The following is a 67,312-nucleotide window of genomic DNA, read 5'->3' as shown; positions in this document are numbered from 1 at the left end:
TAGACCTATCTACAAGTTCTGAGATTCTTTATTTTGCTTTGTCTAGTTTATTGCTGAAGTTGTGAATGTACTTTGTATTTCTTTTGAGGAATTCTTCAGTTCTAGAATTTCTGTTTGGTTCTTATTTATGATATCTATCTCTTTGGCAAACTTCTTTTTATATCTTGAATTGTTGTTTTTAAAATTTCTTTGTATTTTTTTAGGATTCTCTTGTATCTTACTGAGTTTCTTTAGTATTAATATTTTGAATTCTTTTTCTGGTAATTCATAAATTTCTTTTTGATTTGGTTCCATTGCTGGAGAATTATTGTGTTCCTTTAGAGCTATCATATTTCCTTGCTTTTTCATATTTCCTGTGCCCTTACATTGATATTTGTGCATCTGGTGTAATAGTCACTTCTTTTAATTTTTTGAATTTACTTTCATAAGGGAGGACTTTTTCCTGAAGATGGATACATAATTTCCTGAAGATGGATCTATAATGTCAATTGGGTAGGCACTTGTGGTTTTGATTCAGGGTGTGTGTAGTAGTGTAGTCTCTCCATGATTTTTCTTTCTTGGCTGTAAACAACATCAGTGGTGTCTGTGATTTTCTAAGTGGCTTAGAGTGAGGTTATTATGAAGTTTTGCTGGGAACTGGGATGCCGGGTGGGCAAGCCTTTGTGTTCCAGCAATGGCAGTGGTGGGTTAAGTGTGCCTGTCCTTGGGATGTAGGCCACTGGCACTGGTATTAGTAGGTCCATGCAGACCAATTTTGGGGACTCTAATCGGCTTGCTTGGATGCCAGACATGGCAGGGGTGGGTAGATTGGGTAGGTGGGTTCTTGAGGCCCTGAGTAATAAATGTAGTATGGGCGAGGGCAAGTAGCAGTGGTGGAACAATCTTCTGGGACCCAAGCAGTCTACATTGGTATTGGTGGTGGCTGTCATGTGTTCAGAGGGCTAGTCCCCAGTCCCACTGGTGGCACATGTGGGTGAGTGCCAGTTGTAGTAGTGGCAGTTTGAATAGGCCCAACGTCAAATCCCAGATGGAGTGCTCAGGTGCCACAGACAATAGATTGGGCTGTGTGATTTCATGGCCCTTAAACCATGTGTCTGGTACTGGGAAGAGGTGGAGCCCAGCCAGGTGTATCTGCCCTCAGTCCCTTCACTGGTGTGTGGTCCATGAAGGATTTGCCTGTGGGAGGCAGAGACATGATGATCCCCAGGGTGCTGGTGAAATGCTCTGGTGGGTGCAGCAGCAGATGTGCTGTATCCCTGCTACTGGGGAGTGCAGGGTAAGTTCCCTGTGAGCAGCTGTAGGGAGGCAGCTGCCCCCACCTGAGCATTCTGCTTCACCTGTGCCTCAGCCCTGCAGCAGTGGCAGTTGTAAACAGTGGAATTTGTTCTCAGGGCACCTAAAAATGCATGGCTGCTCCTCTGCTGGGGGGAATAATTGCCCAAAGCTCCCACTTTGGCCCCAGTGACAGTGTAGGATGCAAACTGGTAAAGGCTATGTTCTTACAATGGTGCTATGTTGCAGCTGCTTAGGACTAGGAGGTTTGTGAGCTCTCTGTCTGCAGCAATGCCTTTGTGTGGTCTTCAGGCACCTCCCTATGTTAGTCTCAGGGCCTGTGAGGGTTGAGGAGCTCTCACCTGTGTAGGATTATCAGAGTCTGTGACAGGAATGTAGACCAATGGGGATCTCTCACTTACTCTTTCCTTGTTTTAGTGAGCTGCTCCAGACTCCCGGCCAATCCCAGCTGAACAGGCTGCCTTCTTTCCCTTTCCTTCCTTGTCTTTGGTATTTCCTATCACTTCTCTGTTGAATTTCAGTGTTCTCTCTTAAATGATTTATTGAAAGTGTAATTTCCTACTGCCTATTTTGGTTCCTCTCCGTGTAAGAGGTGAGTACTGGTGCATTTAGTCAGCCATCTTGAAGGTCCTTTATTAAAGATGGTTTTTAAAAGAAACCCTTAATGGATAAACTCAAAGAAGTTCACACTCAGACACATGATGATCTAACTGTGAAAAATCAAAGGCAAAGAAAAAATTTGAAAGCAGCCAAGGAAAAATGACACATTAGCTACAAGGGAACAATGATTTGTATGACAGTATATTTCTCATCTGAAAACACAGAGGCAGTAAAACATTTGTCAAGTGCTGAAATAAAATCACTGCCAATCCAGAAGTCTGTATCAACAGAAAATGTCCTTAAGAGTTGAAGGTGAAATAAACACATTTTCAGATGAAGAAAATCAAAGAGAGTCTGTCCTCAGCAGATTTACTCTAAAGAAATGTTAAAGCAAACTTCAGGTGGAACAAATTCCAGAGATGAAGGGAGAACACAGAAATGGTAAATATCTGGGTAAATGTATGAAAATATTTTCTAATCTTAGGTAGGATATATATATGACAGATGTATTTAAAAATTATAACATTATCTGGTGGGTTTTGCAAATGTATGTAAATATAGCATATGGAATCTACTACAAAAATGGAGAAGGGTAAAGGGACGATATTGTGGCTGGATTTCTAAATTCTACTTGAAGTGACAAAATATTAATCTCAAGTAGACTGTAAAGTTAATAGGTATATTGTAATCTCTAGAGAAACAACTAAAATACATTGAACAAAAATATAGTTAAAACTCATTAAATAAATTAAAACATAATACTGAAAAGGATATAAATAATTTAAAAGAATGAGAGAGGGGAAATATATGAATAAAAACAAAGAGGATAAATAGAAAATAAACAATAAAATGCTAGAATAAATTAGAGCATGTCAATAATTACATTAAATATAAATGATCTAAACACACCAAGTAAAAGACAGATTGTCAAATTGGATTAAAAAGCAAGGCCCAATTATAAGTTGTGTACAAGAAAATTACCTTAAATATAATGATGTAAATAGGTTAAAATTAAAAAGATAAAAAATATATCTTATGCAAAAACTAAACCAAAAGAATGCTCAAGAAGCCATAGTAATATCAGACCAATTACATGTCAGCACAAGGAAAAGTACCAAGGATAAGAGCATTACATATTGATAAAAGAGTTAACTCACCAACTAGATATAACAACCCTAACTGTATAGGCACCTCACAACAGAGATTTAAAATACATGAAAGAAAACTTATAGAACTGAAAGGATAAATACACCAATTCGCAATTATAGTGTAAGACTTCACCACTTCTCTCCTAGTAATCAATAGAACAAGCAGATAAGCACGGATAAATATGACTTGAAAAATACCATCAACCAGCTGAATCTGATTAACATTTACAGAATATTCCAAATAACAACAGAAGAATCCACATGACTTTCAAGTGCCCACAGGACATTTACCAAGATAGACCATATCATGGCATTATAAAAAATGTTAATAAATTTAAAGAATGGAAATTATAAAAGTTTTTTTTTCTGGCCACAATAGAATTAAACTAGGAATCAATAGCAGAGAAATATGAATAAAATCCTCAAATACTTGGAAATTAAAAAAAAGTCAAGAGGAATTTTCAAGAGAAGTAAGAATATATTTTGAACTAAAGGAAAATTAGAATATAACATATCAAAATTCATGGGATGCATTTTAAGCAGTCCTTAGAAGGAAATGTTTTGAATATTAGTTTTGAATATTAGTTCCTTCAACTGTTTTGAAGGAACAGTTTTGAATATTAGTAATGTAAAAGAAACATCTCAAATGGATAGTAACTTCTTTACCTAAAGAATTCAGGAAAAGAAGAGCATAAACCCATGACAAGTATAAGGAAAGATAACAAGGAAAATGATAAAAAGTCAATGAAATTGAAATCAAGAGAGAAAGTAGAGTAAATCAATGAAACCCAACTTCACTGTGATAGTTAACATTATGTGTCAACTTGGCCGGGCCATAGTGCCCATATATTTGTTCAAATATCATTCTAGATGTTTCTGTGAAGATGTTTTTGCATGTGATTTGCAATTAAATTGCTGGACTTTAAATAACACAGATTTCCCTCCATAATGTGAGTAGGCTTCATCCCATCACTTGAAGGTTTGAGTGGAATAAAAAACTGATCTCTCAACCAAGAAAAAATTCTCCAGCCGACCTTCTTCAAACTTCATTTCAAATATCTGGTCTTCCTAGTTTTCTAGCAAACTGCCTTTGGATATGATCTGAAACCCAGGCTTTTCAACAGGCTGTCTTTGGGCTGAAACTACAGCTCTTTTCTGAGACTCCAGTCTGCTCCCCAACTCCATGCCTTCCCAATCAGATTTTAAATTTGCCAGGCCTCCATAATCATAAGGATAAAATTTCTCTTACCTACTAGGAAATTAAATCCAAAGTAGGTAGAAGAAAGAAAATAATAAAAATAAAAGCAAAAATTAATGTTGATAGAAAATAAAAGGCTATAGAGAAAATTATCAAAGTCAAAAGTTTATTAATGTAAAACTAATAAAATTTTAAAAACCTCTAGCCATACCGATAAAGAATAAAATATAATACATGAATTAACAATTTCAGAAATAAAAGAAAACCCCATTAGATATCCTGTAGATGCTTATAAACTAATAAGGAAATACAATGAACAATTATATGCCCATAAAATTCTCATAACTTAGATAAAATAGACAAATTGTTAGTAAAATTCAAATTGCCAACATAACACATTATAAAACAGAACATTTCAATAGCCATATATCTGATAAAGAAAATACATTTGTAATTAAAAACATTTCTGCAAATAAAACTCCAGGCCTGGATGGATTCACTGGTGAATTACATTGAATATTTAGGAGATAATTTCACTCTTCTACAAACACTTTCAGAAAACTGTGGAAGAAAGCATAACTCCAATAAGAAAACCAAGCCAAAATCTAATATTTTTATTTCAAATTCATTAGTATTTACAAAGAGTAATGATGCATTACATTTATAAAGAGTAATGATGTGGGGCTGGTTCTAGAAAAGTAATGTTATTTTTAAATTTAAATATCAATATAACACACCATATTAACAAATAAATAATGAATCTCTGAATTATAATATTGAAGGTTTAGGTAATACCTAAATGGTAATTGATCCAACCATGTCTGATGCATGAAAATTTTACATAGCATCTTTTCTACTGGGTCATCAAATTTCTACCTAAGCATCTCCTATATGGTACAACTTTGTAAAATGGGAACAATCTGCATTTTTGTAACAGAAAATCCTGTGTGTGATTTATGGCTTTACCAACAAGTAGTAACGTATTCATGGGCATGTTACTTTATTTCTTTAGTTCTCGGGTTCCTGGTCTTTCAAATGGGGATACTTTACAGGTAGCATAAAAATGAGAACTTTTTGAGTTCATTATCCCCTTATACTGTAAAAAATTATTGAAAATCCCAAAGAGCTTATCTTTATTTTGGTCATATCTCTCTACATTATATATATCTGTCTCTATATTACCTGTATTGGAAATAAAAAACAAATATTAATTCATTTAACAAAATAGAAATAAAAGTACTTGTAAACATAAATAGTATATTTTCCAAAACAAAATAAAAATTAGTGAGAAGAATGAGAAGAATGGCATTGTTTTATATTTTTGCAAGCCTCTTTAAAGTTTGGCTTAATAGAAGTTAACTGGACTCCCATCTGCTTCAGCATCCAATGAGTTATAGTGTGGTTTATTTCAAATATATGAAGAAAATTCAGCTTCAGACAGATCCGACTTGGAAAGAGTAGTACATATTTTAACAGCATTTTTAGGTAATTATACATGTTCTTCTTTGACACTACACTAAAATGCCACAAGTGGTAGTTTCTTCTAAGTTATTTGTAATGTAGAATCTAAAATCGTGTTAATGAATTGTTACATTAAGCTCCATTAATCTATTTTGTAGTCTCAATGAATCTTTTACTCATATATGATGTTGTAACACCATGTGTGGATCATTTGAAAAATACTGATTGATAGTCAATATTCCATGATTTATGTGGATCTTCCATATATGGACACATTTCATTAGAAAATATCATCAGTAAATCACATTTGTTAATATCATTACTGAACCTCAGCAGTAAAGTTTTTAAGTATTGTGAGGTTGACAAGTTAACACTGGTGGATAAAAATTTTCCAAAATTCTAATTTTTGCTAGAAAGCTCAAATTTTATCATTGACAAGAAATCTTGTCTGTTATTTTCCTTAGAGTGACAGGTTAAATGTGTCCATTTTTTCAGAAAATGCCTTCCAAATACTTAAGTCTGAATAACCATAGTTGGTCTGTCTGTCTGTTGTTCCAGGAAAAAGCAGTCAAAATCACACAAGTGCTTTTTCTTGAGACAATCGTTGTACTTTGGTATGTGGAATTGCTTTATATGTACTTCCCATTTGTCATACAAAATATAAACAAGAAAGTACTCCAGGGTCAATAAAGTTAGACATTTTTACAACTTTATCAAGAACATTTTTATGTGAAACTGGCATTTATTAAAGTTGTGTATAATGATGATAAGCTACAAGTACAGCTTGTTGCCACTGCTGCAGTAGCAATTTTACTTCTCATAATGATTCTAAACTCATTATTATCTAATAAACCAATATTTTGAAATTCCTAAATGTGCCTTTTGCCTTTTTATAAAACCTTATGGTTTATCCTGAAATTTCAAAATAATGACTTATTTGATGAGAATAAGATAATTGAGACTATGAGAGGTATAACTGTAGGTAGCCAGTGAAAACAAAATAGAAGCACTAAGAACAAACTGAGTTAATGCCTGAAAAAGCATATATTCATACTACCTTAGAAAATTCTAGAAAACATGAGTACACGTTCTATACAGGGCAACAGGGCAATTAGCTAGACATGTGAGGATACCATCACACTTCAGGTAAGCTCTGGAAAATTCCACTGTACACTCATAAGAGAGCAAGTAAAAAAGGCAAATAATCTCTTGGTGTTATTACATAAATAATTTTGACTTGCACAGACTCCTTTAAAGAGTTTCAGGGACATTCAGAGACTCCTAGATCAAACTTTGAAAACTGCTGGCTAATATTATTTCTGGAAAATTCTGTGGGTTAGAAAACATTTCATTATGATGTGCTAAAATAAGTTTCCTGGTCCTAGTTTTTCCCTTTTTTCATGGTTAGAAATCCGGGGCTCTTCGAATCCACATTTAAACTGAAAGATCCTTTTTAGTCCACCAAAAAGAACTCTGTATTACAACCTTCATTCAATGTAAGAGCCAGCTGAGGTGAAGTCGCCAGGGGCCACTGACAGAGACCAGGAGTAAAGCTCCATCACACAGCCTTCAATCACCACAGTTTTTGAAATGTTTGATCAGGCCGCCTCTTATGACCTTTTCATCCATTACTTTTGTGCATCTCTGTGTTTCTTTTTAGAGATTTTGTTTTTGTGTAATGTTGCTGGGTGTTCTGTCCTCAATTTCCTTGTCACACAGTGAAGGAAGTGCTCCATCTGATACGAAGCCACATGTCAGCACCTGTTCTCTGGGCTGATGTGTTCATCATTTCCGTTTCTGTTTTCCAGCACCATAGGGTCTTTTCTGTCAACAGCAACAGCAACACATCTGTGCTCTCTGTGCCTGGTATTCCTTTTCACGAATATCAAAATCCAGGGTCTGATGTGTGGCCTTGAGGCTCAGCCCACCCCTTAAGGAGTGCTTCTGTTTGGATGTCCAATTTTTTGGCTAACTAAATTTGTGATTAAGCCTTGCTGAAATACAAAATTTGACTTTGTCTATTTGAGTGAATAATCTAATGGAAAAATGTAGATAACTTTTCCCAACACTAGGAGACAACTATGCTCTTACTATGCAAAAGGACATCTTGTTTTAGGTTCAGACATCAGTGTAATCCAGTGCAATTCCATCTTATGTAGCAACCATGTGTTGAGACCCCGTCAGTCATATAGGCACTGTGTATATCACTGGGCCGAGGCCTTTGGAAAATAAGCAAAGGATTAAATTTCCAGAAAGATTGGAGCTCCTGACCTGGCCAGGACAGATAACTTTAGGCTTTCGTAGCACATTAGTCCCATAGGTACTTTTTTTGTAATCGTGGTGGTTTGTGGCAGTTTCTATTGTGCTAGGCAGATGATCTTTTATAATTATGCAGATGGTTTTTAACTCGTATGGCCAACTAAGTGGCTTTAAGCTTCAGGCTCTAGTACGCATGTGAGATTTTAGCCTTGGTAGATCACTGTAACATTTGATACATTGTTTGAGTAAGTGCTGTTTTTATACTGGGAAGGATGCAGGTGCAGATCTTAGCAAATGCCAACTGTGAGGACCTTAGTGTACTGGCCAGTTAGAGCTGACCTTGAACTACATAGCACTGATTAGTTTGGTATTGTAGGCAAAGCTATAGTAGAAATAAAATCACATACATAAAAATCTTTTAAGTCATGAAGAAACATCAGACAAATCAAAATTGAGGGACATTCTAAAAAAAACACTGGGCCTCTACTCTTCAGAAATGTTTTCTTTTTTTCAGAGTTTCATCCTCTTATTGAAGCTTATAATTTCACTGGACTTTTGGCCCCAAATGAAAAAACTGCAAATAAAAAAGAAAGCATTGGCAGCGGAAAGTGACAATTGTCCTCTGGGGACTGATGCTGAGGCAGAGCATGACAGGCAAGTGAAGGATCCAAGGCTGTGAGGGTGGTAGCCTGGCCACAGATGTCCAGAGATGAGACTGTCCAAGCTCTCTGAGCATGGACAGCCCACAGGCAGCTAGAAGTTCACACAGGAGGAGTTGTGGGTATTGGTATGGTGGAATCCAAGCCACTGATCCCATGGACAAATCTCTCTCATGCTTGGTCAGACTACACTTTGGAGAAAATGGACTCATCTGACAGGGCATCCTGGGTGAGGAATGCAGGTGCCAATGGTAACAGGCCAATGAACACTTACCACTGGCATACTGGCAGAGAAGGCAAAGCTAGAGAAGCTAGAGCCCAGCTGATGGGACACTAACTCCATTACAAGGACTGGCATCTCCTGCTACTGGTGCAAGGCTATGCCATTCAGTTGCTCAGGGCTGTCAGAACATTCAACTTCCTGACCTCTCCTAGGTCAGGCCTCTATCTGTGTTACCTAAGCCCAAGTCCTCATTATTTGGTGGCTCTGTCACAGGGCTCTCAACCCTCTTTGGGAACAGTGCTGCATCAAGCAATGGAGAATCTTTTTCTAGAAGGGGCAGAAAAAGAAGAGAGGTTTGCATGCTTCTACCACTCTAAGGAGCCAGGAAAGGTCTTTGGTTCACTCTATTTGTTGCAGATGGGCTGAGCATAGCATCTGAGAAACTACCATGGTGACAATGTCCTCAAAGCTGAACAGAACGTTGTCCTGTACGGCTGTGTCCTTCTCCCGGAAGACCTTGGTCAGCACCTGCAGCTGGGTGCATACTTGCATGAAGCAGTCAAGCTGCATGGCAGAATTGGCAGAGTGTAGGCAGTAGTGGGACACCTGAAGCAGGGTGAACTGAGGGCTCAGGTCATAGCCCATTTGGGACAGAGCTTGCTGCAGCTCCATGTAGCTAATGGAGCCCCAGCAATCCTAGTCATACTGCTGGAACAGATTCTTCCACTGCTGGGTGAATGTCCACAGGGCTGAGAAACCATGGACATCGATGTGTCCTGACTTGGTCTTGTCAAACATGTTTATCATCATGAGGCATCCCTCATCATTGAACAAAGACCAGTTGGAGTTGACCAGACCCTGCTCAGCTTCTTGATGGAGATGAAGCCACTCTGATTGGAGTCCACTGTGGAACCAGGAATAGGCCTCAGGATCCACACTGGATGGGGCTGTCCATAAGGCCAGGGCTTCTGGGCACCGTAGGAATTTGGAGGTAGCTGACCATAGGGGTGCCCTATGCCAGCAGTGCCATATGGTCCTCCTGGAGTTCCAGAGGGAGCCCCCAGGATTGAGGTGTCATAGGGTCCTCCACCAGCTGGTGGTCCATAGACCCTCTGGGGAAGAACCCCCCTAACTACCACCAGGGGGTAGCTGGTGCCATATTGCCCTCTACTATAGGAGGTGCAAGGTGGTAGTATTTACCCAGAAGGATGACTCCTGGGGCTTGTCCTGCAGCTCCTGAGCAGCCCTGCCCTTATAGATAGCTGCCGACAGTGACTCTCAAAAATGTCAGTGCTATAAAAGAGAAAAGGAGCCTGAGCGTCTTTGCTGGAGTAAAGGAGATTAAAGAAGGATGAAAACTAAGACAGTGGTTGATCTTGGATTGGATCTTATATTGAAGAAATAAAATTTCTATAAGGGATAATACTGATATAATTTAGAAAAAGTTGAGTATGGACTGTATATTAGATGATAGTATTAAATTCTAAATTTCCTGAATTTGATCATTTAACTGTAGTTATATAAGAGAATGTCCTTGCTGTTAGAAGATACATTATCTACAATTTTAGGAATGAAAGGTCACAATCTTTATACTTTATTCTTAAATGGCTCCTCAACTAAAATAGGCATATATTATATATTTACATATAGATGAGTGTGTGTTCAGATGAAGAAAGACAGAGAGAGAAAGCAAATATGGTTGAATAGTAACAATGAGCAAACCTAGGTGAAAGATGTCGTGTGTGTTCTTTGTAATATTCTTTCAAATTATTTTCTAGGCCTGATCTTTTCAGAAATAAACAGAGCAATTAAAAAATAGTCTCCCTTCCCTTCTCCTCCTAAGAAAGGTTTACTTTCCAGGCAATATTATAGAAAAATAATTGCTGTTTTTACCCTGCTTCCCAATCAGATGTCTGCCAACAAGACCTGGGCATAAAACTGTAATAGCAGGTCAGATGCTCCTGCGGCAGAACCCTGTTGAGGTTCTAGCTTTAAATCTTTAGTGCCAAGTCTTGGTGAGTACAGCTATAACATCTTCACCAAATTTAAGAATCACGCATCATTGAATGATTACAATTTATAATGGATTTTCACCATTACACAAGTTCTGAACTTGATTTCTGTCCAACAAAGTGGCACATCCCCAAAAGAGTAAAATGTTTTATTCATAAACAAATAAAAAATGAATGTGATCCCTAATTTTAAAAAGCATATATTTTATTCATTAAATGTAGAGAAACAAATCAAAGATATTACGGCAAATCCAAAGGTACCCAAAGTATTTAAATGTATTTTGTTTCTAGGAATCACATTTGCCTAGAAAATAAGGGCAGAACTGGCATATTCAAAAATACTCTTCAGTCTTCTTATGAAAACTGACACAAAGGAAAGTAAATGAGCGAATGAAAGAGAGTAAATGAAGACAAGCGAACTAGCTAGAAGAAGAAATATATTTCTTTAAGAGAAATGATAAATATCTTAGAGGACACATTACTCATAGATGAAGAAGAAAATGAGATCTTAAAGACAAAGAAGATAAATATGTCAAAGGAAAAAGAATAATCAGTCACATCTAGTTTTTCTTAAAGAGAGTACTAGAAAAGAAGGAGATATTGTTACAAGGAGGAAAGGGGATTGGGGCCCAAAGTAAACAGCAAAAAACAAACAAAAACAGGCAAATGCCCAAAGAGTTCACCAGATCCCCAGAAGGAATCAGGTTCTGGGAACTATTGAGGAATATTATCTTAAAGCTGCAGTTTGAGAATTCATGGTAAGAGCAGTTACAAATACTACCCCTACTTCTAGTAGCTCAACTAAAAAGCTACAAATGGTATAGGTTTGAGATGAAAAGATCAAAACATTCCATTACAATACAGACTTCAGGAATTGCTGGGCAAGTTTCAAGGTATCAGACTTATTGTGGGTAGCCTGCTGTCACTGAGCATGTCCTGAAAAATTATGCCCCATATTTTGAAAATATGACTTGGAGGGTAGACATAACTAAGATAAAGCAGATTCAGGGAAGATAAGAAAGACAATAATAAATTGAGATCAGACCTGGACAAAATACTGATCCAATGGGATAATAATCTCAGGAAATATTATCCAACTCAGAGTGGTAATGCTGACAAGATTTGTTTCTGGTTACTTTTGGTATGCTCAGAAGTCACTGACTTTATGTATCTCATTATAGGACAATCTAGAAGACAAAATAAGAGGAATATAAAGAAAACCAAATTTTCTCCCTTTATCTAGGGAGAAGGAAAAGAGAGGTAAAATGAAAGAAATCTTTTGGTTCCAGCTCATATTACATGTGTCACAGAAACTAAAAGACCAATCCAAGCAGCAGGCTAAGCTATTAGAAACACAACTGAGCCTTCCTAAAAGATGTCTATAAAAGGCATATAGGGGAACAATAGAGAAAACTAAAACATCAGAAACAATTCTCACTATTGTAGAAACAGATTTAGCAGAAAGGAAGGCCCAAACATTAAAAAATAAGAAAAACAATGATTTGATGAGCACAAAGTAGAAGTCTTTGGTTATCACTAGGTCCTTGCAGAAACAGGCTTCAGAAAAGTCAACAGTAGCTTTTATTCTGGAATCTACTGAGCATGATTATCCAGATGGAACAAATGTGAAGAACGGGAGTGCCTGTTCAAGAAGCAGTTTTCTCAGGTGTAAGCAATTTCTTACCAAGACTGACAATAGCTACCATGAAACTGAAAATGCCTTCTCAAATGTACTAAGGAAGCTGTCACAAAACTGAGCCTATAATCATTTTAGTACTGGTACCAGAAACATAGGAGCCAAAGGTGCAATGAGAATTAATAGCCTCTGAGTATGCTAGGTGGAAAAGAAAGATGACTGTGACCATTGCAATTACAAAATTGTAAAGAAACATACCAATGTCTCAGACACCATTCTCCACCAGCAGAGGAAGGAAGGAATAGATAGGCTTTTTCCTACCTGTGTTAATTCACATCATCTTAAAATGACTCTCCTGATAGATTTCTCCCAATCGAATTTTTATTCACACCTGTGCTATCATGGCAACTGGCCTACACTGCCTATCCTCCAGAAGTAATCAAACCAAAATCTGCTCTGTCTTCACTCAATCTCGGATAGCCTTGTGTCTCTGCTCTAAGAGAATATTAAGAATACTAAAATTACTAAAAACTCTAAGAATATTATTTTGATTCTAGAGGCTAAGGATAAACTTGTTACTTGTCTGAAAGATTGAGATAGTGATAGTAAAATTTTATATTGTTTCTGCTTCTGGGCATGATTGAATAACTGCTGGACCAGCCCTCCCATTGTAATAACTATGAAACTGGACAAAATATACAAAATGGCAGTTTCAGATATTCAACAAGAAGTGGTATAAGACCGTGCTCTTCAGATAAGAGAAACATCAGCTAAGACCCTCAATCACCCTGGCTTTCTGTCTATAGTCACTGTCTGTACTGCAACACAGAAAGACAGAGCCCAAGCAAAGTATGATATTCTCAGTAAGTGGTAAGACAGAGACCAGAGTTTGGGGATGCTGAGGTAGATAGGATATGCCTCATATATAGACATGATACTGGAGAGCAAAGTACTGTGTAGGATAGAAGTGCCACAAGCTTACAGTGCTACTCTAATGTCTTTGGCCAAATACTGAGTTGTATATGAGCTGAGGAAATCTCGTTGAGACCTGACAGAGAACAACTACTGAGGAAATGCAAGCTGAATGGAAATTCTTGAGATCATACAGTGCAAAGTAGAAGTTCCAAACAGACAGAATAGAGACCTCAGTGGACACCCCTCGAAAATTCAGATGATACTGTAGAAAAGCTATAGGGCCATTTTAGCTGAAGCATAAAGAGATACTCATGATCCGACCTAGAAAAACTTTGCCTCAAAAGGATCAAGTCGATTCAGTAAATTAAACAGCTGCCAGACAAAAGCACAGCACTCTTTACGGAAAGATAACATAATCAAGATTACTTATACCATACTATCAACAATAGGCAGCAAACAATAAAATATTACTACAAATACAAAGAGATAGGAATATGTTACTTGTAACCAAGAAAATCTAGCATTTGATAGAAATAGACACAGAACTAACAGGAATATTGGAATTAGCAGACAATGACTTAAAGAAAGCTATTATATTAATAAATATTATAAGGAGTTAAAAGAAAAATGCACAAAATAAGTGAAGAGCTAGGAAAGAGAAATTTATTTTCTCTTCAGAAGAGAAATTCATGTCACAAAAATGAAAATTCTAGAATTAAAGAATACATTATGACAAACCCAAAGCCAACATACTGAATGGGGAAAAATTGAAAGCATTCCCACTTAGAACTGGAACCAGACAAGGTTGCCCACTTATCTCCACTTCTATTCAACATAGTACTGGAAGTCCTGGCCTCAGCAATCAGGCAAGAGAGTGGGATTAAAGGCATACGAATGGGAACAGAAGAGATCAAACTCTCACTATTTGCTGATGACATGATATTATATCTAGAAAACCCCATGGATTCAATCAAGAGGCTCCTGGAATTGATAAATGAATTCAGTAAAGTCTCACGATATAAAATCAATACACACAAATCAGAGGCTTTTATATATGCCAACAGCAGTCATACCGAGAACCAAATCAAAGACTCAATTCCCTTCACAATAGCAACAAAGAAAATAAAGTATCTAGGAATATATTTAACTAAGGAGGTAAAAGACCTCTACAGGGAGAACTATGAAACATTGAGGAGGGAAATAGCAGAGGACGCAAACAGGCGGAAAACCATACCATGCTCGTCAGTCGGCAGAATCAACATCGTTAAGTTGTCTATACTACCCAAAGTGATCTACAGATTCAATGCAATCCCTATTAAAATACCAACATCATTCTTCACAGATGTAGAAAAATTAATTTTACGCTTTGTATGGAACCAGAGAAGACCCCGCATAGCAAAAACAATTCTAGGCAATAAAAACAAAATGGGAGGTATCAACTTACCAGACTTCAAACTTTATTATAAGGCTGTAGTAATCAAAACAGCTTGATACTTGCACAAAAATAGAGCCACTGACCAGTGGAACAGAACTGAGAACCCAGATATAAAACCATCCTCATATTGCCACCTAATCTTTGACAAAGCAGACAAAAACATACACTGGAGAAAAGAATCCTTATTCAATAAATGGTACTGGAAAAACTGGATAGCCACATGTAGAAGATTGAAGCAGGATCCACACCTTTCACCTCTCACAAAAATCAACTCACGCTGGGTAACAGATTTAAACCTAAGGAGTGAAACTATTAGAATTCTAGAGGAAGATGTTGGAAATTCTCTTCTAGACATTGGTCTAGGCAAAGAATTTATGAAAAAGATCCCAAAGGCAATCAGAGCAACAACCAAAATAAATAAATGGGACCTGATCAAATTAAAAAGCTTCTGCACAGCCAAAGAAACAGTCACAAGAGCAAACAGACAACCTACAGAATGGGAGAAAATTTTTGCATGCTACAAACCCGATAAAGGGCTGATAACCAGAATCTACTTAGAACTCTGGAAAATCAACAAGAAAAAATCAAACGACCCTATCAAAAAGTGGGCAAAGAACATAAACAGAAACTTTTCAAAAGAAGACAGAATAATGGCCAAAAAACATGTGAAAAAATGCTCAACATCTCTAACCATCATGGAAATGCAAATTAAAACCACAATGAGATATCACTTATCTCCAGTGAGACTGGCCTTTATCAAAAAGTCCCAAAACCATGCCAATAAATGTTGGCATGGATGCGGAGAGATAGGAACACTCATGCACTGTTGGTGGGATTGAAAACTAGTGCAACCTCTGTGGAAAGCAATATGGAGATACCCTAAAGAGATACAAGTAGAAGTACCATTCGATCCAGCAATCCCATTACTGGGCATCTACCCAAAAGAACAAATGATACTCTATAAGAAAGACACCTGCACCCGAATGTTTATAGCAGCACAATTGACAATTGCAAAGATGTAGAAACAACCCAAGTGTCCATCAATACATGAGTGGATTAATAAAATGTGGTATATGTATACCATGGAGTACTATTCTGCTTTCAGATACAATGGTGATATAGCACCTCTTGTATACTCCTGGATAGAGCTGGAATGCATTCTACTAAGTGAGGTATCCCAAGAACGGAAAGACAAGCACCACATGTACTCACCATCAAACTGGTATTAAATGATCAACATATAAATGCACATATAAGAATAACATCTATTGGATGTTGGGCAGCAGGGAGGGGGTAGGAGAGAGGGGGGAGGAGGGAAGAGGAGACAGGTATATGCATACACAAAGAGTGCAATGCGAACCACCTGAAGGATGGACATATTTGAGGCTCGGACTTAGCGGGGAGGGGGGGCAAGGGCAACATACGTAACCTAAACATCTGTACCCCCATAATATGCTGAAAAAAAAAAAGAATGCTTATAGCAGTTTTATTCATAGTAGCCAAACCTGGAACCAGCCCAAATATTTACCTATAGGGCAATTTATAAACAAAATTATAACATAATCATATAATGATCTACTAGTCACCAACTTAAAAGATATGAACTGCTTAAAATATGCAACACATGTTGTACTCAGAGACACCATGGTGAAAGAAAAGAGCCACACACAAAAGTGTACACATTGTTTGATTCCATTTATGTGAAGTTCTAGGACAGGCAAAACTAACAGTGAAATAAATAAGAATATTGGGTGCTTTTGGAGAGAGGGGAGTATAAGTTGACTGGGATAAAGTACAAAGGAACTTTTTGGGGTGGTATAATGTCTGTGTCTTGATAGGGGGTGTAGATTACCTGAATGATTGCATTCGTGAAAACTTGTAAAATGGTAACATAAAATCTGTGTGTTTGACTTTATGTCAATTATATTTCAGTAAAATATTTTTAAAGAATTAACTTCAGCAAGATATCTGATAATGTCTTCTGATCAAAACTGAGACAGATACATTATGTTGCTATTTTCAGGTGGATTTGTAGCTAATTAAATCATTGAGTAATAGATTGGGGTCCAGATGAAGTGAGGATTGTAGTGATTTGCCCAATAGTACCATTATAATGATGTTACCCTCCATATTTTAGCAGCATTTTGAATTAATACATAGAATGTTGCTTCTTGTTTTCTGAGATATCCATGGCTGTGAAATTTGGCTTGTATGTTGTCTAATGCAATTGAAACAGAGAAGATTATTATGTGACTGAAACAAACACAGTGAAATTTTAGATACATAAAACTTTTCTTTTACAGGGTAAAAGTAATCAATTACCTAAGTAAAGGATAGTAGGATCATGCCTTCATACTATCCATTTGATAAAGAATAATTAGCTATGCTTTACTAGGAAACAAATCTATATATGAAATGAGTGATTATTTGATACGTGGGAAAAAATAGGAAGGACTACCTTGCCATACAATGAGATCTTAATAGTTAGAAGTGTTTGGTGATGTTCTGAAAGAGTTTTATACATTGAGTGAGAGATCGGACCAGGTGATAATTGGGTTTCATCAAACAGTGCTTTTACTCTTCTTCTATCCTAAGACCTGGCTTGACTTTTGATGAGTACAATTTATGAATAACATAATCAAAAGCAGGAAAACAACCATGCCCTTTTTCTTTAAGAGTATAACCTGTAACGACAGCACTGATTTGGAATCACACTGGAAGATACTAAACACAGTTGAATTAAATGGAAAGAATCAATCTATTAATAGATGATATTAAATATTTATATGGAACACAAGTATAAAAATGTGTATTTGTGAGGCATAGAGTGAAGAAAAGAAAAGTGGCCCATAAATACTGCATTTTGGAGGGGAGAGAAGGCAGAAACAGTGGTGTGGAGGTTGCCTTTCATCTTTGAAAGAGCCTAAAGCTAAAACACATGGCGTATCTGCCACTTGTCCTTTGATTATGATGCCATAACCACCTTTCAAAGTTTTCCTTTTTACTACATTGGTTAAATGCATAAAAATGACATTTTTTGCATAAGTTTGGGGAGCTTATTTGATATTTGGATATTTGATATTTGGAGGAAAAGGATAAGCGACAATTTTTCCATAGCAGCAATGGACAGACACATGGATTTGAGACATGCAGATGTGAAATTTTGCTAGCACGTTACAGCTGTCCTGAGAAATAACCCACCTAGACCTTGCAGAAAATTGAGATTATTGACAACGGTTTCTCTGCAATTCGTTGTCTTCTGGATTTCCAGAAAAGATGTTAATAGCAGTGGTTCTCATACCTTCACTCCTCCAGAATTACCAAAAGTTATAAAATCCTCTAATTCCTTGTATTAAATCCCTTATTACTCGAAATGAGGGTTTTCATGCCTTTCTTCATGTCTTTCTTGCAGCGGTGGCAGATCCCCTCCTGTACACCTGCACCACTGAAGGAAGTTCTCTCTGGACTCTAATTCCCTATATTAGATCCCTTACTACTTGAAATGTCTAGTGTGATTTCTATTTTCCTTATCAAACCCTGACTGATCCAACCTAAGAGAAGGCCTCAGATTCTTTGATAATTTAGAAATTTTATTTATTTTTGAAGTCATTATTATACCAATGACTAATCTGTTGTGTATAATGGTGCATTCAGAGATGGTTTGATTCAAGTCCTCATGATATTTACCTTTCATAGGAAAATCAGACAATTAAAACTGGTTTTAAGAACATCTGATGTGATTCTAATGTACAGTGTAGAGAGCCATAACTGAATTTTTATCTTTCCACCAAAACTGTTTTTCATCCTGAATTACTTATTTCTCTTGGTGGTATATTCTATGGTCTGAATGTTTGTATCCCCCTCAAAATTCGTATGTTGAAAATTTAAACACCACTGCGATGGCATTAGCCAGTGGGGCCTTTGGGAGATAACTAGATCATGAGGCCAGAAACTCATGAATGGGATTAGAGCCCTTAAAAAAGAGGTACCAGAAAGTTGCCTTGCCCCTTCCACCATGTGAGGACACAATGAGAAGGCAAATGTGTAGAATGGCTCGACGTGATGTGTTTTTAGTCCTAAGTAAAATACTGTGACCCATTGGCTCAATGGCTGGACAGTATGAAGAATAGGAATGATTTAGAGGGGACATTTGGATATTAGTAAATTTGGTGAGCTCAGAAGAATGCCAGCCAGATTGTATAGAACAGCAGAGGCTAAGGCAAATAATACCTATGCTTGAAAATATGTATGCCTCTTCTTCAGCTAGGCCATGATTATTGGGAGATTGAGTCAATCTAGCCAAGATTTAAACTGGATTTGGATTTTGTTGTTGGTATGGCTATCTTCAAGGTACCATAAAACTGAAATTCCTTTGAAGTTTTTGCTCAACGTTTGTTTTCCATCCTCAGCTTTCTGCCATCTTGTTGTGCCTACACTATATAGGGGGTCTCTTTTCACACTTTTTCCCTTCCTTTGTATCAGACTGATTTTGCTTGGTACTTAGTGCTTACTAGGCTAGTGGTAGGGAGATCTATGCTCTCTGGTCCAGTAAGTGTAGGTAGGCTCTGTGTACCTGGGCTTTGGGTGTCACTTTGGTGATTCTGCCCCTCTGCCATGTGGCAGCCAAACTCTACCTATTATCTGTATAGATCATGTACAGGCAGGAGATTTCTAACAGTTTTATAGGATTTTATGCAGAGGACTCTTGCCTACTGCTTCCCCATGGCTAGAGGGTGTTTTTACACACTTCTTTCAGCAGCAATGAGTCTTTACCTGAGCCTTGGTGTTGACAGGGTTTGCTTCTCTTCCACTATTTAAGGCTCATGCCCACTGGAGAAAAGAATCTAATCAGGGAATGGGGCCTCATTCCTTTCCTGTGGTGGTGGCAGATCTCTTCCTACATGCCTGCACCATTAAAGGAAGCTCTTGCTGGCCTCCTGACCTGCTCCCAATCTACGAATGAATACACACTGCTTTTGCATCTAGGCCTCCAAGTTGTCCATATATTATAATACTAGCCCACAGTTAACTTTTTATCAATCTGTTAACATTTTTGCTGATTTCTTCTTACCTGCTTGTATGATTGTCACATTGTTCTCCTATTGTCTGTTACTGGTGACCCAGGTCCGGTGATCCATATCTCCTTGGATTTCAGGATACTTGGTTGTCCTACAACTTCAACTTCCTGATGAGTTCAAGAAAATGTTTGACGTTTATTTTTTCCTTGCATTTTCTTGTTTTTAGCATAGAAGCAATGCTCTTTCCAGTTTTTTACATCCCAAGGCAAAGCCTATTCTAGCTTTTAAAAAAATAACTTGTCCTGGGTTGGAAATAACTGGCAGTCATAGCAAGAAAAATAATAATCTGTATTGTGGATGCCAGGGGCCTTAAGATTTATTTAGAGGAAATTGACCAAGGTCTCCCAGTGTTTAGTCATGAATAGGTATATATAAACCCAGCCACAAAAGTGAAGGGACCTGAGAGGCTGAAGAAAGAGGCTTGACAAATTCAGTTTCTCTCACAAAGAAACATTTATTTAATGGGGACTTATGAATAGAAGTGGTGTCTTGGGTGGCTATGAGAGTGGATTCCCATATTGGTCCTCCAGAAAGTAGTCTTTATGTAAACAGCTTTTAGGATAAAGACATATGCAGCTGATCATGTCTCAGACTTACCTTGCTGAAACTCATGATCACTGGGAGCATCTTTATGAAGATAAACATCTCATGAAGGTTTATTTATGCTGTAGGCATTGTTTAAAGATCTTGCTGCAGAACACTTGGGTATATAGGAGTCAAACATCAGTCATTATGGTGGTTTTGCTTCAAGATGGCATCACCCTTGCCATGCAACAGGCATTTTTCCTGACCTACACCCAGAATAATCACAATAAGTGAGCAAGTAATGAAGTAATGATTTGAAGTCATATGGGAAAGAAAAGGTTACCTTGTGATACCTGTGAAACATTTTCTTTCTTTACCTGGGACACCTGAGAAAGAACAAGATGCTCTGATCAAAATCCTTTGTAGGGCCAGTGCGGTGGCTCACGCCTGTAATACTAGCACTCTGGGAGGCTGAGGTGGGAGGGTCATCTGAGCTCAGGAGCTTGAGAACAGCCTGAGCAAGAGCGAGACCCTGTCTCTACTAAAAATAGGAAGAAATTAGCTGGACAACTAAAAATACATAGACAAACTTAGTCGGTCATGGTGGCGCATGCCTGTAGTCCCAGCTACTTGGGAAGCTGAGGCAGAAGGATTGCTTGAGCCCAGGAGTTTGAGGTTGCTGTGAGCTAGGCTGATGCCACGGCACTCTAGCCCGGGCAACAGAGTGAGACTCTGTCTCAAAAAAAAAAAAAAAAAATCTTTTGGAAACTTACTAGTAGAAAGATAAAACAGAGGATTCTTATATGTGAAATACTTTCAGCAGAATATGTCTAGTCTGTCTAGACTACTCATAGTACATCCCCCAAGAATTCATAGATATATGGAACATAGCCCACTGAAAAATGTCACATAGCTATATAATTAATGCAGTATAAAAAGGAGCTGTTCAATAACTAAAATGGCTACTATAACAAGCAATGCCTTGCACATATCGCTTAGAACATCACATATTTAATCAAAACCAAAATAGGTCCTAATAGACATAGGGAGTTGGATTCGTTATCTCAAATCTTTCCAAGGGAAAGGGCACACATTGCCTATGTTTTGCTATCACCTATATCCTTTTAATTACTAGCAAAGTTCAGTATTGAGTAAGATACTTGATTCCTGTGAGTCAGATTTGACAATCCAAACCATTTCTTTTTTTAATTTCAGTAGATATCTTTGTTTTCAAAGTGCATACATGTGCTACTGTTTGATAATACTTGGTTCTGCCTGGTATATGATCAGATTCTGAATAAGAATCATAGGGTCAAAATTCAGAATTCGTGTCATTTTACCACACAAGTTCTTTAACACACTTAGGAAGTTTCCCTTTGTATTTTTAAATACTATCACGTGTTTGATGGTATTGCATGTAGTAGAAATTTTAGGAAACCAAAAGTATCTGTGTAGCATGTGCAGATACAAAGAAAAGAAATATTTCATATTCTTGAAAAGTATGGAGGAAAAACAACATCAAATAAACAATAGTGGATTTTTCTTGCATATAAGATATTGATATTGGCTATTTTGAGATGGATCATCGATCTGCTTTCAGTAACAATAGCCACAGAAAAATGAAGCATTCTCCTAGACACTTCTTTCTTTATGGTTTTATTACATCAAAGATAATAGACACAAGAAACAGTAATCTCTTTTGAATGCTGCTTAGTGCTCAACCTAAGCAGAGCCAATATCAAATTTTACAGCCAGAACGTACCACTGGGGTAACCGGAATTCCAGTATTATATAGGCCTTCTTCCTCAGGATTGGCTCCATTTGAATAGGACTAAATATGCTCATTAAAGTTATCAATTTTATGAAGCAGAAGGAAGGGCTACTCAGAACAGGTCCTGATCACAAAACCAAAGCTGATGAAAGGCTTCATTAATTAAAGTACAAATAAAATCAAGATCACCTTATATACTTTATATTATTTGTGCTTTTAAATAGGACCATTTGCTTTTCTTACCTATTAGTCTGGATTTCTTCAATTGCTCACTGCGCCTAAACTAATGTCTTTAATTAATTACTTTGAATAATTGGTTTCAATATTGGATACATATAGTTTTTGATTGTGAAAGAAATTTTAGTTTTGTTATTCTTGAATGATCTTATTTTTATTTTTTTTCAAACAAATAACTCATTACTCCAATCTATCATATATAAATTTGGAAGGCTCTCTAAATTTAATGAACTTCATGCCTTGTTTTGAGGTCATTTATTTCCAACCGTTCACACATATACACACACATTCACATTCACACAAACACAGACACATGCGTTTATTTTAGAAACCCTCATACTCTGCCCCATACTTCTCAGCCCCTGGTCTCACATACAATTATATTTTACACTGACAAAATTATTCAGGCAATCCAAATAGTCTCAAAGACAAATCAAACAGACAGATCCATTGGTACCGAACTTGTCTAGAAGAGTTTGAGAGTGGTGACGGGGGAGATATTATTTGTGGAAAACAGAGAAGTATGGCCAGGATTGTGATTCTCAATGTTGTCTTCTTCTCAGAGTGACTGTTCCCATACCGAGTAAGCACAGTTATGTTTTCCGCTTCCTTGCTTAGTGATGGGACTTAACATGAGCATCCCATGATGGCTTTAGAGCAGTTTGTTTGTAGAAAAATAATAATCAGCCAATATTCTCACAATAGCTCTGGAAAACAACCAGTTTTGCTCTCTGAGTCAGGAGACCTTTTCAGTTGTCTGAACTAAAGTTCATGTGAAAATCATGTTTTGTCCTTGATGTCTTTAGCTGGTTTCTTATCAGGGAAAAGGAAGCTTGCCACATATTTTTTAACTTAAAAAATGTTTTGCTCACAGTCTTTTTGGCATATTTTATACTTTTTAATTTATTTGTGGTATATAGGGAGATATATAATCTCTCTTTTTATGTTATGTAGACCATACAAGAAAGACTTATCCTGTACTAGGAATAATAAAAAAAAAATGGTAGGGAATAATCTTATCAGTTTAATGTTTAGCTTTATATTTAATAGAAAACAAATAAAATATATATAACTTTACATTAAGCAGGAAATAGGTTATTAAAAAAAAAATTTGACTTGCAGCCAGGAAACATGTCTATGCCTTATTCCTAATTTATCACTTGTTGCATTTTTTAAGTATCTTTTTTTTTTAATGTTTCTGTGCACAATGCCTTTTTTTAATTTCAAAATACTAAGGAGGTACAAAGGTTTTTGTTATATGGATACCTTTGATCCCTGCTGGGCCAGAGAGAGAGAGAGTAGAGTGAATGCTCCTCTGTGCCATGCCTTGTGACTGGGAGCCAAGCACCCCTCCCTCACAAATGGGGACTTTGAGTAGAACAGGAACCTCAGAAGCCACAGACACCACCCAAAGACCCTTGTGGGGACTGCCTTCATGGGACATGGGTGAGGGGTGAACCCTGGCTACCCAGTGGCCCTGGTCTGCAGCCCCAGCCCCCAGGAGCCCCACATTTCCACCTACGCTGTGTGGCTCCACCTCCACAGTTCTCGCACTGCTGTCCAACTCCATAGCTCTGCCTACATGGCTCCTGCTCTACCTCCAGGCTGCATCTCCGGCTCTGAGGCTCCCACTGTGCCCACCCCTGAGGCTCCAGTGCTGCCCCACTCTGCCCCTGAGGCCCCAGTGCTTCCATCGCACCCCCAGGCTCTGCCACCAAGGCTTCACCACAGCTTTCAGGAGTGTGGCTCTGCCTCAGAGGCTCCAGCACTGACCATGTCCCTCAAGACTCTGCCCATGAGACTCCAGTTCTCCTATCAGGCCCAAAACTCCATCCCTGAGATTCCAGAACTACACCTGGGCCCCAAGACTTTGCCCCTGAGGCAAAGGCCTCAGGTACTAGGCCTGTAGAATGGCTCTGCATTCCAACACTCTACCAGGAACCCTACAGCATTGAGCTGCCATTGCACCTGGACCTGGTTGAAGCAAACACCGACAGCCCAGATACCCACAACCACTGGCTAGATAGCCTCACCCAGATGCCATTGTCACCTCTGTGGGGAAACCCCAGGCAGAGAAATCCCCCACAATTCCAGCATCCATGGAGAGTGTCTCACCCAGCCCCCAACCTGAGCTTCCAACAATGATCTGGGAAACAACACACCACTCCCCATGAGGATAATCTAGCATCAGCTTGAACTGTGACAATCATAGGAGAATCGGACAAAATACAACAGGTGCATTATAGGTTCTCAGTGAGCCTGCCCCTCCCTTCCCAAGCCAATATTCCAGAACAGGACACAAAAGGGCCATTGAGGAACTTCCCTTTCTTCTCACTAAATAGGAGAGTTCCCAGCAACGGAGAACAGGTGCCTTGCAAACCTATCAGCCCTGAGCTGAAAGAAGAGGATTCAGATGAGAAAAAAACAGCAAAAGAATTCTGCCAACATGAAATTAAAAAAAAAACCAAAAAAACAATCTTTCATCAGCTTTAGTTTTGTGATCAGGACCTGTTCTGAGTAGCCCCTTCTTCTGCTTCATAAAATTGATAACTTTTATCAGCATATTTAGTGCTATTAAAATGGAGCCAATCCTGAGGAAGAAGGCCTGTATAATATTGGAATTCTGGTTACCCCAGTGGTAGGTTCCGGCTGTAAAATTTGACATTGGCTCTGCTTAGGTTGAGCACTAAGCAGCATTCAAAAGAGATTACTGTTTCTTGTGTCTATTATCTTTGATGTAATAAAACCATAAAGAAAGAAGTGTCTAGGAGAATGCCTCATTTTTCTGTGGCTATTGTTACTGAAAGCAGATCAATGATCCATCTCAAAATAGCCAATACCAATATCTTATATGCAAGAAAAATCCACTATTGTTTATTTGATGTTGTTTTTCCTCCATACTTTTCAAGAATATGAAATATTTCTTTTCTGTTTTATCTGCACATGACACACAGATATTTTTGGTTTCCTAAAATTTCTACTACAGGCAATACCATCAAACACATGATAGTATTCAAAAATGATGTGAAGGTGGCTGTTGCAAAGCCAAGCCCCGTGCAGATCTGGTGCCCTGTACCTGAGAGCTCAGAATGATGTTAGTTGCAGTAACCTGGGATTGGTAGCCACTAGATCCTTCCTGCACCCACTTTCCAGGGCGATGTCATTACACAGATTCCAGGCAGCTCCTTGATCAGACCAGAGGTCTGTGGTAGCACTGGGGGGCTCCTCACAGCTTGGGCCGCAGTGCCCATGGGGTGAGTGAGGAGCCCCAGAGCTCTCTCCTCCTGTCTTCCCCCACATGTGGATGCCTCCCTTAAGTTCCCCCTGATCTTGCTGAATGAATTGTGCCATCACCTTCTCCTTCACTGTGAATGTCCCCTGTCACCTCTACAGTTTTTTACAATGCTCTTTCTAAGAAGAGCCATCTGTAGATGGGTATCCACCTGCAACTTTTGAAAATGGCATGTGTGGGCTGCTTCTAGTCTGCCATCTTGCCCTCCCCCTTCACAGTGTTCTTATATCAATCAGTTAGGTCATTAGAAGAAAAGTTACTAAAAAGTACTATGTTTCTACAAAAATGAAAATAATATGGAATTAAAAGCCAATTGTTTTTTATTTATTAGCTTTTTGATCCCATGTAAGTCTTTGAGTTCCTTAACTTCTTTCAGTCTTGCTTTTTTAATCTGTAAAATTGGAAGAAAATGTCTGATTTGCCTATTCCATGTGGGTTTACAAATATAAAATGAAAGAATGTACACAAAAGTCTTGGTATCTGCAACATGTTCAAACATGTTTGATATATCCAACCATGTAATTACGCTATCCCTTGAGTCCGTCACTCATTTTTTAATGTGTTCCTAGAACTTTACCCTAAATCATGTCTTCTCTTAGAATAGGACCAAGGGTAACATACGTAACCTAAACATCTGTACCCCCATAATATGTTGAAATAAAAGAAAAAAAAAAGAATAGGATGTATAAGAGGTTTTATCTCACATATTGGCATGCTAAGTGTTAGTCACTGCCTGAAATACTATATTGAGAAATATTCTGAAGAAGGTTTAGGTTTAATAGAAATAAGTGCTATTAATAACCAGTGGTATCTTCCATGAGGACCAGGAATATAAATAGCCATGTTACATGTTTGTAATAGCTTCCTTAAAGCTCAAGACGGTTATTCCAATAAACTAGATATTTTTTTCCAATTCGAGGACCAACATTAACACAGGAACATAAAAGATTTATATTACTAAGCATTAGTCTCTACCATCTGGCCAAGACAAATCTGACATAGTATTTTTGAGAATAATTAATAATACAACCTCTTGGTATGACCTTAATGCGTTATCAAGGCAATTTTCTTCTTTGATTTTGAAATAGAAAAGGAATTTGGCACACTAAAGTGGTCTAGCTGTGAGCACATTGAAAAGCAAGGTGAACTTGGCTTCTCTGACCAGGAGGTAAGTATCTCCATTTTGCTTCACTCAAAGAGGGAAACTTTTCATGATAAAGTACTTTTTTTCAGTAAAGGCATGTGAATAGATGTGTGCATCTCCCTGTGAGAACCCCCTAATGTGTTGTCAAGAACCACAAAGAACAAATTAAAATCACTGCCTTTTTTATAATTACAAATTACTGTTAAGTATGTCAGGAGGACAGATGCTGAGATGTTTTTTCCCAAAGTGATAGTCTGTGGAAAAAGTATGACAATGTACAATTGGGCAATTAGCTCTTAAAAGTAGCTATTAAAAAATAGTCCATGTTAGTGTGTATATGAAGACCCCATAGACTCCATATCATGAATACTAAATGACCCCAAAAGATCTGGTTGATATATTTGTCTTGTTAAGTATCATTCCTTCATGTATTTATTTATTCAACAAATATTTAAGCCCTGACTATGTGCCAAGCAAGGTGTTATATGATGATTATACAATGGTGTATAATAGGACAAGCCCAGTTCCCTAGCTTCATGAGACTTACCTTCTAACAGAGAAATAATCTTCAATCAGGTAATTACACATGTGGAGACTGCTACAAAGGACACAGTATCAAGTCTTAAGAAGAACATAATAGAAATCTTAATTCTGTGAGATTAGGAAAAGCTGAAGCTTAGAATGTTTGTTGAACATGTGAGGGTAGAAATACAGGAAATCTTTTCTTGATGAAATATAGAGAGACGAGGAAATGAAATGGTCAACATAGCTAACTGAGCCAGCCAGCCTGGATTTTAAGAAAATAAAGACAAGTGAGTAGGTTAGTTAGAAATTGAGTTGCCTAATTGATAGTTATATAATTTTGATGCTGGTATCTTCTGCAATTTCAGCCAAGCCTAAGAGATTTTGTGTGTTTTATCCCTAGGTTGATTTCAGAAGCACAATCCTTTCATCTGGATTCTCCCTGCTACCATTCCCTTTCCCCAGGAATGAGTCATCAAAACCATCATCTATAGCAAGAATCTGAAAAAGCCTTTCCATATTTTCACGGAATAATGTCAGCTGCCTAGAAATCTATCTACATATCCTCTAAATACATACAGATCATCAAAGAGGAAATAACAAAACTCTCACTAGGGCAGCCCACAACTAAGAACTAGTTGAAATGGTAATAAGAAGACCTCAAGTTGGGACAAATTTAAAAGGTCTTCTTCAGCTTCAGAGCTCCCTGGAGGGTCAACTGAGGTCTTCAGTGAGTTTGCCACCCAGCCTAACATATCCTTCTGTTCAAGTCTGCTTCCTTCTCTTCCCTTCCAGAAGTAGTAAATCTAAGCACTCCTTAATAAACCTCCTGCAATGTAATCTCTATGCTATAGACTGAATTATGTCTTTCCCCAATTTGTATATTGAAGCCATAACCCCAAATGTGACTGTATTTGGAGATAGGGCTTTAAAGAGGTAATTAAAGTTAAATGAGATCATAAAGGTGAGGTCCTAATTTGATAGAACCGGTGGCATTATAAGAAGAGGAAGAGACAGCTCTCTCTCTCTCTCTCTCTCTCTCTCTCTCTCTCATGCACACAGACACACACACACACCCTCCAAGCACAAAGAAAGAGGAAAGACAATGAGAGCATACAGAGAGGAGGTAGCAGTCTACAAGACAGGATAAGAGTCCTCATCAGAACATGACCACCTTGCTAACACTCTGATCTCAGACTTTCAGACTCCAGAACTGTGAGAAAATATATTTTTGTTGTCTAAATGATCCAGTCAATGGTATGTAGCTGTGGCAGGCTGAGCAGAGTAACACATTCCACCTCAGCATCTGCTTCCCAGGAAACCCAACATGCAACAGTGACCCTTTGCACCACCACTGACTATGTGTTCAGACAATTTCTTGTATTTGAAAGAAAATGATATTAGTCATTGAAACAAATAAATTATGCACATAAAGATTCCAATATGCCTAAGTGCTTTCTGAGTGAAACTTGAGCTTTCTATTTAGAAAGCATCTTCTCAGCCTGAATTACTCCAAGATGATAATCGCCTGGTGAGCAGAAAGCCATTCATCATATTCATGACTTAGGGAGATGGTGCTGCTGGTGCCTGAGTTTCTGCCAGGTGGAAATGGAGAGATTGTCATTTCCAGTACGTCATGTCCCCAGTGGTGCTGAATCACCTGAAATTCCAAACACCTGCTAGTTGTCTCCCCCAAGGCTTCTCACCGTCAGAACGCAAGAGACTGCAGAGCTCTGAGACAGGTGATAAGGAGAGCCCACTGAACCAAATCAACAACAAAAAACATTGTAGAAGCCTCTGGAAATTTAGCATTTCCAATGAAAGCCTTGTCTCCTCTGAGCAGAACTAGGCCCTTCACTTCAAATTATTAGAGATGGGTAAGATGTTTATGAGAATACAGGAAAACCTGAATCTTGTCTTGTAATCACCATTTCCTCACATGAGATTTCTGAGGCATATTTACACAAGGACCAATACTGTGAAGAAAAATAAAGTACCACTTCATCATTAAAGCTGAGACAGCACCTGACACCATAATAAGGACTCTCTGGTGTTGGTAGATTAAATTGACCCAGTTGAGACTGGAGGCTGAAGCACTGTCTTCATCTCCACCGTAAACCCAAACTGAGATTTTAGGATTGCATTTCCTTTAGTCAGAATCATCCAAGAAAGAAATAAGAGAGATCTGATGGAGCCTGAGCACACTTCTGCTCATACTGCCGCCTCTGTCTGGAAAGCCTTCTTTAAAAAATGCTCCACACCACGCCCTCCAGAAACCTCCACTTGCCCTTTTCAGACTCTCCTGGATGAAGATTTCCTGATTTCCAAAGGCTGAGTAAGTTGTTCTTTATTTTTTTGTTTGTTTGTTTTAGTACAAACTGTACCCACTGCTTTCTTTTTTTTTTCTTTTTCTTTTATTTCAGCATATTATGGGGGTACAGATGTTTAGGTTACTCCGCCTTAGATACGTCCTTACTGCGTGGTTCAGCCTTTTTACAATTATCTATTGGATTCTTTTTTTTTTTTTTTTAATTTCAGCATATTATGGGGGTACAAATGTTTAGGTTACGTATGTTGCCCTTCCCCCCCCCAAGTCCAAGTTTCAAATATGCGCATCACCCGAAGGATGGACATATCTATTGGATTCTTTTAACCACTGGAGAATGAGTTTCTTGGAGGCCAGAACCAAGTCTTGCTAATCTGTCGGATGAGTCTAACACAGGACCTAACAAATAGTAGGTGTTAAATATCCAGGTACCTGAAATCTTATATCATTCGGCCCCAACCTTTGTTTTCATCCTTAAATCCCACTAAACCCACCAGTCCTTGATTTCCCCACAATGCCCTGCTTTATCCATAAGACTTGTTGACCTGCAAACATGCTGCATGCAGCCACACCCTCGAGCTTTCACGCATGTGGTTTCTTATGCCTGAATGTTCTCCCCTGATGTCCAATTATAAAAATCTTTAACTGTCTCTGAAATCTCAGTTAAATACCACTTTCTCCACACAGCTTCCTCTTTGCTTTCACATAAACTCTTGTTGACGCCTTTTTTCCACAGGCATCATATTTTGCCTGGACTGGTTTCTATTCTTTCTCGGGTTATAAACTCTTTGAAGGTAGTATTCAGATTGTACTCCCTTCACTGCCCATGATAAAGCTTACACACTTTACCTATGTGAAATTTATTGTACCCTAAATGTTCCTCAGTAAAGTTGGGGGAAAAACCCTCAGTGGTTCCCTGTCACCAAAGAGTAAATTCAAATCTGAGTCCCAGGATATTCATGAGTCAGCGACTGCCTCACTCTGGCCTAATCGCCAGCCACTTCCTCCACATATTCTATGTTTTAAGGGGACCAAACTGTTTCTCATCCCTTAAACACTTCTCTTCTTTGTCACTTGTTGGATACATGCTTTTTCATGTGAGACTTCTCCTCTCCAGAAAGCTCATCAACACTCCTGTCCACCTGGAAAACACCACTCATCTCTCAGTGCCTGGCATACAGTAGTTGCTTAATAAGTATTTGTCTAATGCATGAATTGGATAACATGTCACTACCTCTAGGAAGGCTACTTTGACCTTATACACATATCCCTTAGAGTTAACCACTCAGTAATTTGTTAGTGCCACTCTATGTCTTGCACCTGCTACTATCCTTTAGTGCTTTCCATTGGGTCCCAAGCCTGTTTCCCTGCTCGTGGACTCCTTGGGGACTGTGGTAGGCAGAATTCTAGAATGGCTGCCCACAAGACTCTTGACCTATATAGACACAAACTTTCTTCCAGTCACCTAAACACTAATCTAGGTGTTGCTATGAAGGCAGATTTTGAGAAGTAATTAAGTTCCAAATCAATTGACCTTAAGATAGGGAGGTCATCCAAATGGGCCTGACCTAATCATTTGAACTCTTAAAAGCAAAGACTTCTCCAGCTGGTCACAAAAGTAGAAATCATAGATTCGGAGTATGAGAAGGATTTGGTGCAGCCTTGCTGGGTCGAAGATGGGGACATCAAATGGCAAGAAATGTGGGTGGCCTTTAAGTGCTGAGAGAAGCCCCTTCCCGATAGATAGCAATGAAACTGGGACTTCAGTACAACTCCAAGGAGCTGAAATCAGCCAACAACCTGAATGAGCTTAGAAGTGGTTTTTTCCCCAGAGCCTCAGGATGAGAACTCAGCCTGTCTGACATTTCCATTTCAGCCTTGTCATACCCTGAGCAGGGAGCCCACGCATGCTGTGCCAGACTTCTGAACTGCAGAACTATTAGCTAATAAATAGGTGTTATTTGAAATCTCTAAATTTGCATTAATTTGCTACACAAAATTGCATTAATTTGCTACATAAAAAATAAGACAAGGACAGAAAAATATCTTATTATCTTTATAGTACACGGCCTCTCATGCAAAAAGTCTTCAAATCTGTTTTTAAGAAATAACAGAAAGAAGGATGAGAAGAAAGGGAGGGAAGGAGGGAGAACTGAAGGTAAGAATTGCAAAGGAACAAACAAGAAGAAAGAGTGGATAATATTTTAGCTTTCAGAACAGTGCACTCAACTTTAGCTATACACTATCATCTCATGGGGAGCTTTAAAAAAATGCTAGTTCCTGGACCCCACCTGCAGCAATTCAGGTTTAATTAGTCTAGGTGTGGCCTGGGCATCAGAATTTTCAAAATCTCCTCAGATGATCCTAACATACAGCCAAGGTTGAAAACTGCTGCTATGATCGTTCTTATATAAGTTGATGCCCAGAAAATTCTATCTCAGCCGCGACTTCAGTAGATCAGGCCCCTGTAGAGACTGGCCAAGTTTTTAAGGTCAACCTCTAGAAAGCTCTCAGTTCGTAACAGTGTCCTATTCCACAGTTAGCTCTTCCCAGGATGTTAATGGCCCTCACTCTGGGTGATACTTTTTCATTCTTCTCTCCTTTCACAGGTTCCTAGCTTAGATTTAAATTATAATCCCTTGGTATTTTAATAACTTCTCAGCTTCTTCCACATTATAGCCTTCTTGGGCCTTGCTGATCACAGAATTTTTCTCTGCAGGGTTCCCATCTGCAATCCAAAGAGAGAACTTCAGTAATACTCTGATTAGAAAAGGTGAATGTCATTATCTGTGCACTGTCCTTATCTGTCACCCACACCTAAACATCTTTCTCTGTTTTTGAAAATTTAATTTAAGTGCTAATCAGAATTCTTTGAGGTAGGGCTGTATAATGGAAAGAGGACTATACTGGGATTCTGAGCTCCAATTCTAGTTCTACCCCTCTTTAACTGTGTGGTATTGGCAAGATAGGTAACCACTATTAATGGCAGATTGTCATCATTAAAATGGAGGAGTCTATATATCCTCATAGAATTGATATTAAACTTTTCGGGACTCAGAAAATGATACCCCAAAGTATGGTGCTTTGGCATGCTGAATACTTTGAACGGAAGGCTTCAGAAGCAGCGTCTCTCTCTGACCTTCTCTTGCCCTTCTGTCTCCCACCTCTCTTTCTCCCCTTCATGGAAGCCAGAATTCCTCCTTCCCCAAGGGGAGTCATAGAAACTAGAACCCTTTTCCCCTCAATCAAGCCATAAAACCTAGAAATATAACTCTAACCTTTCCTCATCTTTCTGCACAGAAGATGACGATAAAGCAATTCTCTGATCTACCTTTTCTTTTTTTTTTTTTATTTCAGCACGTTATGGGGGTACAGATGATTAGGTTATGTATGATGCCCTTACCCTCCCTCCCTGCCAAGTCCAAGCTTCAAGTGTGTCCATTCCCCCGGGGGTGCCTGATCTACCTTTTCTGACAGGTCACAAGACCCCTATTCCAGAGAGGTCCTGCCCTATACCAGGAGTAGGGAATGCTACACAGAGGCCAAGAATACGAACAGAGAGGCCTTGCGGGGTTCCCCCCACCCTCAGTCTGTTGCCATTAGATCATATCCTTTTGTCCAATCATGTTTCTATATTGCTGTCCATTCTTCATCAAATCTAAACATAAAAATGGACACTTTGCCCTGGATCTTTGGCTCTTTATTTATAACTTTGATGAAATAAATTCGTTATGATTTTTCTCTTGTTTACATGTCTTTTTTATAGAGGTGTTGACTATGACCCTTAACAATGAGTGAGGAAAGCTCTCACACTCTTCCACCCTTACAGACTCATAGCATGATTATGTGAAGGTTTGTTACAATAGCTTAGATTTATATGTGCATGTGTGTGTATGTACATCTGTATATTTATATTCAGATTGAACAATTCTACTTGAGTATGTTCTGGCACTCTGCTGAGAACATCTTTAGCAAAAATGTAAAATATTTCAACAAATGCTTTTCTTGGTGAGGGTGAGGATGGATGAGTAGGATGCTCTACCTAGAATGAATATGTCATATATCTATATGCTATTAATTCCTAAGTCCAGCTGGTTTTTCAGAGATATCTAAGAGGGAAGAGGGAAAAGGGCTTCTGTATAAATTTTAAACAAATCTCTTATGGAGTGTATTCTAAGTGTTAGAAAGCAGTTATCTATAATATCTGTAATAAGCAGTTATCTATAATAAATTAATAATCTAATTAAATATGCAGAGCAACCTCGTGAGGCAGATATTTTTACTCCTCTTTTTGTAGATGAAACCACTGAAACTTAAAGATAAATTCAAACTTGGTCAAGGGCATGCTGTTAGTAAATCATGGAGTTGAGATTTCAATTCAGGGCTCTTTACCTGCCAATAAAACCAGCATACCTGGTTTGGGTTGCCAAACCTTGCCTTGGGATAACATCAAATTGTAAATAATAAAACCAATTAAGCACTACCCTAGAGGCTGAGATGGGATGATGGCAACATCTTGCAATAATGAATCCTCCATTCCTAATGTGAAACTTAGCAGAGGACACCACCAGTAGCTGGCCAGGAGAGGGGGGGTTCCATGGCAGAGGGATGGACCACTAGTGTAGCTTAAAAGAATATGGAACTGAAAGGCTCTTAGCACATGCAAGGCTCTTTTTGTTGATGTTGTTGTTGTCATCCCTATATACTACTACAATGATTCTCAAACTTGAGGGTACACCAGAATCCCTTAGAGGACCTGTTAAAACACAGACTGTGGGCCCTACTCCCCAGAGTTTCTGATTCTGAGTCTGGGTGAGGCCAGAGAATTTGCATTTCTAACATATTTCCAGTGATGCTGTTGCTGATCTGGGGATAAAATTTTGAGAACCACTGTACTAGAGACACACAGCTGTATCTGATAGGACCAGTGGATCTCTTTAAAAGCCCAGATCATGACTGGATATTGTATAGCAGAGTTTAAGAGTGTGACCACTGCAGCTAGACTGTGTTGTTTCAAAGACCAGGCTATCACTTTATTAGATAATTGATCTTGGGCAATTTACTTAACTTACTTGGGCTCAGTTTAGATAGATTGATTGATTCATTGATAGAATGATAGAGATAGCCACATATATAACACATAGCATGGCACATAGGAATTAAGCATCATGTGGGAGGGGTGTGGTATGGTGGACACAGTGACAATCCATCCAAGCCTCTCTTCAAGGAGCATTTTCTCTGCCAGAAGACACACTCTGGTGGCTGATTCCTTCCAGGATCGCCTGAGCTGCAGATAACTGTCTTGTCCAAGATCACGTCCTCTTAGGGCAGCCACATCCAATGTCTTTCAAGGCACAGACATAAAGGCCAGGTCATTTGGCCCCATCCAGGACAACTCTGATGGCCACTTCAGTCCATAGCTTCCTGTGAGGTCAGCTGAGGCCACTCAGCCTCCTCTTTCTGCTCAATCCTGCTTCCTTCCTTCCCTTTCATAGAGGTTGGTCCCAAGAACCCTCCCATCTGAAAATACTGTACACTAAATTTCATCTCACAGTCTGCTTCCTGGAGAACCCAACCTGCATCATTTTAAGCCCTTTGAGGCCAAGGGTGCAGGATTTTGGGGAAGGAACATAACATAAAGTACAAACTCTAAAATCCAGTTCTTGGGTTTGTTGTGTGATTTTGTGAAATTTTCTAATTAACAATAGCATCCATCCATTGCTACTTAGTATGGGTCATAGATTGTTGCATTTAATCATCACAAAATACCTATAAGGTTATTGTTATTATCCCTGATATAAAGATAAGGAAATATAGATTTATAAGAGTTAAGTAACTTTTATCCACATCCATGTTAAGTAATTGTCATGAATGAAAGCTGGGTTTGTCTGACTCTAAAGGTTATACAACATACTTTTCTGTTCTTTTTTTTAAGAAAAAGAGAAGCAGCATTTTCGTAAGATGAGATTCTTGAGGCATAGAAAAGCTTTCCTGATTGAAGCAGGCACAGCCCTACCTGAAAACCTGCTACATCCCTTATAAAAGAAATTGTTGTTTAGCAACAGGAGACTTTGGTCATCACTGGTGCTAGGAACTCCAGAGTTAAGCAGGACTCTCTTCACTGTGTGGGCTCTGAGAAGTGAGGGCTCTGGGTCCTTTGATAAGGACCCAGGATCCATTTTTTGACTGGCTATGTGTTGCTAATTCAGACTCCAAAATAAATTGCATAGAAAATACACTCTAGGAAAATGCACACATTTTATTACTCTGTGAGACCTTGGTCTCTGACCCCATATGGAAACTATAGCATTGTTGAGCTGAACAAGACATCTTTGGCTTACAGTGGGCAGATCTGAGTGGCCCAGATCAAAAGCAGGTCTGTGGCCTCTTTGGCACTTTACCCCACAACTTAATCTTGTCCCTCTAAATATTATGACTTCACTGGTGAAAAGAGACAATGGAAGATAAACTCAAAGTAAGAAAACCCAAAAGAAAACCTAAAACATAGGACAGTGGCAGAATCCTTCTCCCTTTCCCCCATCTTACCATAATAGTATAATATAGGCTCAGTTAGTTTTTTTTCCTTTCAGTTACATAGTAGGAAGGGAGTATTTCATCATATTTCCAGGTGAAACTCAGGGAAGGGGAAAGAAAGACATAATTCTTAGAGATGAGACTCCCCCCACCCCAACAGAGAATCCCTACAGAAAACTGAGCTTTTTAACCCCTTTGGTCAGCACTACGAAAATTCTACCCCCAAAACACCATGATCTAGTATTGTACTTGAACTTGACTCTTCCATATTGGCACTACTCCTTAGAGAGAGAAGGAGAAGTGGTGTCTCAATAAGACCTGGAAGACAGGAACCCCACAGGTGACAGAGGTATAAGAAGCATCATTGGCAAGTGACAACGGAGAGCCCCGCATCTTAAAGAAAAGCAGGTCTGAGTGACTTCAGGGTTGACTTGTGTTTCTATTCTCATAGCATCAGTACTCCCCTTCCCTCCATCTTCTCTTCATTTTCCATCTTTTCTTGTTACCCTCCCACGCTCCCTCCCACTTCCTCTCTTCCCTGCATCCTTCCACATTTCCTTTCTTCTTCTTTCCTATTGCTAGTTCCTTCCTTCCAAAAGCGTTAACTGAATATCTCTAGATATTAAGACTAGAGTTAGAATAAGAAGAAAACCTGCTTCACCCATTTATATGTGGGACCCGGGGCAAATAACTTAGCCTGGCTGACACTCTGTTTAATCCTCCAAACAACCTAGGGAGGTCCCTAGGTTGTTTGGAGGATTAAACAAGAGAATATGCATAACTTAGCATAGTGCCTGGTCCAGAAAAGTAAGTTTAAGTTAGTGTTTATTATCATTATTTTAAGTTGTTTTATATTCTAATAGTAGCAGCAATATTGTTGTTATTGACCTGACACTGGACTAGGCACTGATGATACAAAGGTGAATAAAACGTGGAGGTGACCCATGAAGCTTCTTTCTCAGCCCTTCCCTAATGGCACTCAAATAGCACAATTGTCTCACTGGCAAATATGCTATCTTATAATTCCACAGTGATTCTCAACCCTTGTGCATCAGAATAAACCATAGTGCTTTAAAACTGCCTTTGCCTGAGCTCTGTATCTCCCTACCCTTCACCCCTGGGAATTTGATTCAGTTGTTCTGGGGCAGATCCAGGCATTGTTATTTTTAATAATCTCAAGAGTGATTATGATGCAGACTCACAAACGTGCCACCAGGAGTTGACCAAACCAGTGTGGGTAATGAGTCTCAATGTCTGGGTGGCAAATCTTCTTTAACAAGTTTAACACTTGGTTTCATGGTGGTTGTTTTAATCTATAAGATCTTTGGTCATGAGGCATTACAGTGTTGTGGACTTTGGTGTGCAAAAGACTAGGCTTGTTTTCTGCCTCTTATATCTACTGAGTTCCCTACTCATCTGTGAAATGGGGATAAGAATAGGATCTATGTCATAGGATCATATGAGGATCAAATAAATGGCTGTACAAGGTGACAACAGAGAGATAGGCAGAGTTCCATTTATTAGGGCATTGCAGGGCATCTAATGCACTTGAATTTTACATTTTTATTCAGTATTATTATTACTTCATCCAGAAGACAGTGTATGAAAAATCAGGGAGTCTAGAAGAAGGAAAAAATAACTATGTTTTCACCAAAGGAGTAAGGTTGCATTTATAGCAATTAAATAATTTCCTCCAACTTTTGGACAAGGTACAGGGGCAGAAGATCATACTTTAAAAAGTCCAGCTGCATCTCTTTAAAATCCGTTGACTGTATGAATAATTTAAATACAAAAATGGGGCATAGCGTTCTCAGCTAACCTACAATACATTCCCCCTCCACACCCCTACACACACTGCCAGCCCACCTGTCTTTGGCACATTTCCATGGTAACTGTCAAGCTATTTAATTGCTGGATTGTGTTTTTAATATGATGATTTAACATTTTCTGTGTGGGTTAAATTGGATACAAAAAGCTGCAACAGCTTAGTCATGTAGGATAAATTTTATGGAATTTTCAATAGTCTCACTAAACCATATTTCCTCATAATTTTAAAACAGATTTATTGCTGAAATCAAGAGTTCAGCTCAGAACGGTACTTGAAAATGTGCTTGTCTCCTTGGGGAATGTGTTTCCAAAATGGCAGTGTGCCTTTAGGCATATTCTCTGTCTTTAGAGAGAGCAGTGGTGGGGTACAGCTAGGGCCTGGAAGAAGGTGTCAAGATTGCAGATATAGAACCAAGAGTCTTATGCTGATGAGATATCAATGGAAAAGCAGTTGAAAGCATTTATCAAATGATATTAATAAGCATGGGTATTTCAAAATCACCCGGGGAACTTTGAAAAAGTATAGAATCTCCAGGCCCATCTCCTGCCCATAGAAAAGAATGTGATTCCATTAGCTTGCAGTGAGGCTTGGAAATCTCTATTATCTTAAACCTTCCGAGGCTACCCTAATCTTCTCTGCTTTGGTAACCACTGCCTTCCAGCACTATGTACTGAAGTATGATCCTTAAACCACTTGCATAGTGACACCCAGGGAAACTACTAAAGATTCAGATTCCTGGGCCTCATGTCTGTTGTAGTAAATCACAAAAAGAGGCTGTAGCATCAGGAATCTGAATTTTTAAGGTGCATTCTCTAGATGAGTCTTATACAATTGAGAAATTTTGCTGCTTTTAATAAGAAATTTTAACACCCTGCTTTTAGTAGTAAGCAATAGATTCCTATAGGATCCCCTCCACAACCTCAGGCACTTGTTTTCTTTAGATTTTACTATCAATGTCTTTACCAAGAAAAAGATGCTGGTATCTACAAATCATTAACAAGTCAGCTACTGAGAAACCCTTAGGGGTCATCTGTGACAAGATCTGCTCACTTTAGACTCTGAAAACAGCAGCGGATGTAATGAAAAGTGCAGGGGCTCCGGCTCCGATGTCAGAGAGAACTTGAGTTGAAATTTGACACTGCAAACTTCCTGGCAGTGTGATCTGATCATGGCACTCAACTTCCCTAAGCTTCAAGTGCAATATGTGTAAGAAAGGGAAAATAATACATGGCGACAGGGACCATTCCCCTGTAGCACAAAACTATCTGTGGTAATCAATAATAAGTAAGTGTAAAAAACAGAGAGGAAAAAAAGAGAGGAGGGAAAAGTGGGAGAAACAGAGGAGAGAGAGAGATAGAAAGACAGTAACCAAGGCACTCTGAGGACCTCCAGAAATGTGAAAGACAGCAGTGATCCTTAAGGAGACTTTAGAAGATTTTGTCGATGACATTGACATTGCATCCATCAGATCACAGAATTTAGAACAGGACTCTGGCTAGTCTAAGCTTCACGAAGAGACAGGATATTTCACAAAGCGTTTCTTCCCAGTATTGCAATGCTTTATCTAGGCCACCGCCTTCTGACACCATGGCAACGTATATAACAAAACAGATTGGAGAAGAGGTTTGCTGATTCTTATCCAGAGGGGTGGGAGTGCTTTGTCTCCTTAGCTACTCTATGATCCACGGTATCAACAAGAATATCCAGGCTTGAGACTTAAAGACACCTTAATTGTATACATCAGTGGGAAAATACACCTTTCCCAGACTACAATCTTATTCATGAAAGGCTACAACTGGCCACAAATAAAAATGCTTTAGCTAAGGTATTGTAAGTGATTGGGGGAACGAGGAACAAAGAAAAAAGGGGATGGGGGTGGAAACAAGAAATCCATGTATGACCATTCACAGCAATTCTGTTCAGGATAAGATGTCAGCCAATGTGAGTGGGGCAGGGTTCAAATTCAAATATTTCCCACCCCTTTATGTTTCAATTCAGTTAGAATATTAAGAATAATATTTAAGTAGCATCATTTCACCTCTGCACCTTAAACTCATTAATATTTCTCAAGGTAAGAATTAAGACAAATAAAATATGTGTAGTTCCTGGAATATCAGAAGCAAATAATCTATGTCTTATCTTTAATCTTACAGGTATCTATAATCTATATTATATCTTATATCTATAGATTTTTATATCCATAATCTATATTATAAGATATCATCTATATCTTCCTTTTTTAAGAACCCAGACTGGAAGGTTGGGGCCTGGAAGGCTAAAACCATTTCCTAGATAAGATAGCCTTCTGCCGTTCCATTCAACAGGCATATATAAAACCCGGAAGGCTTTTGATTTAAAAAATTCTAGTAAATTATGAGTGATGCCTTTATAGAACTAAATTATAAACAATTAGCTTTTACCTTACTACAAAATGGTTTTCTTTGTTTGGACTCCCTGTAAACACAACATGGCATAGCAATGTAGAAGAGATTAAACAAACACTTCCCCATCAGAGGCCCTGGGAGGACATGCCCATGAAACTAAATTGTGGATCACTATGGCATTTCTGAGCAGCTACTCCAGACAAAGATGGGTTTTTCACATCACTGTCTCTCTCCAGCTTAGCAGGAGAGCATCACCGGGGAAAGCTACAGATGCAGTGTTTTCAAGGATGCCCATATCGTGCAGTGCTTGCTGCTCCTTCCTCACAGTGTGGCATCTTGAGTGGGAGACTTGTGCTAGGAGGGAAGAGGGTAGACTTCCATCCAGAACAGCCCCCTCAGATGATGAATTTGTACCCTGAACAATGAGCACTGCCCTCCTCTGCTACTCAGAGCCATGAGTAATGCACAGGAGCTGGGAGGCTGGGCAAGAACTTTGGGTGGTGTGGGCTGCATTGTAGACGAGCCTGCTCAAGTCTTGACTATTGAGCATGAAAAGTTATGTATTTATTACCTTTCATAATACCAACTTCTTGTCTGCCCAGCAGAAAGCATACAAATAGAATTAATAGAGTCAAGGATCAAGTCTGTTCTTCAAACATTGGGCTCCCTTTTATCCGATATTACAAAAGGTTCCTCTTTTTGAAAACCATCATTTAAGTGGTGAAGTTTCAGGTAACTCCTTGGATTGAAGTTACTGCTAAAGCCACTCAGGTAACATGACTATAACGATCACAGAAATCTCCTTCTCATTATGAGAGGGAAAAAAATAAGAGAACAGACTGGGTGAAAAGCATTCTACCTCTGATTGTAGATATGTGTGTAAGTCTTGGCTCTGTCAACTTGCTTGGTGACTCAAGGGGAATCACTTAACTTCCCTGGGTTTCTGATTCCAGGTCCGTAAAATGAAGAACTTGGAAGAGCTAATCGGTAAGGTCCTTTTCTGTGTTAAGTTTCCACAAGTTTATGTTCTCCCAGCTTATATCTCTTTACCCCCCACTATTGTTCTGTTGTCCTGCAGCAGCAATAACAGTGCCTTACTCCACGTCATTGTGCTTTGATTGAATTATTTTATTTACTTGTTACAGTGTATTTATGAACTAGATGGTATTAAGGTGACCACACAACAGATGAGAAAAGTCGAGGTTTAGAGATGCAAAACAATTTGTCTGAGGTCATACGGCCAGTAAGTGGCCAAGCTTGGATCTGAACCTGTCCATTTGTCTGCAAGACCTATATGCTATACCACTTCTCTTTCTTTTGAGTAGTTAGTATATGATGTCTATCTCCATGTGATGACTTTAATGGACTGGGCCAAGTGTGCAGACCTGTTTTTGTGGGCTGAGGAAAAAGGAATGGCACCAATCACAGGCCAAACTTCAACTGTTCTAATTAAGGTTTCAAAGGGTCCACCAGGAGGATAATGATTTCCCAGACTGCAAATACAACATAAACATCAAAAGATCTATCTATTTATATATCTCTAACTATCTATATATTTCTATATCTCTATCTATATACCTATTTATCATCTGTCACATTCCATATCTCCCTGTTGTAAAGGTTTGCAGTATCCTGGTGGGGTAAGCGTTTGTTATGACAACTGATTTAGTAAATATTCTTTTGTGAGTATAATAGCTAGGCATGTAGACTATGTAGAAAATATATTAATGTTTGAACTCCCAGAATAGAGACTCAAATTCAGCCATCTGAGAAGAAACAGCTTGACTATTATAAAAGGAGCCACATTTATTTTAAAGTCAAAGCTTCTTCCACGTAAAAACAGCTCAAGAAATGTTTAAGATTCTTAATTTTTAAAAATACTTTAAAAAACTAAGTAGACTTTTTCCCCAGAAGACAGAAGAAACAACTGATTGAAATCTGTATTAACAATGATAATTGCCAGAGAAGAAATGAAGACTGCCTAGGACTAATGAGAATGAAATCAGGCTCTTAGCATTCATACAATAGATGAATTACAATGCCCCGAATTCTGCTGTATTATATATTGTCCCCTGACCTTACCAGTTCTATCCCAATGCAGGAGGCAGCTCAGCACTTCTCTACCCAAAAGTATAGACTCAATCTTGCGACAGAGTAAGTCAGTGAATTATTTCACAGAAATAATTAGCATATCAACATAAATGGATACTTTCTAATATCTTTGATGTTGTTTTTCATTTTCCACTTGTACATTCTACAATGTTTAAATACTAGATATGTTGCTGACTATTGGAGTTCTCAATAAGAAAGTACCTATTCTAGAAAATAACTATTTTAGTAAACACCTATTTCTAAATAGATCAAAAGAGTTAAAAATGACCTCTATGTTTTCCTCGTTTTTTATTAACTTGGGAACAATATGCTAGCCTATAAGCTCTATAAGGTCAGGAACTTTCGTCAATTTGGTTTATCGATGTTTCTTACGTGCCTAGAATGGTGTCTGGCACACAGTAGGCACTCAAACAATAATCAGGGGAAAGTTGAATAGATAATCATTATCAGAAAGGTAGACTTATTTCATTCTGAGTCCTTTTATGACCAGTAAGCATGTAGGAAATTCACTATATTTGGAAATGCCTTGCTATATAAAAATAAAGAAGAAATCTGCCTGACATCTTGAAGTCTTCCTGTCGCCAAATCCAAATGAACATGTCACCCAGGTACTAATTCTTAAAAGTCCCAGAATATAGACAATAGTAGACTGTGCAGACCTGTTTTTGTGGGCTGAGGAAAAAGGAATGGCACCAAGCACAGGCACAACTTCAACTGTTCTGATTAAGGTTTCAAAGTGTCCACCAGGAGGATAATGATTTCCCAGACTGCATTTCTACCAGCTTAAGGAAAGTAAAAGTTTTACTGTACAGTTTAAGAGGCAACTAAAGCAAACAACAGTGGATATACAACCAGACATCACCAGGTTCTGGAAGCACAGTCTCTGTCTCTTTGGAAATGTGTGGAGTATCGTCTCTCATCCCCGTATGTATGCCTTTATTATTCTCTCTCAGTTGAATGGGCCCAGTTCCTCTCACAGTGCCAAGCACACAATAGGTGTGCTGTAAACATTTTTCAGTGAACAAATGAATGGGATATCTTTTATTTTCCACGATTATGGGAGAAAAATGACTGCATCAAGTGGCTTTTGATTCTAGCACCACTGACTCACTAGCTTATATCTTTGCTTCACAATTTAAAATTCTTAGGAAAAGAATCTGGTTGCCTCAACTCTGGCAATGAATTGACTCCTTCTGGGGTAGGGGTCTATCATTTGTCTAATCAGCTTACTAGGGGACAAGGGTTAGCCCTATCCCATGAACAAGGAGACAGACTCTCAGAAAAGGGGGCATTATCCAAGCTGGTGTTCTAAGAAGTGTCTGCTAAAATGATGGATGAGTGTTTGCAAAGGTGACTTCAATAGTGCCTGTCCACAGGCCCTTCTGCAGTGTGACTTTGCTGTTCCTACCACCAAGAATGAGAGTTCATTTCCTGCTCCTTGAATCCAGGCTAGATTTATGATTTGGTTTGAGTAACAGAATGTGGGGAAAGTGATGGTGTAAGAGTTCCTAAGCCTCAGTCTCAAGAGGCCTGAGCACGCTGCCACCATCATGTGAAGAACCACATTTGCTTGTTAGACATATGGTGGGGGTCCTGTTGTAAATCAGCAACTGTCATCATGTATGAGAGCAAGGCTGTGTTAGACCTCCCAGCCCCAGCTGAGCCAGCAGATGACTGCTGCCATGGGAGTGACCCCAAGTGAGACCATCAGAAGCACTGTGAGCAAATAAAATTATCTTTGGCACCTCACTAGAAAGAGACTAAGGTTTGTATCCCGGTTCCTATGCTTATTCACTTTTCTGATACTTAAGCTTCTTGGACGTCAGTTTAATTATCAGTTAAGTAGGAACAATGATATGTATACTTGAGGCGGGGCTATGAATGTCATCTATTGTGCAACATGCACAACCATTGTGGGAGTCCTGTGAAAATTAAATAAGACAATTTATATAAAATTTATACAAAATGTGTGTTGCAGTATGTGTTCAATATGGGCATAAACTCTATTTCTCAAAGCATGATGTAAATCTCAGTTTGTCTCTGACAGGATTTTAGGATGTGCAAAGAGTTTTTAAACCAAAAAAGTACATTTGTGTCCTTCTGTCCACTCCCCCCAATGGGATAAGTCAGCTCTGCCATCCTAACCCTAGTTGTCCCCAGCAAACAGAAGTGGCAGCTCAGCTGTCCTTCAGACAGGTAACCCCAGATGCCATCTAGTATAGCATTCTCCTGAGCTCTGGCCTGGCAAACCATCTCACAATAAGCTCTTTGAAAATGTGGTTTGGTGTTCAAGTTTGGGAAATGCTATGGAGTATACCATCTCTGGGAGATTAGTAGCCTACATTAGCGTATAGAGGCTAATGAGAAATCCTGCAGTAAAAAAACACACAAGGAACAGTAACAGCGAACCTTATCTCAATAGACATTTCCCTTTTTGTTTTAAACGTGAAGCGATTTCCACCATGTAATGCCGTCTAACATACCATGGAACCACAGAATATCGGGACACGCTGTGGAAAGTCCAGATCTAATGCGCTGCTCTCACCCAATTTGACAGAGGAGGACACTGGGATATGAGGGGTACAGGGACTTGCAGACAGAGCCCAAACTTGACTCTGCTGTTCAGGCACGGCACCAGCCAGCCCCTCATTGGCCTTCTCTGGTGAGGACTTTCCTGAGAAATCCTTTTGGAGGCAACTACTTTATTCTATTTCTCCTCCCATTTGTGACCATCCTCTGAAAGCGCATAAAAGCTGTGGAATCCCTTCACCACCCTGCTCCACAAATGGAGCCGCATCATGAACAGAGCAGCAATTCCATTTTGCCAAGTGCAGAGCGATGGCTCGGTTGGCTTCATCTGTCTCTGTTAACGACCTAAGCCTGCTGCTGTGGCTTATTTATTACCAACAGGGCACAAAGGAACACCACTGACCTTCCCCACAGTCTGGATATTTGCATAAGCCCTGAATCTCCCAACAGAGATGTTTTCTTTGGCCCAGCTGGGTTTTTCTGAGCAGTCAGACATGACAAGTGAGTTTAACCCACTAGGGAAAGAGTAAGAGACACAGGTTAGGGAAGATTATGACAACCTTAGGGGACATTTAAGAGGCAGGGCTGTCTAGTAGCTAAGACCATAGGCTGTGCAGTCAGACACTTGGGTTTAAGTGTGAATGCTAGCTCCATCATTAGCTTCGGTGAGCAAAAAACCATTTTTAACCTCTGTTTCCTCATCTATGAAATGGAGATAATAAAAAATTTCTACCTCATATAGTCACTGAGAGTATTCAATAAAGCCATGCATATAAATGCTAAACACAGCATCTGGCTCAGTAAATGATAGCTATCACTATTAGTAGTGATGTTATTATTACCAGGGGGTTCTAATTTCCTTAAAATATTCATTCATTCATACAACAATTGTCTAAGTTTTTCTGCATGCCTGGCACGGTGTTTGATCCTGGAGATACAGTCAAAAGTAATATGCCACCTTCTATTCAAAGAGCTCACTTTGTAGTAAAGACGGAAAAGCAAATTGACAATGACCACAGTGCCTGGATAAAGAAAAGCTAACGGGAAGAGTTCACAATATCACAGACAAGGAGGGATGTGCTTCAAGAAGGTGCAACTCTGCAACTGAGTCCTGCAGGATTAAGTAATTTCAGTTTCTAATAAAGAGCTGGCTACTTAGTGTTTCATATCTAGTGGCCATAAAAAAGATGGTAGGAATTGGACAAGTGAGGAGAGGCTGAAGCCGTATTAGGGGACAACCCACTTGAGGGAAGGCATGAGGTCAAGGATCACGCGACTGAAGCTGCAGAACGTTTCTTCACAGCCCGGGCAGAGTGTGGATGAGGCTGGGCAGTTCACAGGGTCTTGATTAGACAAGGACTTTTACCCTGTGAAGAAGGGCTTGGTATTTAATTTAAAAGATGATGGGGACAATTAATGGATTTTAAGCAAGGGCAGGGATGTATACAGACTTGCATGTTGGGAGATCATTTTGGGGCAGGAGCAGAGAAATGAGACTGGACCATGCATAGCTGGGGTAAATGCTTCCACAAGAAGCCTACCCTATACCCAGGACATACTACATCTCGCTCAACAATGTGTCACGTATCTTCCATGGCCTAATATCACAGTAACTTATGTATATTCCTCTGCTCTTCTACTAGACTCCAAGCACCAAAGGAGGATTAATTGGGACCAAGACATGTCTCTCTCCTGCACAGTGCCTTGCATAGGACAAGTGCCAAAAGAATGCTTGCTGAGCAACTGAAAGGATACACAGTCACACAAACTTTGTCCCACCTCTAGGTGACCTCTTCAACCAGAACTCCATCCCGATCAGTGTTAACCAGTGGCTCTAGGTATTAGCCCACAGCTCAAACCAGAGTAGAGGTGCCAGATGAAACACAGAATACCCAATTCAATTTTAATTTCAAATAAACAGCAAATAATTTTTAGTATATTTGAGATATACTAAAAATTATTTGCTGTTTATCTGAAATTAGAATGTACCTGGATTCCTGTATTTTTATTTGCTAAATCTGGCAATACTAACCCAGCCAAAAGTATTAATGTTTATAATGTCATTTCTGGAAACAGAAGAGTCTTACCTCTTCCCTCTCTGACATTTTATTCTCTCCATTTGACCCCAGAATTCTTGGGTGTCTCCCTCCTACGTTAGAGCCAGTAATGACTAACCATATTCCCAAATCTCAAATCTGGACGTGTTATGTGATACATGAGCTAGAATACAGGCTATTTTCAAACTCTACCACTAATTTGATATAGACTTTCTCTGAATGTCAGTTTTATTTTTTATAAAGTTAAGTTAATGTTATTTCATAGAGTTGTAACAAAAATTAGAAATAATATAGTAAACTGTCTCACACAGGGATGAAATACACATGATTTGTTCAATTAATATTTCCCAGGTACTTAATTTGTGCTAGACAGAACTTCCATTTCTCATAGAGTTTAAAGTTTAGTGTAGGGAGGCTTACAGAAAGTATGATTAATATAGGAAGAAAGACTGAAATCATGGGGCCCTTAAAATATTTAGGCAACTTGATTACAATGCCCCTTGATTTTCCAATATTCACTTTTGTCCGATTTTTACATAAATGTGTAAGTGTACGCACACATACACATATATGCATACATACACACAAATATCATGGCTCATGGCTGTTAGAGAAGCTCAGATGACCCAACATAGAGAAATTAGCCAAGAATCAGCAAAAGCAACAGAGAAGGGACCACTGAGGCCATGTCAGAGGGCATACCTTGTTACCTAATTTCTGATCTGTTTCCTTCCTTAGGGGATGAGTTTACTCTGTTCCAAGCTGTTTCCTGAATGCCACTAATCCCTGCCCTACTCAGGTCCTCCAACACAAGCACTAGTACAGTGCCATTGCCACCTGCATTCCAGGACAGGCTTCCAGGTGGCTGCTCCAGCTCCTGGCAGAGGTGCAGGCAGGCAGGAGTGCTGGCAGTGCCTTTCCCATGGCTTCTCAGACAGCTACTCCCACCATCAACCTGAGAGGCCAGACTGCTCTTCCGAGCCCTTGCCTACTTATCCAAAGGCCCCAAATGTTCCTTACACCATTCCTGGACCAAACCTGACCAAGGTAGGGAGGGCCGTAGCAGCCTCTGATTTACTGGCTGGTAAGGTCTAAAATTTGTCTTGTCTGAGTCAGGTGTGCAGGGAGCCCTGACACTGTCTTGCCACGGCTCCAGCTCACTGTGCCCACCTCCGTTCCTGGTCTTCCGACCTTGCTTCCTGATCTGCACTTCATTTCCGCTGCTGAGACCCTGAACACAAGCCTCTGTCTACTGTCTGCCTGTACTCTCTCACCTTTCCTCGGGTCTCCACCCTACCATCCATAATGTGAATAACTGTCTTTTACTGTCAGCTCCTCTGTAAGGTATTTGATATAGTTAAATCTCACCACTGCCATAGGAGGTAATTATTACTTTCCCTACTTCCATGTGATGAAACTGAGGCTCACAAAGATTAATTAAGTTGCTCCAAATCACAGAGCTAGTCTGGAATCAGCAGGAAAAACCCAAGTCTTTTTAACTCCAAAGCCCAAACCTCTTCTCATTTTGCTTAACTCACGTTTGGCTAGGGTAAACTTCTCTAAATTATGCAAACCCCTGACATTGACAAAGCCACCACCAGGGTGACTTTGTACAGTGCCGCTAACTAGGATTCTAATCTCTGTGCACTGCCCACTGGATAGAAGCATCTTGGGCTTAAGGCTGGCTCCCTTCCCCAGGCTCTTGTGGAAGTAAAATTTGACTGGATAACCTTGCTCTCCTGCAGTCAGCCCTGTGGCTGGGCCAGTACCGCCGCTCCAGTTAACCTTGCTCTCCTGCAGTCAGCCTTGTGGCTGGGCCAGTACCGCCGCTCCAGTTCTTCTCCCTCCTCTCCTTAGCTCCATGCCATCCTGCCTTCCACTAAGCTCCCAGCATATCTCATGGCAGGGCTTGCTAGAAAGATGTAGTCAGGACTCTGACCTGGGCTGGAGTCCAGGAGCTTGGGCCTGAGGCGAGAGCAAGGAGGAGCAGAAGTCAGCTTCCTGAATGACAATAGGCTGGGGAAATGAAGAGTCTAAAGGAAGGTTCTGACCAGAAGCAGAGGAGCAGAGATGAAAAAAATGGGAGAAAGGGCGAAGAACTACAGTGGGAAAATGAAGGCTAGGACTGCAAATGTAGTGAGGTAGACAAGACACAGAGAGAGATTTCTTGTGGCACAGGTACAATTTTACAGAAAGCTTGTAGTCTTGCCTGTTGCCTATAAAATATGACTCTATGTGCCTTTTGAAATACCAGGAAATATAAAATAGCAAAGGCCATAGAGGAGGTTTTCTCTAAGACAAATTTAACTGCAGTGGGGCAGAGTTGAAAGAATGTGCACACCTTTCACCTCTCATGTAGTCCAGGTCTTCTGTGGCTCCCCATGCAGTAATCAAATCCCCGACTAACACCAGCAATTCCCTGAGCAGCCCACAGCACCGGCCCGCTGCCACCTCCCTGAAAAACAGGTGGGTTCTGGGAAGGACAGACACAATGTACTATTAGTACTGTTCCAGTGGAACATAGAAATTATGCCATGAAAACTTAATTGCCACTTTATTCAGTAATCAGCATTAACATAGAGAATATTTAAAGCTACAACAGATTGTGCAGCAGCCAGGAGTTAGGCAGCAGCGACTTCTAGAAAGCTAGAAAATAAAGACCTATGTAGAATGCGGCTGACTGAGTTATTTCAGGCCCTTTTATAACATATGTGGGAAAAGGTCTATACTAGTGGGACTGGCCAATTTAAAGGCATTTTGAGACCACCAACTCCTTTCACTTTCCTTCCCCAAGGTGCCTCGGGTATAGATCGATTGAATTGAACTAAGTCAATACAGTTTCACCCATATTTAGTTAATATGATGTAGCCAGCATGTGGAGTAGAACCCATGGGAACTCGTAAGGAGCAGGATGTGGGGAGCAAGGTATGTTCTGTTTGAAAGTACCATGAGTGTCCCAAACGGTGACATAAATAAGACATAGTCCATGTTTTTAAGGAATAATTAAAATCAGGAAAGAAAACAAGCTTCTTTTGATTCCTATCTCTAGAATCTATTAGTGGTTTAGCCTGGGGAAAATCACTTAATTTCTCTGAGTTTTATCTTCCTAATCTTTAAAATGGGGATAAAATTATGGTTCTAGCAAAGATATTGGGAGTATTAAATATAATTGTATGTAACCTATCCCAGTGCTTGGCACAGACTAGGTGTTTCTTACATGGTTTTCATTAAAGTATATGACAAAATAAACAAAAAACATGGCCATAAGAAAAGCAAAATTAAAATACTGAGGATGATTAGAAGACATAGAAATGATACAGCTTTGCAAAGGCAAAAAGGGCTTAATGGAAGAGGTTATACTTGATGCAGCCTGGAAGGACAAGTAGCCATTTTACAGGTGAGAGATTTTGAAAAATCATAGTAGGTGCTCAAAAAGTGGTGGTTGAATGAATGGATTAAAGCATGAAAGTGGAGGATTATATTTCAGGCAGAAGAAACCAGTAACCAAGGCACAAGGTGTGACAATGTAGGATTTGTGTTTTTTTTTTTTTTTTTTGGTCTATTTCATCCATTTTCAGGTAAGCCAGTTTGTTTTTATTCTACAAACTTTCAGTGACAAATAACAAGATGTGAATCTAAACGCTCCAAGGCTGATTTTTTTTTTTTATTTCAGCATATCATGGGGGTACAGATGTTTAGGTTACATATGTTGCCCTTCCCTCCCCCTCACCCCCAAGTCTGGGATTTGTTAAAGGAATAGAAGGATTCACTTGTCTGGAAAATAAAGAATTTAAGAGACAAGTGCAGGAAGTCAGAATAGACAGATTGATCACGTACAGTATTGAATGTGAATGCCGACCCGAGTTGCTGATTAGTTAATGGCACAGGCAGTGGAGGAGCCATTAGAAATTTCCAAGGAAAGCAGCAGCATATTTGGAGGCAGTGGTGGTGTGGAGAAGAGATCGGTGTGAGGGACAATGAGAGGTGGGAATATTGGTGGGGGTGTCATACCAGTTCAGGCCAGAGATAACCAGGCCCGAGTCAGGGTGCTAACGGTGAAGGCAGAGAAGAGCAGACAAACGGGAGAGGCGTGTGGAATAGAACCTGTGAGGATCAGTAAGGAGCAGGATGTGGGGAGCAAGGTATGTTCTCTTTGAAAGACTATGGGTGTCCCAAATGGTGAGCAGGAGAAAACAGCAGGTAACTCAATTGCCAGAAAGTAGTAAGAGAATCATACCATTAGAGAGAGAGAGAGAGAGAGAGAGAGAGAGAGAGAAAGCACACATGCACACAAGAGTACACTGACAGTTATGAGGAGATTTGGGGCCAAGTCAGAAAGACAGTCCCCATAACCTCTAGAATTTAGTACTTTTGTAGCCAGTCTACTTCCTGGCTGGCTTGTTTATAGCCAATCTGGCCATGACTTCCCGGGCATGGCAAATGTGCAAATGTGGATTTGAAGGATTGCTATTTGATTGTGTGTGACCTTCGACTCCTAGAAATCAGGCTTTGACCACTGAGCGTTTGCCCCTGTTGTATATAACCTCTCTCCAAGGTCTCACAACCAAAGCAGACCATTCAGTCAGTCAATCCAGACGTGCACACAGAGGGGCCCACCCACCAGGGCCCATCCACAGCCTCCAAAATGGAATATGCAAAAGGAGAAACTGAGGAATGGGAAATGAATATGAAACTTATTTTTGATGAAAAAACAATTACAGAGAAAAAATACTAATGTTTAATATGCAGATTGAGACCAGCATCTTGACGGGAGTCAGTATGTCAGTAAAAGAAGTACATGCTAGAGAGAGGAGTTCACAGGTGGAAAGGTTGGCAGTGGTGCTCACACTTGGGGGTTGCCCTTGGGTTATCGCCACATATTATCATTTACACAAAGCAGGTGTACGGAGTAGATTATCTGATATTAAGCAACTAACCCTCATAAAATGTACTTGTGGTTTATAATGATCCCCTCTGAGGAACTGCATAGTGAAGATAACACAAATAATTTATGCAGTATCTAACTACAAGAAAATGGTATAACTAAGAATTCTCCTATCCTTGCTATAAGGTCTTTATTGATTGCATTAAAAAGTTAATATTTATACTCAAATCAGAATTGGCCACAAGTTTGCCAAAATTATTAAAATTATAACAAAAACTATTTGAATTATTTGCATCACTGTAATTAGCTATTAATATTTTCTTGGGCATATATTGTGCATGTATTTTATAAGCACACTTATATTGTGTGTGCCTAGTCATTTTTATGAAGGTATGAGGACATGAATGTAAACATACGTATGTGTGTATTTATTTTACTGAAATAGGTGTAGTCCCAAAGGTTTAGAGATTATAGCTATCCACAATTTTTCATCCTTGAGGTCCTGTAGTTATTTTAAAATACTGAGATTGATTTTTTTTTTTTTTTTGGGAGAGAAGACTTTGTGGGAGGGAAAACTGGAGGTGTGGCAAAGATCTGGGTGTAGTGGACGAATGGAAAAAGAATATTATTAGTAGTGATGGGAGGAAAGAATACAGAGAGCAGAGCTGGGAGCATTGAAACCAACTAAATCTCCTGTCTTGATTTTATCCAGAATCCTAAGTGGTAAGGTAGGGTCCACTCCTTTGCTGGAGCAGAAATGTCTTACCAAAGTTGCCCTTTGGCTAAAGGGCTGCCAGCCTTTCCCACGATCTAATGGTACCGAGGCTGGGAAGGAAGCCCTTTAGTGGGTGCCATTTCATACAGCATCTCATGCTTTTCTTTTCTCCTCCCACCACCCAGAAGCTTTTGGGATAGGTACATTTTTAGAATATTTAAAAATAAATTACAGTCAGTGGTGAAACACACAAGCCAGAAAAATGCTGGGCAAAGTGTATGCTTCAAGCTACACAGCCCAAGGCTGCTGAGTATAAAAATACTCCATGTCTCCCATTTGGCTAAGTGGAGCTTTAGCAACTGGTAATTTTTGCATGTCATAGTCGTTGCTAATTGTTGAATTAGAACATCTGTCAAAATGGGGATATTTTCCTCAGAACACAGAGCAGGAGAAATTAGCGCTTCTCTAAGACAGTACAAGGCTCATCACGACTGTGCCCACTGATGAATGCTAATACTTCCTTCTTCTGGCCATTGCTTATAAAAGGGAAGCCTGCTGGGTGGCTTTGGGACCACCCTTAATTAGAAACCAGGGAGGGCTTTTGCAGACTCTTTAGATATCTCCAGGACAATGACAACTTCAAAGTGTCCAAAAAGGGTCAACAACTGGACAGTGTATGATTTAGCAAGATGCCTGTCTCAAACCAAGAATGCAGAAACTGTTCTAGTTTATCTCTGTCCCAGGAAATATGAGCTCCATTTACAGCTTAGGTCTGCTGAGTCAGGAGATATTAGTGTATGTGACTTTGAGCAAGTCTCATGCCCTCTCTGGGTCCCAGTTTTCCCATCTGTAAAATGAAGGGATTGGATTAAATCAATGGTTTCCAAACTGTGAGGTCTTTAGAGCACTAGAGTTTCCTCAGGGCTCTCTTAGGTGAGGTGCCCTATCTCTGAGATGGTGAAATGAACAGGGTCCAGTCCCTCCCTTCCACTTCAATAAGTTCTGTTCTCCTTTTATCTATTTTATATACTCGGATTCAGTGTTCACCTGGGAATAGAAATGATTTGACAGCTAAAATATTTAGAAGGTCCCAAGGGCCCCTGCAGAGATCTGCTATGACAGATCAAAGAAGTCTTTGCAAAAGCTGGATCACTCGGCATATTCCATATGTGACTAGACAAGAGGGATGGCATCTCCAGACACACTAGCCTGCTTCCAAACCTCGAACTCAGCTCTACCAATCCCCACAATGCCTCAACTCCTTCCATTTTCCCTGCTACAATTAAAGTTGAATATGCAACAGGAAGCCATCCAGGCCACCTTATCCCATCTCTCACATCTGAGGACTTGAACCACACATCTTCTGCATATGTGATTTTCCACCAGACTGCTTTGGACTTTTTATCTATAAGTCATGTTTTCCTACCAAGAGTGTAAACCTCTCAAAGAGAGTGGCAAGAATTGCTTATTTTTGCATCCCAATATAGCCTAGTACAGTGCCTGGTACCTGGCAGGATTCGTGGATTTGGTATTTCAGTGACTGAGTAATTTGACTGAGTAACCAGACTTAGAGTAAAAATCAAATTAAATCTCTGGTACCCCATGACATACAGGGCCAAATGTAACTCTTTTAGCATTTACATACACAAATTATTCATCCATCTACCCATCTATCTACCCATTCACCCATCTATCTTTCTATCCATCCAAAAAAGCTTTTATGGATCTTGGATTCTTTATGGACTTTAATTTATTTTTTTCTTCTTTATTGCCATATTGGATCAGTCACCAGATCCTGCGAACGTGAACCTCCCCCTCCATATATGTATATTTAGGAAATCCATTCCCTCTTCTTCATTGCTATTACCATCACTCTAGTTGAGGCCTTTTTTTTTTTTTTAAATCAGGGCTACAATTACTATATTAGCCTCTTAACTTTCCTTCATGGGTTCCCCTCAAATTTATCCTTCATGCTGCATCCAGATTGATCCTTCTAAAATACAGATATGGACATGTCCTCCCTCTGTTTAAAACCGTTAGTTTGTTCTTCATCACTTATAAATGCAGATCAAACACAGGACCTGAACTAAGTCAAGTGTCTAAGTCTGTTGGGCTGCCGTAACAAAAGTACCATAAACTTGTTGGCTTATAAACAACAGACATTTCTCACACTCCTAGAAGCTGGGAAGTCCAAGATCAAGGTACCAACAGATTCGGTGTCTGGTGAGGGCTCACCTCCTGGTTCATAGTAAGTGCCTTCTCATGGCAGAAAGGGCAAGAGATCTCCCTCAGGCTGCTTCTATAAGGACACTAATCCCAATCTTGAGAGTTCTGCCCTCATGACCTAATCACTGTATAAAGCTTCCACCTCCTAACACTGTCACGTTTGGGTTAAGATTTTAACATATGAATTTGGGCGGGACACAAATATTCAGACCACAGCAGCACAGAACACCCAACATAACTTGGCTCTTGTCTAATTTTCTAGCCCCATTGTTTAAACCTCCCTGACCCATGTCCTATATTCAGTAATACTAAACTGCTTTTACTTCCCAGTACCAACCTTGCTGTTGGTTGCCTTTATAGTTTTGCACATTTTGTTGCCTCTATCTGGTATGCCCTGACTCCCTCACTCCACTTTGCTTAGGCAACTCTTCCTTATCCTGTGAGAAGCAACTCTGGACTTTCTTTATCCAAGTAGCCTTTTCTTAACCTCGTGGTTTGGTGAGGTAGATGGCTTCTCAGCTACTATTATACGGTTAGCATAAATCGAACTTAATGTTTGTTGAAGTAAAACAAATACAAATATAAAATACACAAATAAACATGTATAACACACATAAAATTCTGTGTGTAAAATACATAAGTAAATACAAAGCATAGTTAAATGTCATATTTCTGGAGTGCTTCACAGATGACAAGGTACATTCGCATCCACAATCTCTTTTGGGCCTAAAAATTATTTTGTGAGACAGTAAAGAGCAAGGATCATGTGTTGAGGGGGTCCAGAATGATAAGAGATCAAATGACTTTCCAAAAATTATTAAGTGAGTGCGCGGCATACAGGAGTTCAAAGTTTAAAAGGAATGATGCAAGTATAGTATATATCATGGTGTGTGGTACACACTGCATGCTCAGGGGCTGCTACCTGCCATTCCCATTATTGCCCAGGTCTTAGTATTCCAAAACCACTCGTCCCCACCCCCACCCTCCCACACACACACAGCAGCCCACCTGACTTCTTTCAGGGAGGAACGTCTATTCTAGTCCTCCACAGAACAGACTCATGGCCCAGAATTGACTCAAAACTAAAATCACTGTTAGAAGCAAAGGGCCATGCAGAGCCACGCACTCCTGTCCTAATTTCCTTAGGAGACATCTGATCATTCTTATCAATATTCTATTCTGTTGATCATTGGGCTGGTATTTAGGAGCTACCTTGCTTTTCCCCCTACTCTTCTCGTTTCTTTTCTTTTTTTTCATAATTGGCTTTGAATTGTGCCTGGAAAGAAACAATTTAGAGGGTGTGTTTGTAGCATATGGCTTTGCATTAGGTGTGTGTGTATGTGTTCCTGAAAAGTAATGTGAATCAAATTCTGGTAAATCAAATCCTATTTTAAATGCCTGAGAGAGGCTCCATGTTTAAAGGACTCCTCTGGGAAATTATTTTATGAAGTGAAAATTCACTCCCTCCTTCCCAATCTGTCAGTATATTTGGATTTTCGCATAGATTTCTTAATTGGTGTTCTAAATATTTAATATATATGTTCAAAAATAAACATTTATAGATTGCTTACCATGCATCAAGCATTCGTTGGTGCTGAGCATACAGCACCTCAAGGAGCTTGTGTTCTACTGGAGGAGGGACCGTAAAGTATAATTATACAAGTAACCAATGAATTAATCACAAGTGTGTATGTGCTATAAAAGAAAGTACCAGGTGCTCACAGTTTGCAACAGAGAGATCTAGCCTAGAGAGGAGTGTCAGAGGCAGCAAGGAGCCGTGGTGCAGGGGGAGGATTGGTAGGATGAGATTTGAGGCTGGAAGTGTAAGTAGGAGTCAGATCTTGGCTTGGGATAGACTACAATGAAGGGTGTTCAGGCTTTTTAAGCCAAAGCTTCCCACATGACCACATGAGTAGAGGCAGTCCTTGACATTCAGTGATGTCTCCAGCTCTTCCCTCCTGTATTCACAGTGCCTGACTAATGCAATTCTCAAAAAAGATCTAAGGAAAATCTTACTCTCCCAGATAGTTCTGTAATCTAAGCCTTTAGCCAAGACCAGCATTTTTTCAAAGTGGCTCATTGGTTGCAATTAATCTCCTCAAATATTTAAATTAAAATCCATTCTTTGGAATCCAGCCTAAAAAATCTGACCCAAATTAGTGAACTGATTTCTTGAAAATCTGCCTCTTTTTAAAGGCAACTTTCTAGATCCTATGGTATATTGTGGGCTCAAAATTTATAGTTTTGAGAGCTATGTATCAGGACTCATAAACTGGAACTAGATTTTTTTATTTATAAATTTATTTATTTTTATTAGGTAAGGGGAGTGTAAAAGTAACCTTTGTTGAATGACTAGTGTAGTAGTTACTGTCTGTGGCCTACTTAACATCTTCCTCACCCACTCAACCTCCTTCTTCTTGAATGATAAAACCCTAATAGTTTCAGTGATTTTGTTGAGATCTTTTTATCCCATATAGGTCAGATCCTTCCTTGCTCTGGCCCAAGTGATGAATCATGGTAGTTGTGTTACTCTTGGCCATGGATTTGTCTACAGTTCTGGCCAACAATCTGTAAAATGATACTCTGCTGGTGGGGGATTCTATTCATGCATATAAAGCCCAACTCTCCTGAAAAGAATACTTTTTAATGTTCTTTTTTCTTCTTCTTTCTTGGAACTGAAGTCTGATGTTGCCAAAGTCATATTGTGATCATGATATAACAACATTAGGATGAGAGATTATGTTCCAAGACTGGTAGAAAGGAAGGAGAGTTTAAGTGTCTGTGATTATTACTGTGAAGCTGATATAATGCCAACAATTATCTTCCTCAGAAATTTTGTTATCAGAAAAAATAGAACCCCATTTGCTATGGTCTGAATGTTTGTGTCCCTACCAAATTCATATGTTGAAATCCTATCCTCCAACATGATGGCATTAGGAGGTGGGACCTTTTGGGAGGTGATTAGGACATGAAGGCGGAGCCTTCAGGGATGGGATTAGTGCCCTTGTGAAAGAGGTCCCAGAGAAACCCCCACCCTTTCTACCATGTGAGGACACAGCAGGAAGGTGCCATCTATGAACCAGGTAATGGGTTCTCACCAGACACGGAATCCATCGGTTACTTGATCTTGGACTTTCCAGCCTCCAGAACTGTGAGAAATAAATTTCTGTTGTTTATAAGCTGTCTAGTCTGTGGTAGTTTTTCATAGTCACCTGAACAAAGATACAATATGTTTAAGGCACTTTTTCTGTTTTCTTGGTTTTCTGTTACTTGCTGCTGAACACATTTTTAACATCTCTACTAACTGCCAAGTATTTCACATGTTATTAGATCCTTTCACATATAATCCTCACAATAGCTATTTGACATAAATATTATTACCTTTATTTTACAGATGGGAACTGAGTGTCGAAGAAACTGCCCAAGTTCAAACAACTGGTGGAGACATTTGGGCTCAATCCTGTATGAATTCAAAATCCAAGCCCTTTGCATTAAAAGACTCTGCTTTATGACAGCACAAAGTCAAACTATTTTTAGCTATATAGCTTAAAATCACATTTATCAAGAATCATTAAATTTTATGGAACCAGAATTACCCTGAAAAAAATATATGATTTCATTAATAGGATGAGGAAAAGCTCTTGCTTTGGAGAAAAATAAAATAATTTAATAAAAAGACACCAGAATATGACCTCTCACAACATCGTGGACTTGGGTCATTTGGGCCTGCATCACCACCTGTGGACAGTAATAACTCCAACTTGCTCAATGTATTCGACACTTTTTATTCTCCCAACCCTGTGCTGAGTACTTTACATGTATTATAGCATCTGATTCTCTTAACAACCCTCCGAGTAGGTATTATAAATACATCCATTTTGCTGATGAGAAAACTGAGGGATGCACATCAGTATTGGGTGTATTGAAACTTAGACTTGAATCCGTAGTGCACGCTCTCATCCTCTGTATTCCATAGGTTCCATGCATACAGTCACCCTCCTTTTGAGGAGCGTTAGTCAAGCAATCCCAGCTACACCACTATTAATATTTTCTCACAACGCATCTTGGCATTTATCAGTGTTAATGGTGGCAAGAAACATGATAAGCCGCATAGGCAGTATACGAGGTGGTGAGAAAGCATAGACTTTGGACTCAGAAAGATCTGAGTTTGAGCCCTGATGCTGTTAGTTACTAGGTATGTGGTAATGAGGTAGGTATTTATGCTGAGCCTGAGTTCCCCCTTCTCTATAGAAGAAATAATAATGCTACCATGCAGAATTGTTTTGAGGGATTAAAAAGGTGATATTATTAAATTATTCTCTATTCCCATACTCTCCGCATATGCTATAGCAACTGCATTATCTCAACAGCACCAAAATGCTGAAACTCATTTATCTTCATGTGTTTGAGCTGTTATAACAAAATACCATAGGCTGGGTAGCTTAAAAACAACAGAAATTTATTTCTCAAAGTTCTGGAGGCTGGAAAGTTCAAGATTAGGATGCCAGCATGATCAGGTTCTAGTGAAGGCCCTTTCTTGGGTTGTGCTCAAATACTGGAAGGGACAAATGAGCTCCCTTGGGACTATTGTGTAAGGGAACTACCTGCAGCTCCAATAATGCAATCAGTACTTGTAAGGGCACCGGTCCCATTTGTGAGGGCTCAACCCTTATGACCTAATCATCTCCCATAAAACTCTACCTCCTAGTACTATCACATTGGCAATTAGATTCCAACATAGAAATTTGGGGCAGGGGGACACAAACATTAATACCATAGCACTATTCTTAAATATTTAAGGATGAAGCAACTTTTGCAAGTAAGGAATTAGTTTATATTTTTCCCTGAGGGTAGTTATGTAAACTCTATTTATTTTTCAGGTTTTACTGCCTGTTCATCAGAGTATCATTAGTGAATATTTACTTTGAATGTATTTTGTGTTGGGAACATATTTTATTTTGAACATATGGGCAAATAAAAATGGTGGTGGCAAATGAGTGGTACCAGCCTGAGGTTAAGCTACCTCACCCCACAAGTGGTCCATAGCTTTGTGCATTGTAGACCGCCTGCGGTTGAATACATCAAATAGGGCCATACATAAGGTGCCGTGGTGCCCTAAATCTGTGTTTTTTTAAATGCCTAACAATGAATTGACTTCAAAGAATCACCTGGCAACTTGTTAAAAATACAATTTCAAGGTGCCCCCCCCTCAATTTTGATTTAGTGTTTCAAAATCTAGACATCTTATTTTTAACAAAATATGATTCATTTTTCAAATATATTTTGGAAAAACAGTTTAAATTATGACATCACTTTTATCTTGCCCCTACTTCATCCTTGCTCTGGTAGGTACATTAATATATAATTCTGTTATTTTTCCCCAAACACTTTCTCTAGAAACACACTAGAAAGGCTATATAAGGAGAGCAAATAGCATTACATGAATGAAAACATTTACAAAATATCAGGGGATCAATAAGACAAATGCCAACTGGACCAGCAAATTTACTAATTGCCTAATGTTCCCAATAAACAAATGACCCCTGGACACAGTATTCAGCTAAAAGGGCTACATATCTCTTGCTTTCCCCAAACGCTTAGGAGTAATTGTATATAACCTTTTCACTGGCAGATAGCTGTTTATCTCTCACTTGGGTTTTCTCCATGAAAACATTATTCCAGAATCACTGCTACACAAAGGAAATTTCACCTTGGCAAGCTGGAGCATGAGTTATGACAGGAACTACAGAGAACCCCCATTTCAATGAAACCCATGAAACTCCCCAAATCCTTGACCTCTCCTTTTATACTAGTTTCATTATGTCCAAATTCCATTTGGTTGTAGAACCTTTCCTGAAAATGACTTATCACAAATGCATCCCATCAGATACAACATAAAATGAAAGCATAGCTGCTCTATTTGAAGCAATGAGTGGTGGGCACAAAGCCTGTCTCTTCTCCTCAAGACACCTCCATAGATATGCAGCTTTGAGAATTAGTCTCATTATTTCACAGTATAAAAATAACTAGGGAAAAAAGTTTCCCTCCTACCTAAATGGAAGCCGGGAAGACACTGTCACCAGGATCCATCATTTTTCCACTTCTGGGACAATCTTAAGTGAGGATCCCTTCATACTTCCTGTTCCTCCACTCCCTTGCTCCCTAATCTTCGTAGCAACATGGTGGAGAAGTACTAATCTTGTTAAAAATTTATGATTTATTATTTTACTGGGCTCTCAGGATAATTTAAGAACCTTCACCGGGGCCTTAATTGATACTCTCTCCCTGTCCGTTTAATGATGAATCCAACTTTGGCACACTTCCAAGGCCCTGCACTAACCAGTCCCTAAATCAGTAGGGGACTACACTTTAAGAGCTTTCAAAAGCAAATTCTCAGGCTCCACCCCAGAACTATTGAGTCAGAAGTTCTGGGCACAGGGTCCAGCACTCTGTGGTGATTCTGGTACACACAGTGGCTCACAAAACACTGCTCTGAATTCCTGTCAGCCTATGTCTGTCGTATCTCACTGAGAAAGAGATGCTTCCTCCACACTGTGAGCCGACCTTGTCACTGTGCTCTCAACAGATTCCAGTTTGCCATTTACATGTTGGTTTTTCTCCTTGGACTGTTAGATCTTTGAAGATAGGGACAGTACCTTATTCATCTTCATCCTTGTATTCCAGTTTCTAGTTTAGTGCTTAGCATACATTACTGCTCAGGAGGTATTTTGAATAAATAGCTTTGTGGACATTATCACTATCTTCTCAGGTTTCAGTTTTCTCATCTATGATATGGAGATCAATTAATAATTGACATTTTACTTCACAGAATTGGAGCAATAATCAAGGTTAGTGATATAATGGATATTTAAAATTTTCTGAGAAGCTAAAAATACCATATGAATGAAGCTATCATTATTCTTCCCTACCATACTCTGAAAAAGCCACCATTTTTCAATTTTTTAACATTTTTCTATTTTTTTATTTTCAATTATTATGAGTACATAATAGTTGTATATCTTTACAGGGTTCACATGATGTTTTGATACAGGCATACAATGTGAATTAATCAAATCAGGGTGATTGCCTGGGCAATTGCCATCTTCTCAGGCATTTAACATTTCTTTGTGTTAGGAACATTCCAATCCCACTCTTTGACTTACACAATGGAATATTATGTAGCCACAAAAAATTGAAATCCTGTCATTTGCAGCAACACGGATGGAACTAGAGAACATTATGTTAAGTGAAATAAGCCAAGTATAGAAACATCATTTTTTAAAAACTGAAAAGGCAACTGGATAAAATTTGAAACCATTTAGGTCAGACTTCTTCCATTTTTGCTTTTAAAATCCTATTTTCTGTCTACCTGATAACTCAAGAAAATATTTGGACTCAAATTTCTGGTGGCTTCATTTTCCACAAAAATGCTATGAGATTTGCATCTCAAATAAAGACCATGATGTTGGAATTATATCTGGATAAGCCTGAAGAACAATATTTTGTCTTTAAAGTGAACTACCATATAAATGTTTTATGAAAAGAAAGCTGCAAACTAGCCTCCTTTTGAATCACTAAGAACACACATCATAAGACTTTAAGTCACAATTTGACACTGGGGATAAAGAGAGGAGATGATCCTGAGTAGGAAAAGAAATTCTGGAATTTTCTATTGAATTGTGCAGAGAGGGAGGACCCCCCACAACAAGACTTTCTGCTGCCTCCGGAGCAGACAGATCAAAGCGTTGCCAGGGCAGCCCCTCACACAGCTACTCTCTTCTCTAAATAGTTCTGCTATTGTTAACACCTCTGGTGAAATGAGAGGATGTGCCGCATTCTCCAATTCAACTCAATTCTCTACGTATCGATTGAGCTCCTATGATGTGCTCAGCCAAGGCTGACCTGACTTGAAGCTAGAGAATCTGATTGCTATGCTTCAACATGAACAAGAAATGTTTCTGGGTCCTAAATAGTCACCTCTTCATTCTCCTTTTGCTTTATACCACCTATAACTCTGCTCTGTCTGGGCTATAATGCTGCACTCTACAAGATATATTTGATAAACAGATCCCAGAGATGCTCCACAAAATCCAATCCCATGGTCCAGTTGAGGAAATAATGCAATCTATGCCTCTGCTTGGAGATTCTTAATGTTTATTAACAGTAAAATTCTAAGAATTCTTACAACAATGAGATCTGCTTAACTGTAATGTAGTTTCCCAGTCTTATTTGCCCATAGAACTCTTCCTCTTCCTTTAATTTTTTCGCTTTTCCTTATTTTAAAGTAATGCTCTACAGTATGCATTTCAAAATAGTTGGGCTGAGGGAAGTTCAACTCTACACCCGAGAAGAACTGAATCTTCCTCCTAGCTCAGCCATCTATTAACTTGGAACTGTCCAGCAACATCCTCACCAGTATTCATCACTTTTCTGCTTCTGAGACAGTCTTAAGCAAGGATCCGTCCATACTTCCTATTTCTCCAATTCTCTTCTCATGCTCCCAGGCCTTGGTAACTTACTTAACTTTTTAGACTCAATATCCTCCTCTAAGAATGCAGATTATAATGGCCAGTCCAGAAAGCTATGGACTTAAATAGGGTAATAGAGGCAAAGGGACTAGCATAGCATGGGGTGCTGAGTAGGAACCCCATAAGTGGCAGTTCTCTTCACATTCCCTTTTCCCACTGGCAGCAGTTTCACCCACTAGAGATTTATTTCAGTTAAAAGACATCCATTTTAAAAATTCAAATGATTCTTGGAGGGGTAAAAGGACTCCTTTATTGAAATGACCTCCACTACCTCCCATAAACATTTTTTCTAACCTATGTCAACACTTCAAGGATCAACTCAAATGCCATTTTTATGAAGCCTCATCATCTCAAGGTCAAAGTGATTTCTCCCTTTTCTGAATTCTCCTGTCATACCACAAATTGAATACTTAATCCATTTTTGCCTAATTTTATAGTTCTTGCTACAAATGCTGCATCTCCTAGACTAGTCTATGAAGTTATTAAGGTAGAAACATTGTCTTATACATTGTCCATTATAGTGCTTGAAACAAAAAATATCAGTAAATGATTATTAAATGATTTCAGGCTTACTTGAGTTATCTTAATTGGATTGTTTTCCTCAATTCACCTGACCAAGATCTGTTATACTAAAGTAATGGAGCCTTCTACTGAAGGAAGAATGAGCGTATTAGAATATGAGACAATCGGGATCTAGTTAGGTGGAAGACTACCCAAGATGGGGAGCTTGCAGAAGTACTAGACAGTGTAACCTGCCAGATGTCTGAGATGCATGGGTGTACATATGTGTGTATCTGGGGGCAGTGGTGAAGGAGGAACACGGCAGGTAGCACATTAGGGCAATAGAACACAGGTTACTGTTGGAAGCCTTGCCCAGAGGGGCACCCTGTGCCCAGTATTCTGTTAGACGTCTTTGGTGTTGCTTTAAATAAGCACAAAGCACATTCTCACCTCTTGAGAGTTTACATCTAGTTAAGAGAGAGGGTTTCATAGACATGATAATCAGAGAAGTGGTGAACTATGTGGGACAGACTCGGGCGTATACTCTGGTATCAGACCATCTGGGTTCCCATCCTAGTTCTGCCACATTCTAACTGTGTGATGCTAGACGGGGCATTTAATTTCGCTGAGTCTCTATTTCTACATTTCTAAATTGAACATAATTGTATTATCTTAGTCCATTTCTGCAGCTATAACAAAATATCTTCAACTCGGTAATGTATTAGTAATAGAAATTTATTTTTCACAGTTCTGGAGGTTGAAAACACCAAGATCAAGGCACCAGCCCATCTGGTGTCTGGTAAGGGCTCACTCTCTGCTTCCAAGGTGGTGTCTTTTTCTTGTGTCCTCACACGGTGAAAGGGCAAGCCTTTTATAAGGGCACTAATCCCATCCATGAGGATGGAGATTGTATGGCTTAATTACCTCCCAGAGGCCCCACCTATGAAATACTATCACCTTGGGGTTTAAGTTTCAACATATGAATTTTGGAGGGATATATGTATTCAAATCATAGCAATTATGTAGTTCATATGTTTGTTATGAGTATTAAATGAGATAATACATGTATCATGTTTATAAAAGTGCCTTTCATGTGGTAAGCATTCAGAAGACATTAGATATTATTGCACTTACATTTTATTTCAATTGTGTGTTTAATAGTGTAACCCATATCTCTTGTCTAACCTGCCAGTAAGTATAATTACGTTAGAATAACAGAAATATCCCAAATTGCAATGATCTGAGACTTCATTCTCTTGACTAATAGGAAACGTCTTTCTCTTTAATTATCTTCTCCAGGAATCCCTGGGCATGGGAAGGGATGTGACTCTCACAAACAGTTAGCACTGCAGCTACTGGTTCTGTGGCCCTGCTGCTCCGATGGCTGCTCCTTCTGCAGTCCCTCTGCTCACTGCTGGCAAGTGGCTACTGCTGGTCCACTTGCAGGCCTTGTCTGGCTGCTGACCTTGATGCTCTTCTCCCTCTCCAGCAAGCAGCAAATTTTCTCTACTTCTAGAGAGGAGCATATGCTTTGGACAAGGTCTCAACACCAGAGCTGTTAAGTACCTAATGATGGTGTTTGTCTCATACCACTGTCTTCTTCACAGACCACCTGGGCACTGAGTGGAGAGTGTCAGAGAGCCATCAACCTCATATAGCTGCATCCAGACCTTGATGTTCAATGGCTTCAGGAGGGAGAGATTGTGGTGGTACATGGAAGGCCCTGTTTAATAATTATTTTTCTTCATGTGATTTCCCCCTCACCTTTATCTCTCCCTCTGTATGCCTGAGGCCCATTGCTGATCAGAGTCATGTTCTGTCTCTCAGATCTTTGAGATCCTGTGTAAACTAAAGGACGGGCATTTTTCTCAGTGTCTGTAAACATTCTCTGAGTGTTAGGAGGCTGTTCTACCAAGAGCACACTGAAGACTCTAGTGAGTGCAATGTTCTACTTACAGATCTGCCTGTTGGTGTCCAATCTGACTCATGTGCAGACACTTGTCTGAGTCCTCCACTATAAGGTAAGTTCCATGAGGGCAGAGACCATGTCTATTGAGTTTATGACTTAATATTTAGCACCTGCCATAATGCTTTAGGTAAGTGCACAATAAATACATGTGAAAGGAAGAAGATAAAAGAGGAAAGGATGGAGGAAAGGAAATCTGTTTGGGTCAGCTTTGCCAGGAAATGTATTTTGGGAAAGGTGCAGCTTCAGTTAGATCTAAAATGGTTATTTTTTAATATAAAGGGTTATTTTGGTGCTTCAACTACATCTTTGTATACCCAAAGAATATAAAGAAATTATGTCCTTGAGTTGAACGAATTTTTCAGTGAAATTTGTGCTCGTAGGCTGTTCTGCTGTAGAGTTATCTCCCTTGTGGCTTACAGCGTATTAAGCTGCTAAAAGCTATTTATATCAACAATGCCTCTACATTTTCAGATGCAAGTGTGGATACAGACACAGAGTAAAAATTGACTAAGAAAGAATTTCAGTTCATGAAATGTAAACTTCATTGAGGATTCATTCAAAAACAATTTGTTGAGAGTTAGAACATTTATTGACTATTAAGCATTGGACACTGTATTAGGCACTGAAGCACATGCATGAAAAGATAGAAGGCCTTATGTCCTCAAATGAAGTCTACATTTTGTGAACGTATATATTTTTGGATCACTTACCCCTCACTATATTAAGAACTTGGCATTAATTATGTGGTTTCAACCTAATACCAACTAGTTGAAGAAGGTATTGGTCTCATTATACAAACTGGAATTTTAGGGAAGAGAATTAACTTGCCCAAGATGTCAAAGTTAATAAGTAGCAAAACCAGGACCCAAGCCCAGATAGAATTGACTACAAACTCCATGCCACCAGAAATTTTATCCTTGGTGACCTGGAAGAAGGCTTGATACATGAGGTCAAAGATGAGAAAACATGTGAGAACATACCACAGAACCCACAAAATTTCACAGTGCAGAGGGGTGGTGTTGTGATAAGCCATTCCTTGATGTGCATCCCCCAATGCCCTTTGGATACTTTAAATCAGAAGACACCAAATACAGACCCCACCGGGCCAGTCATCGTTGTATTACCTGATGAGTCAGGCATGACATCTAGAGCAAAAGATAAAAAAGAAAGAATACTTGGCAATTAAAGGTATGATAATGGAAATAAGGCATTTCATAAGCAGGGTGGCAGGTAAAGTTGTGAAAAAGAAAATAAAAAGATTAAAACTTTGGAAAGTAGTAGACAAAAATTACAAAATGAGAAGACTGATT

At 39.2% G+C, this 67,312-nt stretch overlaps 1 pseudogene; it reads right to left on the bottom strand.

The window, feature by feature from the left end:
- Nucleotides 1-9,240: 9,240 nt before the first annotated feature.
- Nucleotides 9,241-24,020, bottom strand: LOC105817921 (annotated as a pseudogene).
- Between the last annotated feature and the right edge of the window lie 43,292 nt (nt 24,021-67,312).

This window comes from Propithecus coquereli, unplaced genomic scaffold, assembly GCF_000956105.1.
Source record: "Propithecus coquereli isolate 6110/MARCELLA unplaced genomic scaffold, Pcoq_1.0 Scaffold427, whole genome shotgun sequence".
Lineage (NCBI taxonomy): Eukaryota > Metazoa > Chordata > Mammalia > Primates > Indriidae > Propithecus > Propithecus coquereli.
The sequence above is the reverse complement of the archived record's forward strand: the minus strand, read 5'-3'. Positions and strand labels throughout refer to the sequence as shown.